Here is a 72089-nt window from a genome sequence, read left to right as displayed (position 1 = left end):
CAAATATTTTTTACAGTGATGGCCTTAGAGTTATTAATTTCTTTAACTTGCTCTTGTCATGAAGCAGTCTTATTTCTCCATCAGTTATAATAGCAATTTTTCATGTAAATGCTTAGTTTATTTTAATTTACAGGTCTATATGCTTTGATCAAGAACTATATGAAGAATATACATAATTTTATATATTTTAAAAACTGTTATAAAATATGCACAGAAACCAAAATTTACCCTTGGGATTAATTTTTTAGAAAAGAAGGAACATAACCCGTTATTTTCTGCTATTATTATGCGTCAATTAAAAATAATATAAAAGCAGAGCATACAGGTAAAGTTATCTTTTTTTGGCTTTTTTGTTTTTATTTTTGTTTTTGGTTTTGTTTTTGTTTTTTGAGAAGGGGTTTCTCTGTATAGCCCTGGCTGTCCTGGAACTCACTTTGTAAACGAGGCTGGCCTCGAACTCAGAAATCCCCCTGCCTCTGCCTCCCAAGTGCTGGAATTAAAGGCATGCCCCACCACTGCCTGGCCATTTTTTGTATTAGATGTTTTCTTCTTTACATTTCAAATGCTATCCCATTTCCTAGTTTCCTCTCTAAAAATCCCCTGCACCCCAACCCACCCACTCTCACTTCCTGGCCCTGGCATTCCCCTATACTGGGGCATAGAATCTTTGCAAGACCAAGGGCCCCTCCTCTCACTGATACCTGAATAAGCCATCCTCTGCTACATATACAGCTAGAGACATGAGATCTGGGGGTACTGGTTAGTCCATATTGTTGTTCTTCCTATAGAGTTGCAGACCCCTTCAACTCCTTGGGTACTTTCTCTAGCTTCTTCATTGGGAACCCTGTGTTTAATCCAATAGATAACTGTGAGCATCCACTTTTTTATTTGCTAGGCACTGGCATAGCTTCACAGGAGACAGCTATATCAGGGTCCTGTCAGCAAAAGATTGTTGGTATATGCAAAAGTGTTTGGGTTTGGTGGTTTTTTTTATGGGATAGTTCCCCAGGTGGGGCAGTCTCTAGATGGTTCTTCCTTCCATCTCAGATCTGAACTTTGTCTCTGTAACTCCTTCCATGGTTATTTTGTTCCCCCTTCTAAGAAGAAATGAAGTATCCACACTATAGTCTTTCTTCTTCTTGATTTTCCTGAGTTTTACAAATTGTATCTTGGATATTCTGGGCTAATATCCATTTATCAGTGAGTACATATCATGTGTGTTCTTTTGTAATTGGGTTACCTCACTCAGGATGATATCCTTCAGATTGACCCATTTGCCTAAGAATTTCATAAATTCATTGTTTTTAATAGCTGAGTAGTACTCCATTGTGTAAATGTAACACATTTTCTGCATCCATTGCTCTGTTGAGGGATATTTGGGTTCTTTCCAGCTTCTGGCTATTATAAACAAGACTTCTATGAACATAGTGGAGCATGAGTCCTTATTACAAGTTAGGACATCTTCTAGGTATATGCCCTGGAGTGGTATTGCTGGATCTTCTAGTAGTACTATGTCCAATTTTCTGAGGAACTGCCAAACTGATTTTAGAGTAGTTGTACCAGCTTGCAATCCCACCAGCAATGGAGGAGTGTTCCTCTTTTTTGCACATCCTCACCAGCATGTGTTGTCACCTAAGTTTTTGATCATAACCGTTCTTACTGGAGTGAGGTGGAATCTCAGGGTTGTTTTGATTTCCATTTCCCTGATGATTAAGGATGTTGAACATTTTTTCAGGTGCTTCTCAGCCATTCAGTATACCTCGGTTGAGGATTCTTTGTTTAGCTCTGTACCCCATTTTTAATAAGGTTATTTGGTTTTCTGGAATCTAACTTCTTGAGTTCTTTATATATATTGGATATTAGTTCCCTATCTGATTTAGGATTGGTAATGATGTTTTTCCAACCTGTTGGTGGCCTTTTTGTATTATTGATAGTGTCTTTTGACTAACAAAAGCTTTGCAATTTTATGAGATCCCATTTGTCGATTCTCGATCTTACAGCACAAGCCATTGCTGTTCTGTTTAGGAATTTTCCCCCTGTGCCTATATCTTCCTTTGAGGCTTTTCCCCACTTTCTCTTCTATAATTTTCAGTTTTTCTGTTTGTTTGTTTGTTTGTTTGTTTGTTTGTGGAGGTCCTTGATCCACTTAGACTTGAGCTTTGTACAAGGACATAAAAATGGATCAATTCACATTCTTCTAAATGCTAACTGCCAGTTGAGCCAGCACCATTTGTTGAAAATGCTGGCTTTTTTCCACTGGATGATTTTAGCTCCCTTGTCAAAGATCAAGTGACCATAGGTGTGTGGGTTCATTTCTGGGTCTTCAATTCTATTTCATTCAACTACCTGTCTGTTGCTATACCAGTGCCATACTTTCTTAGCTTGAAATATTGTGTTTTGTGATTTTTTGACTTTTACAGTTGCAGTTGATAGATATGGTATAATTTTTCATGACATGAATGCTTTCTATTAGGTGCTGATTTTCCCTTGCAACTTCTAAAGTTATTATTTACTGGTTTTAATTTTATGTATTTGGTTATTTTCCTGAATGTATGTTTGGGCAGTCTGCATGCTTGGTAATGTGAAGGCCAGAAGAATGTATCAGATCTTTTGGAACTGAAGTTACAGACTGTTGAGAGCTCCCATGTGAGTCCTGGGAATCAACTCAGGTCTTCTGGAAAAACATTCAGCACTTCTAACCACAGGACCCTCTCTCAAGACTTTCCCCTTTAATAATGTTATTTGTTTGTTTGTTTGTTTGTTTGTGAGTGTTTTTTAAATCAATTTATCGACTGATATCTTTTTAATTTAATATATTTTATTTTTTACTTATTGTATATTATATTCACTTCCCCACTCCTGGTCATACCCTCCCAAAATTCTTCTCCTATTCCTTTCTTACCTACTCCTTTGAACAGGTGGAGTACCCCTGGTTATTCCTGAACCCTTTTACTTGAAGTCTCTGTGAGCCTAGGTGCTTTCTCTCCCACTATGGTCAGACAAGGTAGTCCACCAAGAAGAATGTTCCCAACATGCAGGGAACAGCTTTTGAGATAGCCTCTGCTCTAGTTGTTCCAGACCCATAAGAAGACCAACTTGCATTTCTGCTACATATATGTGGAGAGGGCTAGGTTCAGCCTATATATTCTTTGGTTGGAGATTGATTAATATCTTAGAACATGTGTATCGGTAGTTCTAGTTCTGATTCTTGACTTGGGATTTTTATTTCTTTCTATAAATTTAGAAATTTGTATGCTATAATATCATGGAATAGATTATCTACCTCTTTTTACTTTATTTCAGCCCTTATACTATCTCCTAGATTCTTTGGTGTGCTGTCTAGAATATATCCCAGATTTCTTAGAAATCGTCATCCTATTTATTGTTTTCTTTATGGTGTTTGAATTGTTTGGTCCTTTACATTGTCCTTCATCTCTGACATTTGTTCTACTTGGCCTTGTTTGTTGATGATGTGCTTTTCTTATGCTTTATTTTATTGATTGATGTTATTTATTTGAAAATATGTTTTGTGTTTTCTCAATGTCTCTATGTCTTGGTATGTTTTTTTTTTTTAATCCTAAATTTAAAAAAAAAATGTCCTTCAGGTTACTAAGTATTCCTCTCACTTTGGTAGCTTTCTTTAGAGGCTCTGACCTGATTCTCCCACTTTGTTCATTTGATTATTTTAAGTCTCTGTGTGAGCATTGATCTTCTTAAATGCAGGACTCTGAATTGTTTCCCTGAAATTTCATCTGTCCCAGTGTTAATTGTTTCTGTTGCAGGAGAGCTGTGAGTTGATGAATGCGTTGTGTTGAGTAGTCATGCAGACTCTGTTTATTGTTTTGTGAATATGTCAGAATGTAAGTACCCTCCAGTTTTAATGTTTTCCCATTTCGCACCACACTCTCCTTGTTTTATTTGTTTTGTTCTGTTCATCTTTCTGCAGGGTGGTTCTTAACAAATTTTGTTTCCTGCTACTATATGTATTGAGCTGGCAGAATTCCCCTAAATAACTTATCATCAATTCCAGCTTTAATTTGCAGAAACACTTATGTCTTTGAGATGAGCAGGGTGACTGTGAGGATAAATCATTTTTTTCCCAGAATTTTCAGGATAGAATTCATTATGCTTTCCACAGCAAGTTATAGTTTTCTTCCTTCAGAAGTAAGATCAAACTTTCCACAAGCACGACTTTCTGGAACTTGGAGTCTGAGAGAAAGGCTCTTCTACCTAGGTATCTTTCTTGCTGGCTGAGTGCTGTATAGGGTTACACAGCATCCTTCTAGTGACAACATGAAGATCTCCCTTTGAAATGTTGACAATGGTGAAGGAAACATCTTTCTTTCTTCCATTTTTCCTTTCTTCCTTTCTTCATTCCTTCCTTCTTCCTTGCTTCCTCCCTCCATCCCTCCCTCCCTCTCTGTCTCTGTCTCTGTCTCTCTGTCTCTCTCTTGCTTGCTTGCTTGCTTTGTGTTAAGGGTAGTTGCTCCTCTCTTCTCTCCTCCCACTCCCTTCTCCCCACCTCCCTTCTGTCTCAACATCCACTCTTGCATTTCTCTTTAGAAAAGGACAAGCCTCTCATGAATATTAACTAAACATGACACATCAAGTTGTAGTAAGATTAGGCATTTCCCCCCATATTAAGTGTGGATAGGGTAATCCAGTAGGAAGAAAAGGGTCCCAAAAACAAGTAAAAGAATCAGAGACATCCCTCTCCCACTGTTATAAGTCTCACAGGAAGATCAAGCTACACAAATGTAATGTATATGCAGAGGACCAAGGTCAGTCCCAGGCAGGCTCCCCAGTTGTTGGTTCAGTCTCTGGACTCCTATACACATAGGTCAGTTGACTCTGAGTTTTCTTGTGTCTTTGACACTTCTAGCTCCTACAGTCTTTCCGCCCCCTTTTCTGTAGGATTCCCCAATCTAAGGCTAATGTTTTGATGGGGGTCTCTGCATTTGTCTTCATCAGTTTTCTGATGACAGTTGGGCTATGCACCAGTCTATGAGTATAGCACATTGTCATTAAGAATCATTTCATTGACTTTTTTCTCCAGAATCCTTTGGAGGTACCACAGGTCTCTGAAGTATTTATCCTCTTCTCTGGATCCTTGCCCTCCAGGTAGGCCATAGGTGTGCTCTCTCTCTTGAGATGGGTCTCAAGATGGACCAGTAATTGGCTAACCAAACCCATGATTTTTGTCTTACATTTATCCCAGCACATATTGTAGTCAAGGCAAATTGGAGGTTAAAGGTTTTTTGACTAGGTTGGGGTTACAACTCTTCCACAAGAAATCTTGGCTTGATACAGGAGATAATTCAGGTTCTTTATGCCCCAATGCTAGGGGTCTTGGCTAGAGTCAACTTCATGAACTCCTGCAAGTGTCTATTGTACTACATTTCTAGCCCATCTCTGAGATACCTGCAAGTTCCAGTTGTTTCTCCCAGTACTCTCTCCCTCCATTCTTGCTCTACCTGATCCTGGGGAGATTCATGAGTCCTTCTTGAATCCTCCTTATCACTTAGTCTCTCTGAGACTCTAGGTTATTTTTTTTTATTATGTATTTTCCTCAATTACATTTCCAATGCTATCCCAAAAGTCCCCCCATATCCTCCCCCCCCCACTTCTCTACCCACTCATTCCCATTTTTTTTGGCCCTGGCGTTCCCCTGTACTGGCGCATATAAAGTTTGTGTGTCCAGTGGACCTCTCTTTCCAGTGATGGCCGACTAGGCCATCTTTTGATACATATGCAGCTAGAGACAAGAACTCCAGGGTACTGGTTAGTTCATAATGTTGTTCCACCTATAGGGTTGCAGATCCCTTTAGCTCCTTGGGTACTTTCTCTAGCTCCTCCATTGGGAGCCCTGTGATCCATCCAATAGCTGACTGTGAGCATCCACTTCTGTGCTTGCTTGGCCCCGGCATAGTCTCACATGAGACAGCTATATCTGGGTCCTTTCGCAAAATCTTGCTAGTGTATGCAATGGTGTCAGCATTTGGAAGCTGATTATGGGGTGGATCCCTGGATATGGCAGTCTCTAGATGGTCCATCCTTTCATCACAGCTCCAAACTTTGTCTCTGTAATTCCTTCCATGGGTGTTTTGTTCCCAATTCTAAGAAGGGGCACAGTGTCCACACTTTGGTCTTCATTCTTCTTGAGTTTTATGCATTTAGCAAATTGTATCTTATATCTTGGGCATCCTAAGTTTGGGGGTAATATCTAGGTTATTTACAGCTAATATATGCTTATAAGTGAGTAGAGACCATATTTGTCTTTCTGGATCTGGGTTACCTCACTTTGGATGATTTTTTTTTTTAGTTCCATCTATTTGCCTGCAGTTTCATGATGTGTGTGTGTGTGTGTGTGTGTGTGTGTGTGTGTGTGAACAGTTGAGTAAACCTCCATTGTGTAAATGTACCACATTTTATTTATTCATTCTTTAGTTTAGAGACATCTAAGCTTTTTCCAGTTTCTGGCTATCATGAATAAAGCTGCTATGAATATAGCTGAACATGTGTCTTTGTGATAGGATGTAGCATCCTTTCGATATATGCCCAGGAGTGATGTAGGTGGGTCTTGAGACATTGATATAGTCACAAATTTTCTGTAGAGCCTCCATATTAATTTCTAAAATGATTATATAAGTTTAACCATTATTAGCAATGGAAGAGTGTCTCCCCCTTGCTTCATTATCATCAACAACATGCACAGAGGTATACAGATACTTCTTTACCATTACTTTATCTCTTGAAATTCTTTTTTGATATGTTGTGCATCAGTATCATTTTTTACTTACCTTATCAATAGGCATGGTTTATATAGTATGTAGTGTTTCTAATTCAGAAAATACAATTTTAATTATGGAAAAAGTTTAAAAGTGTGCATTCCTATACATTGCTGTGTATATTGCTTCTTTTGATCTAACTAAAGAACTCACACTTATACAACAAACATGTTATGAACAGAATTACCTCCTCAGATCTTCTTCCTGCTCAAAGAACTATTTATACCATTATTTTCTGCAAAAAATATATTTTCTTCTACTCACATTGGTCTTTTATCCCTTAGTTTCATATTGTGTATTTTCCAAGAAGTCAGGGTAGTAGTGTCCCAACAGCCAGTCTATGTGGCTCTGGGGATTGACCTTGCTAAAACTGTGGGTTTCCAGTCTCTGGAATTGGAAGCCATAGGCTCCTTAGTGTCATTACCTTCCATGTTCAGATTCTGAATCCTGTGACAATTTCCATCTTCTATCTGCCTTTCCCACCCCATGGTTTTTAAATTCTACCCTATTACTCATAAATGGATACTATGGCTTTTCTAACTACAGTCTTCAGAAGAAGGTTTTGTATATCATGTTTATTCAGATACAGCTCATCTTATCACAATCTTTGTTAATATATCTGTGTGTGTGTATATGTACAAGCATAAACATGTGTGTATTTGTGTGTATAGATGTACAACCTACTGAGTCAGTTTAACGTTGATTGTTATGACAAGGATTTGTAACTAACTCCTTGGAATTGGATAACTTCTCAAGGGTCTTATTCCCTGGCAAACACTGATGCTGTTTCCCTCTCAGTATTGCTGGTATCTCTTTATCTAATGCAGAATCTTGTGAAATTTTCCCCGTCTGTGTTGATGAGTCAACTAGTGTTGCCATTATATAGGTCTTGTTAGGCAACTATTTAGCTGAGATTTCATGGGTGCAGTGTCCATGCCAAGTATAGAAATTCCAATCTTATAGTAGTTGTCCTGATCCTTGACCTCCTAGAATACTTCTGCCCCCACTTGTGTGATATTTCTTGTTAATTACATATAAGGTTTGTATAATCAGCTAGTTAATAATATTTCACTTATCTAAGCATTTGGAGAAATGAATAAATACAAATAGGAGCTTCTTATATAATATAGATTAGAATCATCCAAGCAATTGACTTCAAAATAATGAGTGTTTAATGTGTTGTTCACATTAGAACATTTCCATGTTCTAATGGAGATAATACTAGTTATTTAAGATTCAAATTTCTTCTTTTTCCATGCAATTGATTGATCATTGTCTTAGTTAGGGTTTCATTGCTATGAAGAGACACCATGACCAAGGCAACTCTTATAAAAGATATTTAACTGGAGCTTGCTTAAAAGTTCAGAGGTTCAGTCCATTATCATCATGGCAGGAAGCCTGCCATGTCAGGCAGACATGGTACTGGTTAAGAAGATAAGAGTTCTCCATCTTGATCTGAAAGCAGGCTGAAGGAGACTATCTTTCATACTAGATGGAACTTGAGTACTAGGAGACCTCAAAGCTTGCCTCTACAGTGACACCCTTCCTCCAATAAGACCACACCACCTCCAACAAGACTACACCTTCTAATAGTACCACTCCCTGGGCCAAGGATACACAAATCACCACAACCCCTATAATATTGTTTAAGTAAAAATATTTTAATTTTGCTCTTTTTTTTGTCCCCTTTGCTGTTACTATTTTGAAGTACTGGGATAAATCTAGAGTTACAAACATTGCAGGTTAGTGATGAACCTCATCTCTCAGAGACTGTCACTCACTCATGTCCAAACTTAATTAAAATGAGGAGAAAGAACATGTTTAGAATCAGGTTACAACAGTCTCCTTCTGGCTTTTCTTTGATAAGATAAATAAATACCTTCAAAGTTGGGTAAGATTAGGTCTTTTCGGGTTTTTGTTGTTGTTGTTTTATGTTTGATTGTTTGTTTGTTTGTTTTTTAACCAACAGAGGATGAAGCAAAGGAATAGACTAAATGTAACACTGTGTACTCCATAGCTGAAAAACAAAGAATCCAGGTCATCTATTCCTACACTGAGTTTTTACAAATATCTGGTCAACCAGAATGCCTGTCCAATAACATAATAGTATTCAATAAAATGTTACAGTGCCAAATTGTTTCAATGAGATGAAGAAGGTGCCTTCTGTTTGCCCATGTATGAGAGGTGACTTCATTTACATTTAATAGTGTATTAGGTGAGTATTTGATTGATGTCTTTTCTAGACTTCAGTAGTTTCAATGACAGTCATTGGCAATAATAGTTGGTTTTGACTGGAAGGTTTAAATAGGCATATTGGCTCATATACCAGTGTGCTAAAAATAAACATATGGAGTGGATAGAGACAGGACTAAAACACATTCTCTTTTAATGGAGTATTATTTTTGTATTGTACATAAAAGGGCATTTTATGAAATCACATTTGCAAAGTTTGTACCATAGAGCAAAGATCCATAAGAGCAATACTATTTACTCACCAAGAAGGCTGATTGTATTTGTTATGCCCTTCAAAATGTTCTAAAAATATAGCTAGTTAATAAGCATATCATACAACTGAAGTGATAAACCTTGTATGAACAGTTTTTGTAATGTACCAAGCTTCTATTTTTATTATGAGGCAATTAAAATCCAGTTTGTTTTTGTTTGTTTGTTTTTTGTTTGTTTGTTTGTTTGTTCATTTGTTTGTTTGCCCAACATCAGTCATTAGGTAGTAATAAGAGTAAATGGTAAGTTTCTGGATTGCAAGTTGAATCCTCTTTTGATTACTGAATAAACCTCTTATAGAATCTGAAAACTGAAGTTATTTATTACAGTTAGCTTGTTTGAAGACACAGCAGTCCTGGCAGCTATTCTCTTGAGTTGTGCACCTACACTGTTCATATACCTTGAAGGCTTTTATTTAGGTTAGATTATAAGACCTGCTTTGCAGGAAATGTGCATCAATTGTAACAAATTAGGTAACTCAAATTGGAGTTCTATTCCAGGTTCCACTAGAAAAGGAGACATAGAATGAGAGTGATATGTATGGGTTTTGTTGTTCTTTTAGTGTTTGTTTGCTTATTTTATTCTTTTTGCCAGACAAGTTAAAATTAAAAATTTGTGGTTTGTCCTCTTGTTTTTCAAATTTATCAATTGTTACTTTATTTAATTTTATTGTAGCATGTACATATATGTTTGTTTGTATGTATGTGTGTGTGTGTTTATGCATGTGTGTTTATGGGAAACAGCAGCTATGGTCAACAAAGAAAACATCTTAGGAGTCAGGACTCCTCCAATTGTGGGAATTGAACTGAGAAAATCATGCTTATGGCCACTATGGCATCTTATTGGCCTACTCAGCAAATATTAGTACTAAATGAAACATTCACATCAGATAGGACATAATTTTATCTATGAGATAAAAAACTTCATGACTGATTATTCAATATTTGCTACTATTTCAGTAATAAATCATTTTAAGAAAGTAGGGTAAAGATATCATGTGTTAATTTTTCAATGCTCAGTGGGAACAATCTCTAGAAATTCTGACCAATCTACATCTTATTACAAAATTCCAGTATTCTAAGAGGAAAATATCAGAATAAGTTAGCACTTAACTCATGGAAAATATTTTCTTTGTGTCCAAAAATGCCTATATATCATTACATAGATACACATGAGCTGTGACCCATTGTTATCATGTTGTTTTAGAGGGCTGCTCTGCCTTTGTTACACAGATTGATTATAATCTAGATAGCCAGCACTACAGTTGTTTTTCATTCACATAAGCAAAGTATCAGTCATCAATGCTCAGCTAAAATTTTTTCATGAATCAGTTTATTGGCTATATCTCTGAGATTAGTGATTAGTAGTTATGTATATATTCTAAGGATTGAAAGAGCTGAAGATGAGGTTTTCCTATTTCTACTTAAGTTCAAGAAGTTCATCCATGAAAGTCACAAAACCTACGCAGGTGGAACAGAAGAAGCCTTGACCAGCTTTAGTCTCTGGCACAAGAGAAATGTCGTTTCTGGAATTTGGTCAAATAAAGATGAAAGAAAAACTTAATAGCCAGAAAAACAAACAAACAAAGAGGAACTCGATGAACCTACATTTTATTTTAACAAAGCTAGCTGGTTCCTAAATCTGGAGGCTGACAAGCAGACATTTCTAACCACTGCCCACCTCTAACAGGATTTTATACTATTTCCTCCCTTTTTCTGCTTTGGCTTCTCTGTAAAATGGACAGTATTAAGAACATCTACTCTATATTGCAATTTTCATGGATAATGTTTTGCTAAAGATAAATGGCTTATAACACCAAAGTCATTCACCTTAACACTTGCTACAAGCATCATTCAATGAAACTGTTATAACCATCCCTTCAGATGCTTTTGCAAACATTATACATCTAGAAGTAGATGCGACTAGTTCGCTCTTAAAATTGGTCGAATAGCAAGTTATCAAAATAATTCATTTAAAAAGTCATGAATGTTTTCTCATATCCTACAAACACTGACCAGTTCTGAATATTCTGTTAAGCAGAAAGATCTTATTTTCTGTGAGAGCTGGAGTGAGATTTGGGTAGAAATCCAATGAAGGGATTCAGAAATGGCTTTCATCATCTTGGAAACAGAAGAAACCTAAGAAGGTGTGCTGGTTAGATTTTCATCTGCTTGACACAAGCTAGAGTCACCTGGGAAGTGAGAATCTTTATTACATCATCTATAGGCAAGTCTTTGAGGCATATTATATAATTAGTTAATTTTTAATTCATGAAATGTGTGAGAGCACCCAATTTACAGTGGGCAATGCCTGCCCTTTGCTGGCAGAGCAAGCTGTGAGTACAAGGCACTGAGCAACATTCATCCACAATATCAGTTCCTGCCTCCAGGTTCCTGTCATGAGTTTCTTCACTGACTGTCTTCGTGATGGTTGTTTCATATAAGATAAACCCTTTCTACTCAAACGGACTTTGGTCATGGCCTTACTGTCAGCCCTAGAACACAAACTAGGACATAAGTGTTATTTCTTTAGTTGATATTGCAAAGTCCTGGTGTGATGTCTTGTGGTGGTGACTTGTATATTATGAGACTTGCCCTGTGAATCTCGCCATCATGACACTGCTAAAATGGATGTATAAAAGAACTTAGGCTCTTAAGGAACTGAGTGCTCTGTCAAGGTTATCAGCCTAGATTCCATTTTCTTTTGGTGGGCCTGAGAAAGGCAGCTTTAAAGCCGGTAAATTTTGAAAAACTCCAAGAGGTTGTCCAAGATAAACAGGAAAATCATCTCAATTTTTAGAATGCCTGAAAGGGGCTTTATTGCAGTATACCAATCTGGACCCTAAAAGCCCAGAAAGTAAACAACTCCTAATGACCTACTTCTTTTTCCAGACATAAGAACAAAACTTAAAAAGCTGGAGAGGGGACCCCTGACTCCACAGGAAGAAGTCTTAGCGCTGGCCTTCAAAGTGTACTGTGGGGGAGATGTGAGGGTCTGCAAACAAAAGTACAATATGCTGGCAAAGGCTGTCCAACCAGCACCAGTTGCTGGCCTGAGCTCATAGTCTTCTAAGACCTAGAGACCACCAGGTAACTATTACAGGTATGGTCAAAAAGCTCACTGAGTAAAAGCCTGTCTTAATGCCTGAAAGCCAAGGGGGCCTTGTCCTAGGTGCCATCAAGAGGGACACTGGGCTGTCGATTGCCCTCATGTTACACAAAACAGAGGGACATAACTCCCAGATAACGCTCCAACCGATCTTCTAGGCTTAACTATGGCCAATTGATGAGGCCCAGGCTCCTCTGACCCGACAACTACCATCAGAAACAGGGAGCTTCGGGTAGATATCGTGATATGTGAGCAGCCCAACTCTTTCCTCTTGGACACTGTAGCTACTTACTCAGTCCTAACAGAGTTTTGGGGGCCCACTTCTCCTCATATTACTATTGTTGGGGTAGGAGGACAACCTTACTTCCCTTACCAGACCCCACCACTTAGTTATACTTTTAGGGGTGTACCTCTCACCCATTCCTTTTTGGTAGTGTCAACGTGCCCTGTCCCCTTATTTGGAAGGGATCTCATGGCTAGGCTGGGAGCCTCTATTTCTTTTGCTCCCCTTATTCCCCTCAACTCAAGCTCACCAGCAGTTCCTCTGCTCCTCCTTTGAGCCAGCCAACCTACTAACAACACCATGTTATTCTCTTTACCAGACTCACAAGTAGATACCCAAGGCTGGGTTGTCCAGAATCCCTCTGTTGCTAAACACCATTCTCCTATTGTCATCCAATTATTGGACCCTACCTAGTACATCACTCAAGCTCAATACTCTCTCTCTCTCTCCAGAGTCTCAGGGGACTTAAGCCAATCATTTCTGACCTCTCAAGAAAGAAACTCCTTCACCCTGCTTCTTCCCCCTTTAATACCCTTATATTAGCAGTCAAGAAACCTAATGGTACCTATCGGTTAGTTCAAGACCTCAGGCAGTGGTACCTCTCCATCCTGTTGTGGCTAACCCCTACACACTTCTTTCCACTATCCCCTCGGGAACTTCCCTTTTCACAGTCCTAGATCTCAAGGATCTGTTCTTCTCTATCCCTCTAGATGCCCCGTCAGAAAACATATTTGCCTTTACTTGGACAGATCCTGATACCCACTTTTCTACCCAACTTACATGGACTGTTCTACCTCAGGGTTTCCAGGATAGTTCACACCTATTTGGGCAAGTCTTGGCTTCCAACTTATTATCATTATTTCTCCCCTAAATCTAAGATCATACTTTGTGTAGATGATGTTCTCTGTAGCCCCTCTTTAGAAATTAGTCAAAATGACACCTCTGCTCTTCTAAATTTCCTCTCCAATCGAGGTTACAGGGTCTCACCTTCTAAAGTTCAATTGTTCACCCCTCAGGTCATTATTTGGGACTAACAATTACCCTGAACAATAAGGCTATAAACATTAGACAGAAAAATCTGATGCAATCTCTGTCACTTCTATGAAAGAAGAGATCCTATCATTCCTAGGAGTAGTCAGTTTTCTTTATGTTTGTGGGTTCCTTCCTTTTCCCTTCTTTCTCATCCTTTTTATGAAGAAGCATCAGGTTCAACCCACGAACCTCTTTTAAAACCTATTACCAAGCCTTTTCAAAGGCTCCAACAGGCCCTCCTCAAGGGCCCAGCCTTACATCTCCCTGACCTGACTCATCCATTTTCCTTCTACACAACAGAAAAAGAGAGATTTGCCCTTGGAGTGTTAGGTCACCAGATGGAACCTTCTTTTGCACCTGTAAATACCTGTCAAAAAAACAAGATTTCACCATCCAGGTATGGGTACCTTGTATTCATAGTCTAGCAGCCACTGAACTCCTTATTCAAGAGTCAAAAAACTAACCTTTGGGTAACCTATAACTGTCTTCTCTTCTCATAACCTGTCACAGCTCCTAACATATAAAGGATTACAGATTCTACCTCCCTCCAGGTTTCTCTCTCTCCAGGTAGCTCTACTAAAAGACTCCACACTCACGTTCCTCATCCTTCACACATACAAGAGGGCACATTGCCTCAGACCACTTACATTTTGTATACAGATGGCAGCTCCTTTTTACATGAAGGAGCCAGAAGAGTTGGTTATGCCATAGTATCAGACATCAAGGTGGTGGAGGCACAGGCCCTTCCTGCCCATACTATCAACTAACAAGCTGAACTTATAGCCCTCACCCATGCTTTTCGACTGGCAAAGGACAATCCCTTAACATCTACACAGATTCCAAATATGCTTTTCATATCCTCCTGTCCCACAATGCTATCTGGAAGGAGAGTGGGATACTTACCACGAAAGGGGGATCAGTAACTAATGCAAGGCAGATTATGGCTATGTTAGAGGCTTCCCATATCCCCACAGCTACTGGGATCATCCACTGCAGATCCCACCAGACAGATAACTCTATTGTTTCCAAGGGAATCAATTGAGCTGACAAGGCAACTAGAGCTGCAGCCCTTAGGGGCCCAGGTTTGTCTTATCCTCCCCAGGACATTCTTCCACTACAGTCTACATCTCCACCTTCACCCATTGACATCTGACAAACCCAGCCATACCTTCACCAACTTTTTCATACTAACAGCCAAACATTGTCTTCTTTTGTTAAGACACACCTACAGCCTACTCCTGAAGATTTACACTTCTTAAAATCTATCACTGCTTCTTGAAAATCTGTCAGACATCTAACACCGACTCAAAGTATTGTAGCCCTTCTTTTCCTATTCATCAGGCCATAGGCTCCCTTCCTGGAACTGACAGGCAACTTGATTTCACCCATATGCCCATTGTCAGATGTGCCAAATACCTCCTGGTTTTGGTGGACACCTTCTCAGGGTGGGTAGAGGCATTTCCCACAACTAACAAAAGGGCTCACACACTCTCTGATCACCTCCTCCGAGAGATCATTCCTCAATTTGGTGTCCTGGTCTCTCTCCAATTAGACAATGGTCCTGAATTTACCTCTCAAGTTTATCAAATCCTATCTAAGGCCCTAGTTATCCTCTGGTACTTTTACATTCCCTACCACCCTTAATATTCAGGCAAGAACTAACAGCTCCTTAAAAACCACTCTTGTTAAGCTATCACAAGAACTTCACTTTGGGTGAAACTCCTACCTCTGGCTCTTTTCAGACTATGAGCTGTCCCCAAGCAACCTCTCCTCATGTCGGCCTTCAAACTCATGTATGGGCATCCAGTCCTAACTCCCTGCCTTTCACCCAAGTTCTCTCCCCTCCCAAATTATTTGTTCACCCCATTACTTTCTCATCTCTGTTCTCTCCTATGGAACTTTGTTGACCACCACCTACCTCCACCACACTCTGTTTCCTGCCCACTACCTGTTAACATTGGAGACCAAGTGTTTTTTATGTCCTCCAGGTCATTGGCCCTCACCCCTTTCCCCCAAATGGCAGGGCCCTTTTAAGGTAATCCTCATGACCCCTACAGCTGCTAAACTCGAGGTACTCTCTCATTGGTTCCACCTGTCTTACTTGAAACCTTTTATTCCTCTCCTTAAAGATGGCCCCTCTTCATACACATTGACTCTAACAAGACCATGCTCTGTTAAGCTATGGAACACTTCAAGACCACCTGTCTTGTACATTATCCCAGAAAATGAAACTCAACTCCAGCAGTTGAATTCAACTTCGTTGGATGAGACACTGGATTAGTTATGGTCTTTTTGTCTTTCCTCTGTTGTTCATTTCTATCAAGGGTAGCCCTTATGTCTGGAGATTTGAAGTCCGAGAAACGCCCACAGATAACAAACAGGCTTTTCAAATAGGGTTGGGAAACTCTTCCATAGCTGGGTGCAAGAACTGATCCAAATTGACATTGTCCCAGTATGTGTTTCCTCATCTGTGTATTATGACCTCTATACTTGCAGAAGATGGCCAGGCAAATATGGGGGGCTTCCCATATTGGTCTTGTGAGATACATATGTTAGGAACACAGATTAATCATTTCTTCTATCTATTCCACAAGGCATTCTTTTTCCACATAGGAGACCCATGGGATCCCAGGTGGGAACCAGGAGTTGCTGGTAAGCTCTACCGCAAAGCTCAGCCCAGCTCCCCAGTAAGTACCATCCACATCCAGAGAAAATATGTCTCAATTGCCCAACCCCTAAATACAGGAAAAGTAGGAGAAATAATAAAACATTCCTCCAAGGTACTCACCTCTTTGATGTCACCACTCATGAATAGTACTAACTTGTCATTCTGTCTTTTGCTTCAGACCTTGACCTAGGCCTAACAGCGCCTTAATGTCACCAGGCCTGGCTCTTTTAAGGATTGTTGGCTATGTGTACCTCCTGGAACTAACTCACAACTGTCAGTTACAGCGTCTCTGGTGATACTACCAAATAACCTTACCTCACCCCTCAATAGCTGTCCTAAATTCAATGTTGCCATGACTCCATACCTCACTTCTATCCCCCTCTTTGGTGTGGCAAACTGCTTCAAAACCTCTGGGACAAACTCTGTAGGAACACTGAGTTCCTTAGCCTGAAATAAAACCATAACTCGGCACATCATCTCTGCCACAATGCCCTGCAGTCCAGAACACGTCAATCCTTTGTGGCACTAAAGTGTATTATCGTCTACCGGCCAGCTGGTCAGGGGTTTGCACGTTGGTACCTTCTTTTCCCCGAACTAGGGGTAATAGAGGGAAATGAGCCCCTAGCAATCCAAGTTGTAAACATGATCGCTGACCAACATAAGAAGGCAGTTCAAGTTGTGCCACTTTTGGTTGCCACGGAAATAGCTGTGGGTGCTGGTACTGGAGTAGCAGGGATAACAACTTCTATGATCCAATACAATACATTCACTTCCCAGTTTAAAAGTAATTTCCAGGAAATGGCTGAAACTGTGCTTACTATCCAGAAGCAGATTGATTCTTTGGCAGCTGTGGTACTTCTGATCCGGTGGGGGCTAGATCTCTAGACAGCTAAAGAAGGTGGTCTTTGCCTGTTCCTCCAAGAAGAATGTTGTTTCTAAATCAACCAGTCTGGGATAGTAAAAAAACAAAATCCCAGAGCTACAGGCAGACATCAAATACTTCAGAGTCCGTGACACCTCCTGTTCTGGGATTTTTGAAAATCCTATATGCAAGTGGATACTCCCTTTCATAACACTTCCCTTAGTCATCTTCCTGGAGTTATTATTTGCCCCTTGTCTCATTAATCTTGTCTCTACATTCCTTCTACAACAGATACAAAATTTTTCTAATCAAACTATTAATCAGCTCCTGTTAGAGGATTACCAGCTGCTGCCCACAGAAGAGCCCCTGTCCACAGAGGAACCTGATTCCGATGATTACCAAATGGATTCCGATGGTGAAAGCCAGATATATCCCAAAATTGATGAAGCCCCTAGACAGCAGGAAGCAGTTTAAGAGACATGACACCCTCGTTTCCTTTTCCCCATTGGCTTCCCCTTACCCTTTTCTTCTCTTCTCTTTATAATAAAAAGAAGGGAGATATGCTAGAACCAGGGCTTTCCAAACCCAGGCGCTAATAATGTGACCCAAGACGTGAGTTGCCAAGCCAATGAATCTCATATTCCAGAGCCCACTTGGCTCACCTGCCGTCCTTACTTGTGTTATGTCACTTTCCATATAAATTAGGAGGTCACCCCCTCCTCACTCTCTCTTTCTTCTTTCCCCTTCCCCTTGCCCTACCACTCCTTTTCTTCTCTCCCTAATAATAAACCTCTCTCATGTGGAACCGCCTTGGCCTGTTGCGCTGTTTGGGTATATCTGCTATATATTATTAATTAATATGTCAGTTACCTTGGAATTTTTGTGGGATTCTTTTCTAAAAAGGGGAGTAGCTGTGTTTCTGACTCCTTTTGGCTGCTCCTGGGTTTCTTTGGTCTAATCAGGTTCTCTTTTAGAACCTCAATATGAGTGCTTTTGCATCTTGTACCTCATTTTGTCCTGGTTGACTGTCATCTCTTGTAGGTTGGCTCTTGTTTGAAGAGGAAATGTAGTGGAATAGACCTGGGAAAAAGGGTAAGTGGAGAGGTGTTAGGAAGAATTGAGGAAAAGGAAACTGTGTTCTATCTGTATTGTATGAGATTAGAATCCATTTTCTATTCTTTTTTTTTAATTTATTACGTATTTTCCTCAATTACATTTCCAATGCTATCCCAAAAGTTCCCCATACCCTCCCCCCCAATTCCCTATCCACCCATTCCCATTTTTTTTGGCCCTGGCGTTCCCCTGTACTTTGGCATATAAAGTTTGTGCGTCCAATGGGACTCGCTTTCCAGTGATGGCCAACTAGGCCATCTTTTGGTACATATGTAGCTAGAGTCAAGAGCTCCAGGGTACTGGTTAGTTCATTATGTTGTTCCATCTATAGGGTTGCAGGTCCCTTTAGCTCCTTGAGTACTTTCTCTAGCTCCTCCATTGGGAGCCCTGTGATCCATCAAAGAGCTGACTGTGAGCATCCACTTCTGTGTTTGCTAGGCCCCAGCATAGTCTCTCAGGAGACAGCTATATCTGGGTCCTTTCAGCAAAATCTTGCTAGTGTATGCAATGGTGTCAGCATGTGGAAGGTGATTATGGGGTGGATCCCTGGATATGGCAGTCTCTAGATGGTCCATCCTTTCGTCTCAGCTTCAAACTTTGTCTCTGTAACTCCTGATATGTGTGTTTTGTTCCAAATTCTAAGAAGGGGCACAGTGTCCACACTTTGGTCTTCATTCTTCTAGAGTTTCATGCATTAGGCAAATTGTATTTATATCTTGGGTATCCTAAGTTTTGGGCTAATATCCACTTACCAGTGAGTACATATTCTGTGGGTTCCTTTGTGATTGGGTTACCTCACTAAGGATGGTGCCCTCTAGGTCCATCCATTTGCCTAGTAATTTCATAAATTCATTCTTTTTAATAGCTGAGTAGTACTCCATTGTGTAAATGTACCACATTTTCTGTATCCATTCCTCTTTTGAGGGGCATCTGGGTACTTTCCAGCTTCTGGCTATTATAAATAAGGCTGCTATGAACATGTGTCCTTCATACTGGTTGGGGCATCTTCTGGATATATGCCCAGAAGAGGTATTGCTGGATCCTCCAGTAGTACTATGTCCAAATTTCTAAGGAACCACCATACTGATTTCCAGAGTGGTTGTACAAGCTTGCAATCCCACCAACAATGGAGGAGTGTTTCTCTTTCTCCACATCCTTGCCAGCATCTGCTGTCACCTGAATTTTTGAACTTAGCCATTCTGACTGCTGTGAGGTGGAATCTCAGGGTTGTTTTGATTTGCATTTCTCTGATGATTAAGGATGTTGAACATTTTTTCAGGGGCTTCTCTGACATTCGGTATTCCTCAGGTGAGAATTCTTTGTTCAATTCTGAGCTCCATTTTTTAATGGGGTTATTTGATTTTCTGGAGTCTACCCTCTTCAGTTATTTATATATATTGGATATTAGTCCCCTATCTGATTCAGGATAGGTAAAGACCCTTTCCCAATCTGTTGGTGGTCTTTTTCTCTTATTGACAGTATCTTTTGTCTTGCAGAAGCTTTGCAGTTTCATGAGGTCCCATTTGTCAATTCTCCATCTTACAGCACAAGCCATTGTTATTCTATTCAGGAATTTTCCCCCTATGCCCATATCTTTGAGGATTTTCCCCACTTTCTCCTCTATAAGTTTCAGTGTCTCTGGTTTTATGTGAAGTTTCTTGATCCACTTAGATTTGACCTTAGTACAAGGAGATAGAAATGGATCGATTCATATTCTTCTACATTATAACAACCAGTTGTGCCAGCACCATTTGTTGAAAATGCTGTTTTTCTTCCACTGGATGGTTTTAGCTCCCTTGTCAAAGATCAAGTGACCATAGGTGTGTGGGTTCATTTCTGGGTCTTCAATTCTATTCCATTGATCTACTTGTCTGTCACTATACCAGTACCATGCAGTTTTTTATCATAATTGCTCTGTAGTAAAGCTTTAGGTCAGGGATGGTGATTCCACCAGAGGTTCTTTTATCCTTGAGAAGAGTTTTTGCTATCCTAGGTTTTTTGTTATTCCAGATGAATTTGCAGATTGCTCTTTTTAATTCGTTGTAATTCGTTTAAGAATTGAGTTGGAATTTTGATGGGGATTGCATTGAATCTGTAGATTGCTTTTGGCAAGATAGCCATTTTTACAATGTTGATCCTGCCAATCTATGAGCATGGGAGATCTTTCCATCTTCTGAGATCTTCTTTAATTTCTTTCTTCAGAGACTTGAAGTTTTTATCATACAGATCTTTCACTTCCTTAGTTAGAGTCAAACCAAGTTATTTTATATTATTTGTGACTATTGAGAAGGGTGTTGTTTCACTAATTTCTTTCTCAGTTTGTTTATTCTTTGTGTTGAGAAAGGCCATTGACTTGTTTGAGTTAATTTTATATCCTGCTACATCACCGAAGCTGCTTATCAGTTTTAGGAGTTCTCTGATGGAATTTTTAGGGTCACTTATATATACTATCATGTCATCTGCAAAAAGTGATATTTTGACTTCCTCTTTTCCAATTTGTATCCCCTTGATCTCCTTTTGTTGTCGAATTGCTCTGGCTAGGACTTCAAGTACAATGTTGAATAGGTATGGAGATAGTGGACAGCCTTGTCTAGTCCCTGATTTTAGTGGGGCTGCTTCAAGCTTCTCACCATTTACTTTGATTTTGGCTACTGGTTTGCTGTAGATTGCTTTTATCATGTTTAAGTATGGGCCTTGAATTCCTGATCATTCCAAGACTTTTATCATGAATGGGTGTTGGATCTTGTCAAATGCTTTTTCCGCATCTAACAAGATGATCATGTGGTTTTTGTCTTTGAGTTTGTTTATATAATGGATTACGTTGAAGGATATCCGTATATTAAACCATCCCTGCATCCCTGGAATAAAACCTACTTGGTCAGGATGGATGATTGCTTTAATGTGTTCTTGGATTCGGTTCGCGAGAATTTTATTGAGGATTTTTGCATCCATATTCATAAGGGAAATTGGTCTGAAGTTCTCTATCTTTGTTGGATCTTTCTGTGGTTTAGGTATCAGAGTAATTGTGGCTTCATAGAATGAGTTGGGTAGAGTACCTTCTGTTTCTATTTTGTGGAATAGTTTGTGCAGAACTGGGATTAGATCTTCTTTGAAGGTCTGGTAGAACTCTGAACTAAACCCATCTGGTCCTGGGCATTTTTTTTTTTTTTTTTTTTTTTTGGCTGGGAGACTATTAATGACTGCTTCTATTTCTTTAGGGGATATGGGACTGTTTAGATCGTTAACTTGATCCTGATTTAACTTTGGTACCTGGTATCTGTGTAGAAATTTGTCCATTTCGTCCAGGTTTTCCAGTTTTGTTGAGTATAGCCTTTGGTAGAAGGATCTGATGGTGTTTTGGATTTCTTCAGGATCTGTTGTTATGTCTCCCTTTTCATTTCTGATTTTGTTAATTAGGATGTTGTCCCTGTGCCCTCTAGTGAGTCTAGCTAAGGGTTTATCTATCTTGTTGATTTTCTCAAAGGACCAACTCCTCGTTTGGTTAATTCTTTGAATAGTTCTTCTTGTTTCCACTTGGTTGATTTCACCCATGAGTTTGATTATTTCCTGCCTCTACTCCTCTTGGGTGAATTTTCTTCCTTTTTTTTTCTAGAACTTTTAGATGTGTTGTCAAGCTGCTCATGTGTGCTCTTTCCAGTTTCTTTTTGGAGGCACTCAGAGCTGTGAGTTTCCCTCTTAGAAATGCTTTCATTGTGTCCCATAGGTTTGGGTATGTTGTGGCTTCATTTTCATTAAACTCTAAAAAGTCTTTAATTTCTTTCTTTATTCCTTCCTTGACCAAGGTGTCATTGAGAAGAGTGTTGTTCAGTTTCCACATGAATGTTGGCTTTCCATTATATATGTTGTTATTGAAGATCAGCCTTTGTCCATGGTGGTCTGATAGGATGCATGGGACGATTTCAATATTTTTGTATCTGTTGAGGCCTGTTTTGTGATTAATTATATGGTCAATTTTGGAGAAGGTCCCGTGAGGTGCTGAGAAGAAGGTAAATCCTTTTGTTTTAGGGTAAATGTTCTGTAGATATCTGTTAAGTCCATTTGTTTCATAACTTCTGTTAGGTTCACTGTGTCCCTGTTTAGTTTCTGTTTCCAGGAATCCATTTTCAATAAAAACAAATTTTAAGAAAAATGGGAAAAATAAAGCTGAATGTATATACTCTGTTCTCTTATCATCTTGCTCTTATACTGCCCCTAAAACTTCTTTGCTTCTGGCTGCTTATAAATTTGGAAAAGAGAAAAAGAGGAATGAACAGAAAAATTCTTAATTTGTTAGAAGTATGTTTGCTAAGCCCTGGGATATATTCTATATCATATAGGTAAATGCTATCTCATGGTCTCCAGATGTTTATTCATTCATGTTTCCTACAAGATTTTGTCTATAAAGGCAAGGCCTTATCAACCATGTATTACCTCAGAGACCAAATTCCAGAGTTCTGTTCCTCCAGAGGGTGTCATGCGATCCTTTATGATGAGTTCATATCAGTTTTGCTCCTGCTGTCTTAGAGCAATGTTTCTCTACCTTTCTAAAGCTGTTATCCCTTTGTATAAATTCTCACGTGGTGGTGACCCAAACCATAAAAATTTTTGTTGGTGCTTCATAACTGTAATTTTTCTACTTTTATGAACCACAATATAATTATCCAATATCAGGATATCTAATATGTGACCCCCCCCCCCAAGTAATTGTGACCCACAAGTTGAGAACTGTTGACTTAGAGGGCCTTGGTTCTTGGTGTCTTCCATCTTCTCTGGCTCTTACACTCTTTCTACCTCCTCTTCTGAGGGTTCTCTAAACTCTCAAGGAAGGGAATTAATGGAGACATACCATTTAGGGCTTTTTGTTCCAAGGTCTCTTACTCTCTGCATATTGTCTGGCTGTTGGTCCTTATATTTCTTTCAATCTGTTCCAAGAGAAAGCTTCTCTGATGATGGATGGAGAAGGTATTTTGAATATAACAGAATATCATTAAGAGTCATTTTATCACTGTTGGTATGTATATTTTTTCTCTCTGGAGACGAGTATTTATTATTTGGCTTGACCCTAGGTTCCTAAGATACCTTGTCTTTGGTTCGTGGTCATTTAAACAGTGTCAGATATGAGTTCCATATATCATGGACAGCGCCTTAAGTCATAGCAGTTAATGCTTGGTTACTCCCACAAGTTTTGAACTATAGATTCCTTAACATATTGTGCAGGTATTACATCATTTAGGTCAAAGGGTCTATAACTGTTGGAGTTTGCTTTTCTCTTTTGATAGCACACAGAGCCCCTTATTCATCTATAGCTCTCTGTTCTATTTCCCTTTCCTAATGACGTCTACTTGTCCTCTCTACTCTTACTTAATTCAGACCCTTTGTTGTTCTATGGAATGTAGCTTGTTTATCATTGACTTATCAGCAAATGTCTATATATATAAGTGAATAAATACTATATTTATCTTTCTGGATTGGGGATTCCTCACTTAAGTTTTTTTTTTTCTAGTGACATCTATTTACCTGAAGCTTTCATTATTTTATTTTAATAGCTAAGTAATATCTCATGTATAAATATACCAGTTTCTTTATCCACTCATCTGAGGAATGAAATCTAGAAGTTAAACTCCTATGTATTTTAATTTATTCCTAGTTTGAGATTCTTTTTTTTCCATTATGGAACATTCACTACAACTTTATTAGCACTTAACAGAAATGTTCATAAACTACATCAACAATTTTCAACCTTTTACTTAAATCGTAGGGAAAGTCCAGTGAGACGCATTAATATTTTATCAATTCATTCTCATAAGATTTTGTTTCCCCTATAGAGAACATTGTAGAAAGAGACTCTGTCCTCTATTTTAACCTGTCTTTGGATAAAACTAAAGACATCATTCTGAGACATTGGTGAAGCAGAGTGTAAAACAGTATCTCCCATATTTTCTGGATCCTCAATCTTTTGATGCCAGTGTAAGATATGGGCATCCTTAGAAACCATAATATCACTGGCAGGTAAGGTGTTTGCTGCCAATCCTAATGACTTGAGTTTGTTTCCTGGGTTACTTATGGTGGAAGGAGAGAGCTATAGTTTGAGAGTCTTAAGGCAAAGTAAAAGCTATGTAAGCACTTATAATGCTGTTTAGTGTGCACATAAGCAGATTTGAAAAACAACAAAACAAAACAAAACAAAACTGCACCTACTAGGAAATTGGTAAAGATGGTCAATTTCTTTCAGATATGGTTAATCCACAGCTGAACTAGCACATGGAAACTGTGGATATGGAGAGCTGTATGTATATGAAGATCCATAAAGAATCTGATAGGCTTTGAAAGCACTGACAGATAAGCATTCCTTTGCAGAAAGATTTGCTAAGCTGTGACTCCTCTACTCTTTACTCTCCAGGAAGGAAAGCTTATGAAGTCTGCCACCTAACTCACAGAAAGTCATTCATTTAATTGTTTGCAGCCACTCACTTTGTTAATGGCCTAACATGTTAATTTTGAATGTGGAGCTAATTGGCACCCCATTGGATAAGCTTTGATACAAATGTGATTGAGCCTTCAGTTAAAATACTGAAATCTGGAATTCAAGTTCCATTATAACATCTCATTCCCCATATGGCACCCACATTAGATATGGAAATTCAGGCACACGACTGACTAGGGATATGTCAAGATGTTGAACATGTTCATTTCAGAAAAATCGAAGAATACGGGTAGAAATAAATGTAGAAGGGGAGAATTTGAGACACATACTATGTACTTCTTCCTCATACAGAATGAAAATTATCATTCAATAGATTTTGTGTCCTCTAAACAATAAAAATAATTTAAAGGCATAAGGACAACTATAAGTTACCATAGAAACCAAACCTTCCAAGAAATTTATTAGCTCCTATATGGTTTAACAGTATTACATGTGTCTATATCAACGAATCAATAATTCCATAGTCTTGACATGCAAGAATGCACTCACTATGTAATCTATTGATTACACTTTTCCCACAAACCTTCCTTAAGTTTCAATATATATAGGAAGAAAATATGGGCTATGTCCTAAATGATCATAAGCAAGACTGAATCTTCATGAGAAAGGCAGAGGGATCCTTCCTTATCTTTTGATGTCTGGACAGTGGTGGAAGGAAAGATAATCATGTAATAGGCCTGAAACTTTTACCTACCTGTTAGAACTTGTGATCATAACTACACAGTCATCGCCTATATAAGAATCTGCTATAGAAACAACCATACAGATCCAAATTGCCAGAACAGTGAAGAACAGTAATTCATTAGACTGTCGAGAAAGAGCTTAGCAGTGAAAACATAGGCCTGCCATGCCTGGAGAAGAAACTTGGCCCAAGCAAGAGTCTGCATGTTAATGTCAGCAAGGAATCTCTGAAAAGAAAGGTTGGGTTTGTTTGGTTGGTTTTTGTTTGTTTGTTTTAAAGGCTGAGCCTTTATCTTAACTTCATTTTCTTACTGTTATTCCCTATCACTGTCTCAAGAATAACTAGTGTTTTGAGACTTTATAGTGAACTTTGCATACTTTTGCCAAACACTTACATTTTCTTGGTAAGAGATTGTGTTCCACCAAAATTACATGAGCATTAGTATCACGAATTCAGTTGAACAACTATTTTCTTTCTTCTCAGTGTCTTTGAGTTTGCAAATATTACTCGTGAAATGTAAATGAAATGTTTCTGTTCTCTTGATGTTGCATAGATTCTCAATGTTTTACTGAAACTAAATAAAATTACCCTGCAACGTCGCTGAGGTGTGGAATTTGAGACCTCATTAAAAAAGAATCCATTGTAAGCTAAAAATTTTGACACAAAATTCTAGGGAGCACAAAGAGCTTTCCAAACTTATTTAATGCATACAACCCACAGATATTTTGGCATCTTTAATAGTAACTTTTAAGCATAACACCATACCTGCATAGACAGTACTATTCAAGGCTGGACTTTTATCATCAGCAAGAAACTGTAAAATAGCACTTCTTAGGCTATGGAGAACTTGCTGGGGGTTACACTTTTCATATATGAGCTGTTTATGATCATTTTCCTCACTCGCAAGCAAAGCAAAAGTAAGCATTGCATATTTGACAGAAGATAAAGGAACAAGTTTTGTTGGCTTTAAAGTGGATCTGAAAGCAGAATTTGTATAAGCAAATTTGTTTATAAAGTTAGTGTTCATACTTGTCAGTCTGTCCAGATGTATTCCAGTTTCATCTCTGTTATTGTAGTAAACACCCTGGACAATGAATTAATAGACAGACAGACAGACAGACAGACAGACAAATCCATGTAGGATAAATGGGATTATTTTGCTTGAAATTCTTTTACAATCTATTTGCAGGGTGTGGGGGTATAGGGGAAGTCAAGGTAGGAGCTTTAAGTCCCATATAAACAACAGAGAAAAGCAAATAAGCACATGAGTTCTTGGTTGTTTATATTTTCTTTCTTACACTGCTCAGGTCTAAGGGATAATGCTGCTCATAGTGGTCCCAATTTTTTATAGCAATTGAAAAATTAAGATCATCTTTCACAGAAATGCTGTAGGGCTTCTTGATTCAATTAATTCCTAAAGACCCCTTTTTGAGATATCAAGTTGATAGTCAAAACTTAGTAGCACAAGAAAATTATAAGGCTGGGAAATATATATAGTTAATATGATTTCCTATCCAATGGCATAATTTCTGCAGAAGGAGTCCTGCCTTCTCCTTGGGTTCTAACTTAAATGGATGATGGGGGAACAGTTACAAATCAGTGAATTTCTCATTATCTTATAAAGTTTAAAACTGAGTTAGAATGAGAAACTTGATAATAAGTTTGGGTGGTAAGAAAAGAAAGGGACTTGCTTTATCCTGATACCCAAGTAGGGTATATATTCTACAGAAAAGAGACATTAGCATTTTTATGGTTGAATTTTTGAAGTTGGCTGTGCCAATGTAGAACAATTATTCTTGAAAACACAGTCTTTAACCAGAATGGGACTCTAGCTGAAATTTGTTAGGCAACTTTGACTTTACATAACTTACTAAACCCTTTGGAATAGTGAAAAGAGCACTCTGGGATGTTGAGCAGAGAGGCACAGGAGAATCTTTATTTTTCTAATGATGATAGACTCAAGGTTTAATAATGATAAGAACAGCAAGATTGGGCAGTGTTACAAAATACCATCAGTGGCTTACTAGACACTGGGAGAAATATCTTACACACATCTCATTTGCATGTAAGTCAATTTTAATGAAGTAGGTTCTTTTATTCTCAATGTGAAGACAAAAGCTGTTCTAATGTCATGTAGCTGGTAAGTATCAAGTGAGAATTCCAATACCATTCTCTGAAATTCATAGCCTGAAGGCTAGATTATGTTTTATAACAAACCATCATACAGACTTGTGAAAACACATTCAGGTTTTGCATTGAGTTTCATGCTTCTGGTACCTATGTGTTTGTATGACTCTTCAAGGCCTGCAGTCAGCAATTTCTCATTTTTAAGTGTGACAATTGTCCAGCACTTTCTAAAGAAAAGGAAATCTTCATATTGAGATTAAGACTTGTGAGTTTTTTGCTATCATATTCCTGTCCTACCAATTCTGAACAATGTCATAGACATTGAAATTTCACCCCCAAAGTCTAGCTTGTCATATCACTAATCCATCGTACGACATGGCAAAAAATTTCCTGTTGTTAAACACCCACTCTGTTTTGACTTCCAATATCTATTTTCCATAACACACAGTTTTGGATTTTACATTAGGAACTTTCTGTTTTCTCATTTGAATACTGATAAACAAGATATAATAATATACTTTTTGCTGTGTGTATTAGCAAGATGGGAAAAAACTCCTCACATGGAAATTTGATCATGCATATTTTCTCTAAAATACTTATCTACTTACATAGAAGTTTGTATAAGACAGCCTTACATCTTGTTTCTTAAATTATTTTGGCAAGGTTATGTTAGTTCTTGTTGAAGTAAAATAATGTATCCCAAATTGAAAACAACAAATATCTTTCATAAGCTTGCCTCTTGTTGCTAGGTTTGGAAACATGTCTGTATCTCTGATTACTGGGGTATGTCTTGATGATAGAATTCACAGATATTGGAATCCTGTCTAAAGACAAGTATGACTATAACAAATCATAAGGATGTAGAGGTATAAAGGTGACCAACAGTGAGAAAAGTGCTTGCTATTGCTGCAATTAGCATTCCAGAAAAGGAGGCAATACAGTGGGCATGCTAAGATGTGTTTCAGAACCAACTATGGAGAAGCACTACAGTGAGTGTGCCTTCTCAGAAAGAATCTATTCCATCTTTTTACAAGTCTCAGAGGCAGACAGAGGCAGACAGCCTTTTAAGTGACTACTATCCTGAGGTTCTAGCAAACACTCAGGCTTTCGATGCTTCGTGCTATTGTTGAATATGTTGGATAGTTCTACACAAATGAAGTACGCAGGGATGAGTGGCATAAAATGCCAGTAAGATGGTTTGACACAGCAACTTGTTTGGTTAGAAACAAAAAGAAATCTGTAAAAAATCTACCCAAATGTGACAATCATTAATAGAAATGGAATTAGTCTGACTTGAAGCTGAATATAGAGCATAGACCCTACATTCTCTACAGCAAGGCTCTGGACATGGTACTTAGGTTTCATTTATTCATTAACAAAATACAAATAACTATCCACCATTCCATGATGTACTTTGTACATAATGTGAGGAGGCACCACGGCACTTGTGGTCATCCTTGCTGCAATACCATTTGTCAATTCCATTCTTGTATTTTCGTTTTGTTTTGTTTTGTTTTTATAGTGTGTGTGTGTGTGTGTGTGTGTGTGTGTGTGTGTGTGTGTGTGTGTATGTGTGTGTGTCTGTGTTTAAACTTGGATGGCCGGGAACAGATCTTAAACACATGGTAATCCTCCTACCTCAGCCTTCGTGTAAGGCTGAGTTAAAATTTGTAGTTCAATGCATCAGCTTCTATTTATATGTTTCTGTATGAAAACCTAACATGAATTTATGAAATCTCAATCAGTTGTTGTTGAAATATAAGTTCTATTACAGTGGATTCCAGAGAAATGTTTTCTTACAGCTCAGGAAGATTAGAACCAACTCAATGTAAATATTATGAATATATGAAGAGATGAAACTAACATTTTATCTAGAGGATCCTCATGTTACAATAAATCGAAGTACTCATTTTAAATGGAATCAGCATATGTAGAGAAAAATTCCCACAAATAACCACAGTTAAGAGACAGTAAAATGTCATCAATCTGACTAAGAGATGATGTGTGGGATTCTCAAATGCCATGATATGAAAAGTAGCAGTTTCATATAATAGAGTTTTAATAATAAATAACACACTAGCAACCACGTGCCAGACCAATCTTAAATATATCATGTGAATTAACTCTTGTCACTCTTACCTCCTGCATGCAGGAGATGGACAGTGGAAGTAACCGCGTTCCCATGAGTACAATGGGAAGGCAAATCTGAGTCGGAACCTGAGGTACAGTGAGGCCAGTCAAGTGACTTGTCAGTTAATATCACCTGCTGCTCTTGTGGAGGTCTTTGGTTTGTTTAACAGCACCAACATAGTGACTCCGAACAATCTCTCCCTAAAAGTCCAGATGATTGGATACTCTTTTTTAATGTCTAGAAGCAACAGACAACAAGCTGAAACATTATGTACACACATAAACATATGTAGGGAAACACATGTACTATGAAATTAAAAATGAACAAATCTTGTGAGGAAACAGAATACAGAAAGATGTGTTACTTGAATTGTTGTTTTAGGGGAAGAAAAGCAAGATACACTACATAAGACAATGCTAGAAGCCATGGTGGAGCAGATTTCAAGCATTACATCTGTCATTAGCATGTGAATTCAAAATGGTGTTACCATAGCAACTATGTGTTTCTCTGCTGGTATAAATTTTGCAAGATCCTTTTTATCAGGGGACATTCCTATTAATTTCCTTTCTGAGAGATATTTAATTAGTAATTGAATAGTTTTATTACAACTGTTTAATTGATTATTAGGCTTTAGTCTTTTATTCTGGTATAAAAATTTGAACTGATCGATTTTTAAATGGTTTTAGCAATTGAATTTCTAGACTAAAACCCATCGGGTTCCCAAGTAAAGTGGGAACATTGATAAAATGGTTCATGTGTTAACACAATAAAACAGATATATTCATATCTATGCTTATCAAGTGGTTTTCAAGTTTGTATTTTTTCCATTTTATTTCCAAATTTATTTTCTCAAAGGTTTTTTTTTGTTTGTTTGTTTGTTTTGTTTTCGACGTGTTTCCCTTGTTAAATTTATTGGAAACTATGTCTCTGTATTTTCACTTTTGGAAAAATGTTTATATAGAATTACAAAAATATGTTTTAAAATATTTGAATGGCCACCAGATTCCTCTAAGGTCAGAGTTTCTCTGTAGTCCTTTTTACTTGAAATTCATTTTATCACAAATATTGGAACATGCTCATGTATCCAGCCCTTCACTTCTAGGCAGCACAAAAACTTCATCTAAAGTATAAATGTATCAACATGAAGATGCTCAAGGTATTTCTGGGTTCCAAGTTTTAGTTGTTAGGTTCTCATAGTGATATTCACCATCTCATTTTAATCCCTTCTGGTCTCTTTCTTGGTTTTGCACTGACTGCTTCAGCTAGATGCTCATAAATATTGACTTTTTAAAAAAGATTCAGCTATATTTTTATATACTTTTTTGTGGTATAGCGATCAAATCCAGAAAAATGTTGTGTACTAATTAATTTATTGTCCAATTTTCTATTAATGATAAAGGGTTGTTGAAATCTGTAGTTTTGAAGTTGTTATTTCTATATTTTTTTTCTGTTCTAAATCACATATGTGGAAGGAATTACTAAAAACATAAATATTTATTTTTGTCATGTCTTTCATGTCTTGAGTCTTCATGCCTTTCCTATCTTTAAATACCAAGCTTCTAGAAGATTTTGTTTAGTAACAACACATGTCTGCTAAGTAATATATAGTTGATTAAAAAAAGTTTTATAGGGAGCTAAAGAGATGGTAAAGAGTTTAAAAGCACTGACTCCTCTTTCAGAGGTCCTGAGTTCAATTCTCTGCATCCACATGATAGATCACAACCATCTCTAATGGGATCCTATACCTCTAATGTGTCTCTGAAGAGAGCAACAGTGTACTCACATACATAAAACAAATAAATAAACCTTTTTAAAAAGTGTTACAAATTCTAAATGTATACTCAGGTTAACCATAATATTTGTCTAGATTCTTTAATTAGCTTACTTTGTTAATCTAGATATTTAGAAAAAAACACGGTCATATAAAAATTGTAATATTCTTCAATGGTATACTATAAAAAGAAAATTTACTATATTTATGGCTTATTTTGATGCTAAAGGACCTTTAATTACATCTTCAACTGAAGTTTTAAGGTTCAAATTCAACAGGCTTGAAGAGGTAAAAATTCCTAATCATATAAAATCTACTAACTTACTAAAAACTATTAAAAATAATTGACTTGCAAGTTAATCTTAAGTCCCCTTATAAATGATCAAATTGTCTACTCTGGTCACAACTACACTAGCAGTATTGCTAAGTACTGAGGTAACTAATAATGATAACCTTTATTTAGACTCCTCTATGTGTTCTCACAGTTAAGCCAAAACTAATATCTAAAAACAAGTTTGTTCAGTTTAAAAATGCTTAATAGATAATTGTCCCAAACATTTATGGCATCTAAAGTGTTTAATTGAAAGGATGGGTAGGAAAAGATAGAAAAACTTTTTTGATAGAGAGAAATGCCAGATCTTGGCAGCAGCCCTAACATCTCCTCCAAAGAAGAATACAGGCACTGAAAAATTCTACTTGGAGCTTGCTTCAAATGTGGTTAATTCAGTCATTGGGCACAAACTTGACCTCTATCATCAGGACCCTGTCTAAACTGTGGGTGCAAGCAAGATGCTGGTTGGTTATCCTGCTTTGCCTAGACAAGGTAGGCCTGTCCCAAGAAGGTCCTACTCCACTGGAAAGTGTGTTGGACATTTTGGGCCTGAGTTGTCTGTCCAGGTAGCCAGTAAGTCTGTCATTTATTATAGACTCCAGAGCTGTTGGTCTGTACTTCTGGCTTACTCTAGTGAAATTTTTCTTCTCACATCTCTGAAAGCATTGCAGATGAGGTTCATGATAGATATGTCAGTTAAACAGCAGCAACCTTCAAGCTTCCGCTGCCTTCTCAGTTCATATGTAAGCACCGAGCCTCAGGTCTTACTGTCCTAGAGATACTCATAGGTCTCGACACAGTTTACCTTCCTACTAGATCGTGAAAAGAGAAAAACTCACAAAACCGATTTTAGTATAACATTTTTCTATTCCATTGTTTGAAAGAACTCACTTTTCAATGACTCCTCTCAGTAATTAACCACCTGTGTCTCTCGTGGTAAATGATTAGATTTCAAAAGAAGTTTAAAGTTTATGTACATTTTGAGGGTCTAAGGAAGTCTTCTAAGATTATATAAATAGAAGTTGTTAAAGTCTGTGGATGGAAAAGCTCAGGCAAATGGTAAGGTTCTAAAAAAGTGTTTTAAGACATGTCAGTGTAAGTTGTAAAGGTCTAAGGAAGTATTTTAAGGTGTGTAAGTACATTTGAATGGGTATAAGAAAGTGATTTAAGTTATACATAAATATGAAAAATGTTTCAGATTTCTTTTACTCCTCTATGCTATTGGTTTATTAAGACTTCAAAAGTTCAGAGTTTTAACAAAAATCACTGGAGTTCTGATGAGCTATTTATCTAGTTAAATTATGCACTGACCACTATTATCATAGTTACAAGCTCACAGTTTTAAATTTGGTTGTTTCCTAAGTATAGACTTAAAAGTGTTTCTCATGATGCTAAAACTGTCTCTGTCCAATCTATACATCCAGTTCTCTGAAAAGAGTGTTCATGCTTTTAGCTCAGAATCATTTTGGGGGGTCCCCATGCTTCTGTGATTATTCAAAGGTGTGAATCTACTGATTTTTTTACAATGTGGGTTTCAGTACAGATTACAAACAGTCGTAATCCCAACCTACCTAAAGCATGTCCCCTTTGTAAACCAAAGAAATAAAATAAATAAATAAATAAATCTGGTAAGCTTTAGAGACTTGTATTTTATAAAAAGAGAGGAAAAATATGTTTGGTGAATGTGTAGTCTGGTGTGTGAGGGGGAAGAGAGTACCACTGTGGGCCCAGGCTGAGGAATCCCTTCCCCTTGAGGGACCAGACATATGATAGGATAGTATAGAATGGAGTTTATCCAGGGCAGTAGAGACAGAGAAAAGGAGAGACAGACAGAGAGAGAGAGAGAGAGAGAGAGAGAGAGAGAGAGAGAGAGAGAGAGAGAGAGAGAGAGACAGAGAGAGACAGAGAGAGACAGAGAGACAGAGAGAGACAGAGACAGAGAGAGACAGAGACAGAGACAGAGAGAGAGGAAGAAGAAGAAGGAGGAGGAGGAAGAGAGGCTGACAATGAGCACATGAAGAGACAAAGGGGAAGGAAATGGGGTGAAAGGGAGTAAGGTGGAAGAGGACAGAGCAAGAACAAGAAGACAAGAGAGCAAGAGAGATTAGAGGGAGCCAGCAACCCCTTTTATAGAGAGTCAGGCACAGCTTGTTGTTGCCTGGTAACCATGGGGCAGAGCCTAGACAAAATGCTAACAATACCTAAGAAAAAAATTTCCCCTAAGATTCTTAACTTTACCTTCTCTCCCTAATATATATCTGTCCTACTTGATTTCCAATCAATTAAAACTTCAAGCTGCTCCAATATGGCCTGTACTTCCCTAGCCACAGATGGTCCCCCAGATACTGGACAGCTAGTAAAAGAACCTTGTCTTGCAGGGCTTGGCCAGTATTCCAAAGATGTCCATGACCACAGACAGCAGGAAACTTGATGCCTTCATTCCTACTTCACCAGCCACCTGTCCTATTACTTTGCCTTTCACAATAAACAAAAAGAGGAATGTTAGGAGCCTCCCACACTCCCTCCCCCACACAACCTCCGTCCTATAATGACTGAATGTCATTGCCATTTCATTACTAAAGGCCAATGTGCATGCTCCATCTGCCCTACTCCTATAGATTCCACACCATCACAACCTCTTCTCTCTCTGCTCTTGTCTGTCTTTGTCTCTCTGTCTTGGTCTCTCTTTCTCTTTCAAACACACAGACACACACAGACACACACACACAGACACACACATCCCTGTCCAGAGGATGCCTTTTGTGCTCCTTTCCCTAATAAATCTCTTGTGTGACTTCTATTGCATGGTGGTATATTTGTTTCCTTCTTTGCCCCTCTGATCACCCCAAAACACAAGAACTAAACAGAGTTCTCAAATGACAACTTTCAAATGGCCAAGGAATACTTTTAAAATGTTCAACACTCTTAGCTATCAAGAAGATGAAAATTAAAACTACGTTGAGATTTCATTCTACCCCACCAAGTCAGAATGAATAACTAGGAGTTAGAGTTCTTAGTTTGCAGACTAATATGGAGGGGTCTAGGCTAGGAAGTTAAAGTGACAAATTTCCAAAGAGGCCAGTTTGTTCCTCACCTCCAAACTTGAGACAAAAGTCTAGCAATTTAACACAAAAGCCCTGTAGGGTTTTTGTCTCCTGCCAGCAGGACCCCTGGTGATGGACTGACTCAGCAAGTTTGGATGGATAATGACATGTTTACACAACACCTGCAAGCTAATTGGTGATTCTTTGCTTCTTCAACACAGACAAATCCTAAATGAAGGGAAGAAGACTCTTCTGAGACGTTCAAAAGCCCAGCCTTCAAGAGACTAGTCCCTGATTTTTGTCTGTTTCATTCTGAAGTGTTTGAGATTTCTCACTGCTATCTTTTCTTGCCTTTCAATTATTTTGCTGGCAGAGAAAAGAAATCCCACCAAGACCCCTAAACGGTATCAATAATAGCCAAGATCAATAAAAAAAATGACAGCACAGGTTGTTGAGAATGAAAGGAAAGGGGAGCATTTGTACATTGCTGGTGGTGTTGCAAGCTATTCTATGGTATAGCAATCAGTGTGGAGATTCTTCAAAAGCTGAAAATCAATGTACTAAAATATCTAAATGTAGCACCCTCAGGTGTGTACCCAATGGACTGTACATCCTATTAAAAAGATAGTTACTTGTCTTCATTCATTGCTGCTGTTTTCCTTTCCTATTTTTTTTTTTATTGTTTTCTAGTCTCCATGTTTATGGTTGGGAAGGTTATTATATGTTGTCTTATACCTATGAAGGACTAGTTACAACTACTAGATTTCTGCATGGTTGGAATATGCTGGGCCCAGGGATTGGCACTATTAGGAGGTATAGCCTTGTTGGAGGAAGTGTGTTACTGTAGGGGTGGGCTTTGAGACCCTCATCCTAGCTGCGATTGAGCCATTCCTCTCCTGTTTGCTTTCAGAACAAAATGTAAAAGTCTCATCTCCTTCTCCAGTGACATGCCTGGCTGGAGGCTGCCCTGCTTCCTGCCCTGATGATACTGGACTGAACCTTAAAGCCTGTAAAATGTAAGCCAGCCCTAGTAAAATGTCCTTTATAAGTGTTGTCTTGGTCATGGTATCTCTTCACATCAATGGGAACCCTAACTATGACAGTTTTCAGGGTTTTCATTTTTGCTCAACAGAGAACTTTTTTCAAAATTGTATTTTTATTGGTTTATGTTTTTGTTATTGTTTTGAAGTCAGATATATAACTTCATGTATAACTTCATGGTAAGATAGTTTCCTGACACTGTTCAAATGTCTTTTACTCTGGTTTTCATTCATGTTTCCTGTTGAGATTCTCATTCATCTTTCCTGTTGCCACAGGACTAGTTTAAGATTTACTCACAGGTTTTTGAATGAATGTGAAGATTATGAGGCTGCATAGGATGAGCAACAGTAGATATTATACAGGATGGAACTTTTCCTTATGCTTTGCTTTGGATCAACACTGCACAGGTAAGCATTAACCATGCCCTTCCTTAGCATTCCAGGTTAAAAGAATGGAGTTTCTCTGACCTTAGGTAAAACATGACATTTTGATCAGCATTGGTAATTAGAATTTTGCAGATTATTATTCCCTTCATTCAGAGTTAATCCAGTTGAGCCTGTGTACTGATTAATCTTAACTATAAACATAACACAGACTAAGCCAATGGTTCTCAACATGTGAATATCAACCCCTTAGAAGTCAAATGACCTTTAACAGCAGATATGCAAGTTCCAACCCACAACCATGACAAAATTGCAGTTATGAAGTAGCAATGAAAATAAATTTATATGGCATCACCACAGCATGAATGAATGGTCACAGTATTCAGAAGGTTGAGAACAACTGATCTCAGTTAAAGAACTGTACAGATTTGATTAGTCTGTGAGCATATCTATGGGGATTTGTCTTGATTGTTAATTAATATAGGAAAGCACAGCCATCTGCAAGAAATATCATCCATAGACAAGCAGTTCTAAATGTGTAAGAAAGGTAGTTAAATATAAGTTTGCCTGTATAACAGCTAGCAAGCAGCATTCTCTACAGTTCAACTTCCTTGGCAAAGTAAATGCCTTGATCAGAGGCAGTGTTGTATGAAATCTGACTTCAAATTTCTGTTCTCACTTCCTTCTTTGACCTTTCCCCCAGTGATGCAATACATCTGTCCATCTCCTTAAGATGCTTCTGGTCAGGTTATTTTATAACAGCAACAGAAACTGGATTACAATGGTTTACTCACCTGGACAAGAGTCTAACCCATAAGAAATCTTATTTCTCTACCAGAAGGGAGGAATAACTCTCCCTATAATAAGATATAGGTTCTCTTGTAACCCCAGAAATCCCTCCCCCATGTATTTGTTTACAGACCTTCTTACATAGGATTTGCCCATTTGTCTGGGTTACTTAAATTGTCCTTCTTTCTCTCTTTCTTTGAGAGACAGGCCAAAAGCCCAAACATACTGTCTTTGACGTTGTGGTTTTTTTCATTCTTTTCTAAAGTCCCCTTCTCATTTGTGTCTAAACTATTTTCTAGCTTCCATTATTGAGCTTAGCTTAAATGGTATGAATTTTTCTCTTTTCTCCAATCAATTGAAAAGGTCAGGTTTGGAACTTAAGGAAAGTCATGAAACACTTGCCCTTCTAGAAGGGAAAGACTAGTTAACGTTTCTCAGACAACAGGGCTGAACAGACCCACAGGTGGGTACACATTCCGCAGGACCCTTGCCCATCTTCAGACAAGGGAAGTCCTTGTCACATCGTTCCCTTAATACCAATCAGTTTAAAGGGTGCACTGTTCTGCCAATCATATTGTGTGTGCCTAGTTGCTGATGGTCTATTCTGCCCCTGGAAACTATATAAAAACTTGCCAACCAAATGCTGGTGGTTGCCACCTCTCTTTCAGGTCTGGGACAACCCCAGTGCACTGGAACAATAAATTCCTCTTGCTTTCTGCATCGATCTTCATGTGGTCCCTGGTAAGCTAAGACTCCCCAGAGTCTTACACCATTCCCTTCTTCCAGCAAGCAGTTGCCAATATTTACAGCTTGCCTGCTCTGTTGATTTTCTCTACAACATTAATAAAAATTTTCTCCAGTTTGTTCCAAGTCTATTTTAAAATTTATTTATTAATGAGACAATAATTCATAGATTCCCTAATACTGTTGGTAAAATCTACATAAGTTTTCAATCTTTAGTTTTGTATTACTTAATTGAAGGACTTCTATATGCCTTCAACTTAATGTTTTCATTTCTCTGCTCTTAGCCTATTTAGTGAAGCTTTTATTTTATGGTGCGGGGTGAATTTTATTTCTAAAATATAGTTTACCTTTTAACATTGATTCTTTTCCTTACATTCTGTTAGTTTTATGATACTTCCTATCATTGACCTTTTCATTGTTATTGTTTGTTTACTTGTTTTTGAGACAAGGTCTCACTCTGTGACCCTGGATAACCTGCAACTTACCTAATAATCTGATTCTACCTCCTTGTTGGTGAGAGTATTAGTGTGAACCCCCATACCTGGGTTTTGAACTCATTTTGAGTGAATTTTCTTTTATCTATCCACTTACCAGAAATATTTCTTGGTGAAACCTAATCCAGAGTACTTAATGTTTACTTTCTGTTGTCTTGAAATTGAATTTCTGATTTTTCTTTCCATATGTTGAAGAACGTTCAACATATGCCAAGAACGTTCTTCATACTTTTCATTTTTGCAGTACTTAATCTTAGTATTATCCAAAAGATTATCTATCTATCTATCTTTCTATCTATCTATCTATCTATCTATCTATCTATCTATCTATCTATCTATCTATCTATCTAAGTTTCTACTTTGATTGTTTAAAATAAAGCACATAGTGATATATAAGAGATAAATATCAATTCAATATTTTGAGCATTAACTTAAAAGTTGTTTCAGTTCCTATAGAAGAAATCTCAGGACAGATGCTCTTTCTATTTCTGCTCTGTCGTGTGCTTCTTATCTGGTGTTATCTTCACAAACTCCTGGGGGTTGATCATGCTGGTAACCACAGGCTCTCATGTAAAATAGAAGGCCAGCTCTTTTCACAGACCCCAGCTGTTCCCACAGGGCAGTTCTGCAACACCCCCCACTTCCCCAACCCTCTTCAACAGGGAAACAGTCACAACTCTGGTTGACACATTTCATATCATTCTGCTTATTCAAGGTTGTTACTGAATTTTAATATTTTGCAATTTGCATATGCATTTGCAAAACAGATACTTGTTTTAGTTGTTTAATGGGCTTTTCCTAGATTTAATGATTATTTATACAAGCACTGGTCTGGAGTCAACAGTTGAAAAACTTGGGAGGAGCAGCTGCTTTCCCTCTCATAGTGAAAGCATGGCTCTCTTTTGTAATTTATTTTAGGATCTGCAGTTGGAGACAAAAGAATAGTGGATAATCAGTCATTTTTCTCTACCTGTGTGGGCTTGATTTAACAATAAAGACAGAGGGAAAAGCTAGTAATAAATGTTCAAGCAGTTATTCTATCAATGCACCAAGAAAACAATTGATTCACATGTCAAAATATAACTTAATTGCAAAATACAGTCTCTTCATGCAAATGAAAGAAATACTGCCAACTTCACGATGTCCTGTGGTTCTTTCGAACTTAGGAAATGGGCCTTTATATTTCAACTGATTTTAAGAAAAAAAAAATTCAAGAAAAGATTCAAACCTTAGCCTTTAGATTCTAATTCTATTTTCATACTGCTAATTGGAGAAATGAAATCAGCAATTTAAAATAACAAAATTACATAAATGTCTTGCTTGTGCATTACATTTTATCACCATTTGATATTTCTATTTTATACCCATTTCAAGTACTTTATCCCATTTTTTCCATAGATTAAACAGTATACCAATCATATCTGTTGTATGGCCTTATTATCATACTCAGCTATGTGCTTACTGATCACAGTTTTCACTTTGTTAAGGGATTTGAAAGAGCAATTAAGATACAAGGCACTGGCAACCTACAAAATTCAGTTAATGTGAGAACAATATTTAAAAAAAAAAAACATAGACAGGCATAGTGGTACACACCTTTAATCTCAGCACTCGGGAGGCAAAGGCAGGCAGATTTCTGAGTTGGAGGCCAGCCTGGTCTACAAAGTGAATTCCAGGACAACCAGGGTTATTCAGAGAAACCTTGTCTCAAAAAACCAAAACCAAACCAAACCAAACCAAACCAAACCAAACCAAACCAAACCAAACAAACAAAAACAATCATGCTTACTTTTAATCTTGCCAAGCATGAAAGCTACATCATTCCCAGTTTCTTTTCTCTCTCTCTCTCTCTCTCTCTCTCTCTCTCTCTCTCTCTCTCTCTCTCTCTCTCTCTCTCACACACACACACACACACACACACACACACATATACATTCTCTTAATTTCAGAGATTTTGGAATGCAAAATTGTGTTCTTTTTAAAATTTTAGTATTTGTTTTTAGTTTTTAAATACACTTTGCATTCAGAGCACAGCTCCTCTCCCTCTTCTTTTCCCAGTCCCACTTTTTCAAATCCCTCCCCATCACTGGCCATATCCCTTGTCCTTAGAGAAGGGAAGCCCGATTTGGTACCATTCCACTCTGGCCATCTGGTCCAGCAGGATGAGGCACATCCTCTCCCACTGAGGCTCAACAGGCAATCTAGGTAGTGGTAAGGGGATCCAATCTCAGGGAAAAGACTGAGCCCCACATTACTTGTTAGGGGATCCATGTCAATAACAAATTTGCTACAAATAGGTAGGAGCTCTAGGCTCGGCTCCTGCAGAGTCCATGATTGTTGGCTGAGCCTCTTTGATCCTACATTGTCCCAAGTTGTTTACTCTATGGGTCTTCTTGTGGTGTCCTTGATTCCCCTCACCCCTAACTTGCTTACTTCTATCCTGTACTATTCCATAGGACACTTTGGGTTCCTTCTCATGTTTGGCTGTGGTTCTCTGCATCTGCCTCCATCTGCAGCTGAATTATAGCCTATCAGGAGACTGTTATGCTAGGTTCTTGTCTGCAAGCATAGCAAAGTATTATTAATAGTACCAGGGGTAAGCTCTTTCACATGGAATGGGTCTCAAGTTGAGGCAGTCATTGGTTGTAAATTTCCTCAGTCTCTCTTCTATTTTTATTCCTATATATCTCATAAACAATACAAATTTGGGGTTGAAGGTTTTGTGGGTGGATGGATATCTCCTTCCCTCCTCTGGAGGTGACCATTTTTGTTTCTATATTCCCCTTTGTTAGGAGTCTCAGTTAGGGTTGTAAGATTCTAGTGAGCGTTAGCTTACTGGAAACTCCCTGAGTGAATGACACAGAGCCTGGAATTGATGCAAAAAGCAAGAAGAATTTATTGTTCCAACATGTTGGGGTCACCCTGCACATGGAGAGAGAGAGAACAATCATGCACAGCCTGTCTGCTGAGCCTTTATACAGTTCTCAAGGCAGCAACCATTCGGCACAATGTGATTGGCAGAACAGTGTAACATTTAAACTGATTGGTCTTTAGGGATTGAGGTAGGTGGCCAGTCGTCATGGAATGTATCTAAGAGCTCTGGGCCTCCTCTACCTGCAGGTGGCTGGTGATCAGTCTCTCCTCCCTGTGGTCTGAAGAATGTAATTAGCCCCTTCCTTCCAAAGGGGAGGCGTGCCTGTGACCTTTCTCTTCCAGGTGAAGAGAGGTCTGGTGGAATTTTCCAAAGTTTCTGAGATGACCTCTTTAGGGTCACCCCAATAGACTTTCCATATGCTCTCTCATCCCAGTCCTCCAACTAGTCACCAGAGATTTACACAACACTCTGGCCAATTTCCATTCTCAAGATCAGCCCTATCCTGCCCCTCCCCTTCCCACACCTGATCTCCATCCCTGTTCTCCTCCTTCCCTTCCCTGCTACCTAGTTCCTTCTCTCCATCCACCTCAGATGACTATTTTATTTTCCCTTCTGAGATTCATGCATCCTCCCTCGAAACTTTCTTATTTCTTTAGGTCTCTGGATTGTCGGATGGTTGTCCTGCACTTTCTGGTTATTGTATACTTATGACTACATACCATATGTGTCTTTACATCTCTGAGTTACCTCACTAAGGACGATATTCCCAAATTCTATCCATTGACCTGCAAACTTCACAGTGTCTTTGTTTTTAATAGCAGAACACTATTCCTCTGTGTAGATGTAACACATATTCTTTATCTATTTTTTCATTAAACTACGTCCAGGTGTTTTTCAGTTTCTGGCTATCACTAATAGAGCTGCTGTGAATATAGTTCAAAAGGTATTCTGGTAGTAGAGTGGGACATTTTTTGTGTATATGCTCTGGAGTAGTATAGCTGATTCTTGAGATAGAACTATTCCTAGATTTCTGAGAAACTGTTAAATTGATTTCCAATGTAGTTGTATAAGTTTGCACTCCCACTAGCAATGGAGGAGTGTTCCTCTTTCTTCACATCCTTGTCAGCATGTGATGTCATTTGTGTGTTTGGTCTTAGCCATTATGAAGGGTATAAAATAGACTCTCAGGGTCATTTTGATTTCTGCGTTCATGATGACACTGAACATTTCTTTAATCCTCTGTTGAGAATTCTCTGTTTAGCATTAGAACAACAGTAAAGGTGTCAGGAGGGCAAAACCCTCCTCCCCAAAGGCTTGCACCTGGGAAACACAAACTTACTTGAAAGCAAAAATCCTGAGCTGAGAATGTGTCTCAGAGGGTTTCCTGTTCCTCAGAGCAGCTTCTTAGGAGAATGTTTTCCAGAACTCAGCGCACAGACGTCAGTAGAGTGGCAAGTCTCCAGCTGGCAGCAAACTTTGCAAAGTCTGGTCTTAAAGTCATGAAAGATGAGGACTTTATTTTTCTTGTGTCTTCAATATGATTATGTTTACAATATCCATGATTTCTTTTATTTATTGTGTTTACATGTGTGTGTTTGTGTTCATATGTGCACGTGTGTGTGTGTGTGTGTGTGTGTGTGTGTGTGTGAGTGTGTAAAGGTCAGAGGTTGACTGCAGGTGTCTTTTCATCCCTCTCTGCCCCATTTCTTTGAGACAGCATCTCTCACTGGACTTGGAGCTCCACTATTGTTAAGAATGGCTGACACCATAGCCCAGGGTTCTATCTCTCAGACTGCAGGTATACACAACCATACCAAGCTGTTTACATTAATTCTGAGTATCCAAACTTAGGTTCCCATTTTGAACAGCAAAGCAGTACTGACTGAACCATCTTCCCAAACCCCACTCTCTCATGGGCATTGTGAGTGGTTGGGGGAGCAGTATTCCAGATGTGAACAATTTCCAATGTGCATTTTCCTTTTATGCTTATAAGTATGCTTATTTGTATGAACATGTGTGAGTATGGATTCGGTTACATCTGTGTGCAGGTGAACACATGTGTGTGGAAACATGAGTGGGAGGTCAGAGTGTTACTCTTCAGGATGGCCTTCTATCTTGTTTTGTTGAGAAGAGGTCCCCTACTCAGACCTGAGGTTTAAACAATAGACCATGATGGTGGCTGCCAAGTCCTTTTTATTGCTGGGATAACAACATGTATTAACATGCTTGACTTGATTATGAAGCATAGAGTAAGACATATTTCCTCATGTACTATGTGGACAGAGCTATCCTGCCAGCCTCAGTTTCATTTTCTTCTGTGCTCATTGAGGGGCATCAGATGGTTTCTGACACAGGGAACGCCTGCCCTTTAACTATCTTGTTCTTTCCCTTTTAAATAGACCTTCCTCTCATCTTCTCTCACATGCCCCATTAATTGCATTTATTTAGCTTTATCAGGGTTGCAATAAAAAGTATCATTTTTTGTGCCTTCTGCCTGACGTATTTAGTATTCTTTAGGAAGACATAGCTAAGTACATAGCACAAATTTTGACACAGCCACTGATAGAGACAATATGTGTACTCCCCCGAATTTCATCACTGCTAAAGATTCATTTTAATGGCAAGAAATAGACACCATTTCTGTTTATCATTTAGAACATTAAGAACTTTCTCATGAAGTAAGGAAGATTTGTGAACACGTGTTTGCTTTGAGCCGTGATGCTGCAAAGTAGAGTAAATAAATCCAGCCTCTAGCCAGCTGACCTCTTCTTTCTAAGGAACTATGTCAAATGATATTTTCTGAACAGTCTCTGAGATTAAACTTAAAATGTTGATGGGGTTTTATGAGGGGAAAAGGAACACATTTTATCTCATACAAACAGAGCGTTGGTTTTTCTGGCCTATTAAAATCCAATAGAGGAAATGAAGGAGAAGAAAAGGAACATCGCAGAGAGGAGAGACAAAACCCTATTTATCAGAGCATAATCCTGGAGAGTAATGGTAGGATTAACAATCTTACAAATCTTTATGGCCCTGGGACTCTTTTCAATTTTAAACATAATTGTATCCATTCTTGTTGCTCCTCACTTACTCTCAGTCTGGAATGTTGCATTTTGATCTTGTGGTTTGCTTACATGCGTGTTCTACCTTGGTGAATATTGGCCCATATCATACGTCTTCTTTGAGCATGGCTGAAAGAAAAAAAATATGTATAACCATGTCTGAAGAATCTCTAGTGGGCATTTGAAATGAACACACAGATGGGAAATGTGGATTTTGGCATTCCTAAGAAGACAACCTCTTAATATTGCTTTGTCCTTTAGTCTGGACTACCTATAGAGAGATGTTAGCTTGCTGGTTTTATTAGGTTTAGCAGCATGGAAATTGCTGCTATGGAAAATTATGGAAAAATATAATTTGTTTTTTGCAATGAAGAAACACATATTTATCAATATAGAAATATCACTTTTGTGTTTTTCTTAGGAAGAAAAAGAGTATGGTAAGGTCAAGCAATATAGATATCCATTACATACTGGGGGTGGGGTAGGTTTATCACTGGTAAGATCTAGATTAAATTCTCAGATAGAGAAAGGTTACAACTTTTAGAATAATCAACTGTATAGGATAGGGATACTCCTCTCAATGTTACTATACCTAATTTTTAACTGCCTAGAGGATTTCATATACATTGAAGCAAGCTTCGCTTAATCTGATCTCACTGTATAGTGAGATATTCATGGATAAAAATTAAGTATTGCTTGAGTGTTAAGTCATGAAGTCATTTCTTGACTTTCCTTCTCTCTCTTCCATCCCTTTATTAGAATATTGCATATGTTACATCTCGCTCAGGATCTAGAGAACATTTTCCCTAGTTAACTTGACACCTGTATACACAGATATATGGCTGGGTATAAATACATTTACCCAGTATAGCTGGGTCTAGTATTCCTATATTCTGTTTCTTTATTTCTTGAACAAAACAGAGTATGAAGTTCTTACTAAAAGTTATGTTCATCGAGCTGGTCAGCACAATATCACTGCTTCCTTTAACATAGAAAAGTGTTTTCAAGTATTCAGTGTTCTTTTATTCCATACAAAGTAATTATTATAATAGTTGTTTAATTAACATTAATATTAGTATTATTATTGTGGTGTTAGTGGTGGTGGTGGTAGTGCTGCTGCTGCTTTTTCAAGACAGGGTTTCTTTCTTTCTTTTTTTTCTCTTTTTTTTTATTAGATATTTTCTTCATTAACATTTCAAATGCTATTCCCTTTCCCAATTTCCTCTCTGAAAATCCCCTAAACTCTCCCCGCTGCCCCTGATCCCCAACACACCCACTCCTATTCCTGGCCCTGGCATTCCCCTATACTGGGGTATAAAATCTTCGCAAGACCAAGGGCCTCTCTTCCCATTGATGGCCAACTAGGCCATCCTCTGCTACATATGCAGCTAGAGACTGAGTCCCACCATGTATTTTCCTTGGTTGGTTGTTTAGTCCCAAGGAGCTCTGGGGTTACTGGTTAGTTCATATTGTTGTTCCTCCTATAAGGTTGCAGACCCCTTTAGCTCCTTGGGTACTTTCTCTAGCCCCTCCATTGAGGGCCCTGTGTTCCATCCAATAGATGACTGTGAGCATCCACTTCTGTATTTGCCAGGTACTGGCATAGTGGCTCTGTCTATCTTGGAACTCACTTTGTAGTCCTGGCTGGCCTCACACTCAGCTGTTTGTCACCTCTATCTCCCAAGGGCTGTGATGAAACGCATGTACCACCAATCTCAGACTTAGGTAATCTTAAAATCCAAATTAGGAATGCAACAGCTCAGATGCATAAAGTGTAATCTTTAGGAAATTGCTGCATTAAAATGGTAATCTAATAATATCTTTGCTAACAAGATCACAAGGCAGCACTGTCAATAGATATCATGGGTGCTTGATCACCTTCTGAATGCTTTTCACACTCACCTGATTGTATTCACCTCTCTCTGGTTGTAAATCATACAATTAAGCCAAAGGCAAAAGAATGTCAGGTAAATTAGTCTCTGCATTGGATTTGATGGTCAAACAAATGCACAATTTATGTAAAAGTACAATTTCCTTAAGGATGCTATGGTGACTGTCTGGGCTTGTTCTCAAGGTGTAGTTCTTTTTACATTGCTAGCCTATACATGCTAAATGTCATAGGAGATAGACTATGTGAACTAAATCCCAAAGAGAGCAAATGCCCTCACAAAAATTAAATTCAACCTGTTGTAAGATTTGGTTCCATAAAAGATAAATCTTGCTCTATACCTCAATTTATACCATAGCATAATATTTTTATGTTTATATTGATTGAAAATATATAGACTATAACATTGGTGAAAGAATTACTGAAACTACAAGAGGAAATTAAAAAACCGTAGACATGGTTATTTGTAGATATTGGCATTTAGTCTAATGAGAGTGCCTACAAAATTTCATATCATATTTCCATGTGTGTCAGAACTTACAAAAACCTAAGTATTTACAATTGTAAACACAAGTTTGATTAATATAGATGTAATTCATTTTGCTTCTGCTTTGGTTTATATGTTTAATAGTGTGACCTACAATATGTTCAATCTTCTTATAGAACTGATAGTGCTTACAAAAGCATTATCTATGCAAAATGATAGTTTGATTATCTGGATAAGATGATTTCCTTTGGAAGCTCATAATTCATGTCAGTTTATTAAATGTTATAATATTTTTAAATTCTTGAACACATTTAAATTTGAGAATCCCAATTCTTGATTGTGAAATCTGTTTCCATAAATTATTGATAGATAAAATCTAGTAATTCAGCTTGTAAGAAGCGGCTTACCTGGAAAAGTACTTTGCTACGCAATCCTGAGGACCGAAGTCGAAGTCTAGATTCCAGACACAAATCTAGTAAGACTTACAAACACACACACACACACACACACACACACACACACACACACACACACACACACACAGAGTCTCTCTTTGTCTCTCTGTGTCGATCTCTCTGTCTCTCTCTCTCTCACATACGCACACATATACACACACAAAGCATGATGTAGGTACACATATACATGTCTTAGGTGTGTAGGAGTTCCATGAAAACAGCTTTGAAGAAGTTAGTTTGTTTTTAAAGTCATGCATCAGCACTGACACTGCTTTCTCCACCTTAATATTTCTAGAATGAAAAAACCCACATATTTTATAATACTTGATAAATAGCTTATTTTATAGCTTTGTATATTAACAAAGGAAAAGACAAATTAGGTAAAAACATACACTAAATACAGGAGATGGGCTCCCCTTTTCAGAGGAGAAGGAGGTGCAGGGTGGGGGTGGGGATGGAAGAATATGCATGAAAGGGAACTGGGAGGAGATGGGCTGCTCATTTGGGATGTGAAGTGTATTAATAAATAAATTATTATTGTAACCTTCAATTATGCATTGACCAGGAGAAAAGCTCTTTGGAAAATCACAAGACATATGCTCAAGATTCAAATATAAATGCTTGATTGAGATTACTTGTAGGTGCTGAACACTCTCGCAGGAGTAAATTGTCCAACTTGACATCTTATGACACCTAGTAAAATCCTTATTCTTTCTTAAAATTTCCAATTTTCTTATTTTAGCACTCTATTTTTCAAAGACATGTCTTGGGGAAGAAGAATTATACTTTACTTCAAATGTTGTACATCATAATTTTTCCCTCACTTTTGAATGTGAGGTTTTTGGTTTTTTTTTTTTTTAATTTTGTCATAGTGGGATAGGGACATGACTCAACAGTTAAGCTAAGGTACTGTGCAAGTATGGAGATTGAAGTTTAGATCCCAGCTTCCTCATTACAATTCTGGGAGCCGTTTGACACCTGTCACCTCAGCTTCTAGGAGGGACATGCTGTTTCTCAGCCTAGCAAAGGAAATGGAATCCCAGGAATTCATATACTACCTCAATGGAATAGGCAGGAAGCTTCTGCACATATGTACAGGACAGGCATCTGAACAGCATGTGGACACACACATGCATTCATAAACAAACAAACAAACAAACAAACAAATAAATAAATTTTAAAAATTTGTACTTCAGCACAGTTATGTCTGAACTAATTGAAGGAGCCAAATTAATGATAGTTGTTAATGTTTTATTTTATGAATATCTTTCATTAAGAAAGAATGCATATTTAATTTTAAGACTGCTCCATGAGTATTTTTCAAGTAAGAAGTCCACCAGAGTGGAAAGTACTCTTAATGTATAGGGTTCAGGTGTTTGATTGTTTCTTGTAGAAAAACTGAAATGATTTTAGTTACCTATTGCTACAAAATGCATATCTTTGGATTTCTAAGAAGATGAAGCTAATATTTCCCAATGAGGCACAGACATGCTCAAATATAAGACATTGGCATATAGATCAATTTGACTTAATTTATGGAACTGGATAAGCAGCAGATGGAAGAAGAGTATTCTAATCCTCACTTTTCCTCCCGAAAACAGTAAAAGAAAACTCCCATATGAATGCTGCACTCTGTGAACCCAGAGTAAACAACATTTTCAAGAAGACGTCCCTGCCAAGATATTTCAGTACCAACAGACTTTGTGAAAATGATCTCTTCTTTTAGTCTCTTCACATAATTATTTACTTTCCAAGGTTGCTTCTCTCTCTTCAACAGAATACAAAAACACTTTCTTAGGTTTATCTCCTTTGTACTTCTCAGGCTCTGACACAAACCCTGGGAGTGATATTAAAACTGTGTCTCTCCTACACTAGATTCTACCATCATCTTTGTATACTGTATGCATTGAAGCCCATCAACCTAAACTTCTATCATACCACTAACCTTCCCTACAATTGGCCCCAAGACAGAGCGAGCAAAATTTAGTTTCATTCATTTGCCCTCTTATAAATATATTTCTCTAACACCATCATTTCTATGGACTTCATCAAAATAATAATTTTTATATCTTTAATTTCACAATTGATTTGATAAGCAAAATTAATGAGTCAAATTAATAACTTTCTCTCCTCCCTTTCAAGAGCCTTCCCTCTCTTCTCTGCATGATTTAGACGACGGATTGTTGGAACAAGGCAGCACTCTTTTCTTCCTCTCTGCACCTCTAACTTTTTCCATGCCTTAGAAAATGATGATAGGAGGCAGTCCTGGGCATAGGGAGAATGAGCAGGTCCATGGCACAGAAGATAACTGCTGTTGTGTACTGTTCTCATGTGGAATTTATCTCCATTAATCCTTTTGATTTGGCTGCTTTCCTATGTTAGTTTCTGCTTCTCTGGGATTTCATTGTTGACAGTTCCACTCTGTGTTGCCTTAGCATGAAGATTAAATTTATCTTCCAAGAACTATACATTTCTTAGTCAACTTCTTTTGGGAGTTTCAGTGAACCTTAGTCATTGTTCATTGTCAGGCTCTAAAATGGAACCAAGCCTGCTTCCTTGTAATTAGGGCTTGTAGACTTAAATATGTTCATACATCTTTCTCTAATATTTTAATTAAGAGGTTAATAAAGCCTTATTACTTTGATTGTGGGACTAAAAGTTTAATGTACCACAGACTGGTCAGTTAGAGTAGCAGTTTCTCACCACCGTTTTGAAACTATGACTTGAAGATCAAAGGGTTAGCACATGAATTTTGTTGTAAACATCTCTTCTTGGCTTACAAATAATGGTAGTCTTTTGTGCTTTAATATAGATATCAAAATCTCTATCATATTGAATTAGAGCCTGCTTTAATCTCATGCAGCTCTCAATTATATCTTTGAAAAAACTCATCTCCAAATATAATTTTAATCATGAAGAATTGAGAATTAAAAATTTAACATATTAAGCTGTCATTGTGGTGAGGCTTTATGGGCAACTGTCGGCCTAACCATGAATGGACTAGGACAATAGTCATGTTACCATGGAAAAGGGAAAGTCCTGAAGACCTTAACTCCTACACAAAGAATCATAGGCCACTAAGGAAAGTTGAGATCCAGAGAATTACTCTACCCCAGGGAAGACCACAGCATTGGTTATCCAACATCAGCCTTATAAAACTACCTACTGGTAACAGTATACAGACTCAGTAATCTCTACTTATCTATTTGGAAATATGTGTGTGTGTGTAACTACATTTAATGAAGAAAGAGACTGTGAAAAAGATCTTGAAAAAGATCAAGAAGAGATATATGAGAGAGAATAGAGGAAGGGGGAAGGGAAGTAGAATATTGTAATTATAGTATAAAAACTAAAAAAAATAACTAAAAATAAAATAATATGGTAAAAATGATGATCATATGATTTTGCAAATCAGGCTTTTTCAGACAATTGATATCAAACCCCTCTTCTGCTTGTCTTCAAGGCTGACTATGGATAGAAACATAGATACAGCATATAGATTTTATGTTAAGCTATTGAAATTACTGTACAAATAAGGACTCTGGAAACTACAAACACAGAGAGCTACATATTAAGTTTCCTTAGTCGTCTTTTGTAGTATCTCCTATTAAGCTTATGGGAAATGGGAGATATTCCACAGCACTACAACCACTTTGTCCAATGAAATTTTCTTTTTTAACTCACTTTTGCAAATGCCATCCTTTACACACACATGATGTGACTATTCAAACAGAAATTTGAAGAATTTTGAATACTTCCATTAAGTGATTTAATATAGGAGCTGGAGAGATGGCTCCCCTGTAAAGAGCACTGACTGCTATTCCAGTTGTCCTGAGCTCAAATCCCAGCAACCACATGGTGGCTCACTACCATCTGTAATGAGATCTGACACCCTCTTCTGGTGTGAAAACAGCTACAGTGTATTTACATATAATAAATAATTATATCTTTTAAAAAGTGATTTAATATGATGAAATTATTTTACCAATTATTTTGCCATCAGATGTTTACAGACTTAGCTATCTTGAGAAGAAAAAATAGTTTATTGAGCAAAAATTTTCGAGTTTCAAGGTATTTAAGGAGTGTCTCACTAATCATCCAAATTGTCCTCAGTTTTCAATTTATTAAAATAGAGTGAGAAAGGGTGAGCCATGTGCTATATTTGCAGAGACCACACATGCCTCAGCTGCCCTTTCCCATGGTTGAGTCTTAGTACTAACCATTAGCGTTCTGATTGTCTAAACCATCATTAAAATGTCAGGGTTTAAAGATTTCCTTGTTACTCATATAAAAAATAGAAAGTAAAATAAATCCATTAAGATGATTCTATATTACTGCTTTACATCTTCTCTACCAGTGAGATTAAGAGCACAGGCTTGAGTGTCACACAAACACACACACACACACACACACACACACACACACACACACACACACATACACACACAAATAACATGCATAAAACATAAAAAAGGGGGTGGGATCTATGAGATATCAAGACTTGTCGAAGTCAAAAGTTCCCATGAAGTAGAAATTGATAATTATATCAGTAATATTTTAGAAGAATCTCTGTGTACTATTTAAAAACACTATTAAAGAGAAAGATTAATTAGTTTGAATATAAGACAAAATAATTTTTTGAAGGTATAAATAGATTTCCATTGTACTTACTTCTATTCTGAGTAGATCAGTACATTGGCTTACTTGTATTATACTTTATTACCTCATGGGAATTAGTATTTCTGATATCCTACATATGAACTGTGACATGTGTGAATGCTTAAACTCTGGACATAGTTAGTTAGGAGCTGAGAAAAGAGCAGCCTATTAGATGCTCAAAGTCAACCATTGGACTGAGCACGGGGTCCCAATTGAAGGAGTAGGAGAAAGGACTGAAGGAGCTGAAGGGGTTGCAACCCTATAGGAAGAACCACAATATCAATTGACCAGACCCATGAGAGATCCCAGGGACTAAGCCACCAACCAAGAAGTACATGTGGCTTCAGCTGTATATGTAGCAGAGGATGGTCTTGTCAGACATCAATGGAAGGAGAGGTCCTTCATCCTAGGAAGGATTGATAGATGCCCCAGTGTGAGAAATCAAGGGTGGAGAGGCAGGAGTGGGTGGGTGGGTGGAGCAACACTCATAGAATCAGGGACCAGATGGGATAGTGATTTCTGTGAGGGGAGGAACCAGGAAAGGGGATAATATCTGAAACGTAAATAAAGAAAATATCATCTATCTATCTATCTATCTATCTATCTATCTATCTATCTATCTAGATGAAAAGAGCAGCATATAAAGCTCTTGTTATGAAACGTGAGAACATAAGTTGCATCATCTAGCATCTATGTAAAACCTGGGCATGTTGACATATTTGAGTTAGATTCCAGTAATGAGGAGGACATTGGATTGCTAGAGCCTGGTTGTCCAGCAGTATGAAATCAGTTTTTATTTACAGAAATTTACTAAAGTCCTTTACTCTCTTTCTTTCTCTTATCCTGTGCTCCTGTACACTACTTTCTAAAGCTTTAATTTAGCTCAAACACTAAATCAATGCCTATTAAATATGACTTATGTAAATTTACTTATTCTTTTGATCCATCTCATAAACTTTAAATGTCACTTCTATTCTTTTTTCCTTATATTATACACTTTTCTGGTTTAATTTATATGTGTGTGTATATAGGTATGTGTGTGTGTGTGTGTGTGTGTGTGTGTGTGTGTGTGTGTGTGTGTAGGTATCCATGTGTACATTTCTAAGTAGAATCTGTGTCGTCTGCATAATGTTATTTGTATATATGCATTCATGGCAGACAATTTGGTACTGGCTAACTCACTGTCATGCTTTTCCCTTGAGAAGACTCTATCTCCCACTTCCAGCATTTCTTACTTGCCTTTACTCCTCTGTGTAGGACTTTTTCCATCCATACTAGCATGTCTATTGATGTCAGCCTTGTTAGGCTCAAGTTTAGGGGTCATTTTGATGAGATTTTATGGCTATAGTTTCAGGTACTACTAGGAGACAATTACATTGAGTTCACCTCATAATCTAACTGTTAAAAATACTTTCTGCCCACTCTTCCTCAGTGTTTCCTGAGCCTTACACATGCGGTGTTTGTATATGCACTCATTGGGACTGGGTTCCAACCCTATGCATTTTGGTCATGTCTACTCATATTCTGATATATCTGATATGCTATGAGTCAGTAGTTGTATATCAAATGTTGTGTTGGAGTAAACACAGAGGTGATCTTAGTAGAAACTAAAGAGAAGGAAGAAACGATACACGTTTTATTCACAGGGAAAATACAGGCATTACTTTGCATCTATTCTTAGAAATCATAGGCAGAACTTTACTAAGGTCCTGGAACAATATTAAATTTATGAAATAATACTTTAAAACTGTTTTATAATAGGGCTTTAGTTATTTCATTTCTAAGTGTAGGGAATGAAACACTACATCCCTGTGAATTTATCCAGCCTATTGCTAGAAACATTTTATAGTCAACAGAAGTCATTCGTTTTCTTCCAACCACCAATGAATCTGGGAGGTTAACTTCTTCCATGTCTAATGCCTAAGAAGAGCTCTTGAAAAGTTTTTCTAAGATAAATGCAGTGTTTATTGAAGTTCAAAGATGTGCATTTCAGAGAGCCATTTTCCTCTTATCACTTTCAATGAAATAAGAAATATGACTAAGAGTTAATGTAGGTGGACAAGTATCAGAGATTTTTATGATAAACCTAATGTACACATTTTTCCAGTGCTGGAGAGTGGATTTGTAAGTCTATTTAATACCTTTGTAGTGAGCAGTAAATGTGTAAAATTATAGAGTGTTATATTCTTTTTCAACAAGCAAGGACGGTAGATTCTATTGTAAATTAGCACATCCAAATAAGGGAAAGGGACCATTGTATAAAATTATCTGTAGAAGTTGGAATCAGTGAGATATTGGATTAGTAGATAAATATTCATGTTCCCAACCCTGATGACATAAATTTGATTTCTTATGGTAGAAGGAGCCAAGGCATTCAAGTCATCTACTGATTTCTTTTTACAACTCTTGACTCATTTGTGCCATCACACACACACACACACACACACACACACACACACACACAAACACACACATCCCAAACAAATAAAAATGATTAAATCTAAAAATTCATTTGTAGACTAGTATGGTTACATATACAAAGCAGAGTAGGCCAGTTTTTAAATGCTGATGTACAAACCAAAGTCAAAAGAACAGATAACAATAAAACTGTTCATAAGTTTCAACTCACTGGTCTTGGCTATAAAACAAACTCAATTTGCTTGCAAATGAATAAAGAGTGGGGTAATGAATTGATATTGTCTGATTTTAGAACCAAACATTCCAGTACGACTCCCCACAGAGCATTGTATATGAGCCTCAAAGGTCCAAGCAGCTAATCAGACCGACTACAGAAAAGAAAGCAACATAGTTATGACAACAGAGAATGGTTTGGGTAGAGAACACACAAGGCAAATAACTTAGACACTGTGGAAAGTGAACTCCCTTTCTGCTATTGGAAATGGTCTTTGCTGTATAAGTTGTCAATGGTGAAAGTGAACATTGCAATTCTCAGCAGTGCTTTGCTGGTGGGCTGGGTGAAGGTACAGCAGATTGAGAATCAATAATCTCACTAGTTCAAGAGAAAAACCTTCCTTTATTTTATCTCTACCCTCTCAGCTGTTATCCTTGAGTTGAACCTCTATTGATTTGAATTATTACAGCTCTCCTTTCCCTTGTGGATGTTATTAGATGATGCTTCACTAGTGATTGTAGTTGCTATGAAAATTCTCAAATCTGTGTTCTCAATTAAAGCCCTCAGTTGGCTGCTTATATCCAATTAGAGATGCCACATGTCTTAAGTCAAAGTTTCATATACACTTTGACACCTGGACCTTGAAGACACTGTCATTGTGCCTCTTTATGTGCCTTTATGAGCTAGTATTTCCTCATTTCATGTCTCTATCACTTCTCAAAACAGAAACTCGGGACAGGCTATACTTCACTTCCTTGTCCTTCATTGTTTTATCTTTCTTAGGGTTATTTTTCACTTGGGGTTATTTCTGTACATTTAACCTGTGTTATGGAGAGTAAGATTAGCTGAATGTATGTTGACATCATTCCTCCCAGCTATTTTCTAGATAGTTCAGGGCAGATGGCAGTCTCCCACTAGCAAAGCCTACAGATTTTAGGCTTCTTTTCTAATATTTCCTCTAAATACCCTCTCATTTCTTCATTTGAATTCACAACTTATTTTAATAACTTTATTTAATCTGTCCTCATTTATGGTGACCTAAACAGTCTTGAAAAAGTATTTCAGGGTGAGAAATATTGAAGCCATTTAGATTAAAATGGCTGATAGATTTAGCACAGTAATGGAGTGCTTTCCTAACATGTGAAAGGTACTGAGTTTAACACCTAGCATTTTCAAATGATAAGAATAAATTAAATAGATAAGCACAGCTGTATACCTATGACAAGTGAATAATCTCTGTGAGACACCATTGCTTATTATCTCTCTTCTGTTCCTTCTCACAACTTGCAACCATCTGCAAACCCACAAGCCTAGTCTGAAACTTATGAAACATGAAGCCTCATGATTTGCCATTTTTCAGTAAGTCTTTTCTTGGTATGGCAACATACACACTAGATTTATATCTGTGACCTCAGAACCTTCTTTGTTCAAGAGCCACTTAGACTGGTGACACACTGTCTTCATCTCTCATCATTCCCTCCACTTACTATCATCTCTCTACAAAAACAAAAAAACAAAAACAAAAACAAACAAACAAACAAACAAACAAACAAAACCTTGGTAAAGAAGCCAAAAACGATAGGTCGACCTCAAGACTCCTGGTTTTGGGACCATTTGTGCCTGATCCAGTTAAACAGCTCATTGCTCATTTGTCAGTTTTATGTGACCTAGCACAGATTAATCACTCAATCTATATTCATTCAATCTAAGGGAGGCCAGTTTAAAACATCAAACATACAATCAAAGAAAGGAGTCCAGATCCTCAGGTAAAATTAGAAAACCAGAAATAACATTAATGACCAAGACAGCAAGTCCCACCAAAATAACTAGTCCTATTCTAATGAGAATTTCCTAAATGAACCCCAGAACATAAAGTTTTAAAGGATATAAGCTTTATCCAAACATTCAAGGAACTCACATAAGATATGAAAGAATAGCTCTTTGAATTTCAAGAGTTTCTAAGTTATTTCCAATAAAATACAAGGCAGAGATGAATGAAGTAGCAAAAGTAATTCAGTATTTGAAACCTGGGTTCAGTAAAGTGATAGAAATATTGAAGAAAACTCTAGCTAATATGAAGATGGAATTTAAAAACTCAACATGCTGATTAGAATCCCCAAGGGAAAATCTTATAAGTATAATGAGTCAAGCAGATGATATAATATCAGGACTTGAAAATAAAGCACATAATCCAGACAAAATTATAAAAAATATGAATAGGTTTTTAAAATAAATAAATGGACCATGCAGGAAATGTGGAACACCATCAAAAGACAAAATCTTTATGTTAGAGGTATAGATAAGAGAGAAAAATCCAGGGCCAATGTCATAGAACAGATCTTTAACAAGATCACAGAAGAAAATTTCCATAAATAAGAAAAGCTATACTTAATCATATATAAGAAGTAAACAGAAACTCAATCAGACAAGACCTAAAAAGAATGCCCCATGGCATATCATAATTGAAACACTATGTATTCATAAAAAAGAAAAATGTTTACTAAAGTTTACAAGACAAAACCACAAGTTACATAGAGAGGAAAATTTATGCAAATTACACTTTACTAGTGGAAACTAAAAAAGGCAGACGAGTCTGGAACAGTGCACTCCAAGTTCTGAAAAACTATGAGAGTCAATCTCAACTATGGTACACAGCAAAGCTATCTGCTATAATTGGATGAGAACAGAACGTTTTTCTTGATATAAATAATCTCCAAAAATCCATGTGCAATAAATAAAAAAATAGAATACTAGAAGGAAAACATTAAGCAAAGAAATAAGCACAGCCAAGGGACTTTAGAAAGAACAACAAATATAAAATTTAATGAAATGAAAGCACAAGTAAGAACAAGTATAATAGCACAGAATAACTGTAATCTCCAAACAGCTTTCTATACATATTTTACGATAATATAATAACTCTATAATATATAACTCTAATATTAATGGCCTTAATTTTCCAAAAACTTGCATACAATAGTTGAATGGATCAAGAAGCGAAAACAATAAAATAAAACACAACAAAAAAGGCTATTCCAACTAAAGGAGATTGGGAAGCAGGCTACTGGCTAGGCATTGTTATCAAGTATTTGTCTATATATATTTCAAACTGAAATTAAGCATAAAAGAAAAAAATCAGTTTTAAACAAGGGTTGAAATAATCAATAAAATATAATACTGAACTTATGTGTATCAAACTGTGGTGCAACCAATTTTATAATTCCAAACTTATGGGAACAAGGCATGTATTAATGCAAACCAAACAATAATATGTGATTCCAATACCCCACTTTCTTCAATAGATAGATCTTCAGGGGTGAAAAATCAGAATTTACAACATCACACATCAAGTGGACCTAATAGATTTCTACATATTATCCCCCCCAACACTAAAGAAATATGCATTCTATTTAGCAGCACATGGAATCTTTTTGATAAGAGAACAAATGCTGGGTCAGAAAATAAACCTCAGCAAATACAGGAAAGAGAAATAATCCAACTCATTCTATGAAGCCAGAATTACTTTAATACCAAAATCAAGATAAGACACAGCAGCAACAAAAACAAATCTAAAGATTAATGTCTCTGATTAATATAATTGCAAAGCTCCTCAGTAAAATACAAGAAAAATGAATACATACATATATTAAGAAGTTCATGGACCTTGATCAAGTTGACTTTATCCCAGAAATGCAGGGTTGGTTTTACACACAGGTCAGTAAATATAATAAATTACATAACTGAACTTAAAGAAAAAAATCACATGATCTAAATAGATATAGAATATGATTTCATGATAATACCCTAGAAAAAGTAGGACTGGAGAAAAAAATCTCTCAATATAATGAATAATAAAAGCTATGTATAATAATTGCAGAATTCAAATGAATAATATCTTGAAGAAATCCCATTAACAGGAAGGAGATAAGACTCCACACTATCCCTATTCTTGTTCAATGTAGTGGTGAAAGAACTAGGTAAAGCTGTAAGGCAAGAAAAGTCAGAGTAATAGTGAAAGATATGTAAATATCTATATTTGAAGTTGATAAAATATTATATATAAGGGATACCAAAAATTCTACCAGAAAACTTCTAAAAATGAATCAATAATTTCGGCAAATTTACTGAATACAAAATCAATTTATAAAAATCAAAAGTCTTTCTATACACCAATAGCTAACATATTCTGAATGACATTAATGACACACTCCCATTAAAAGTATCGTGAAGGACAATGAAATATCCTGGAATTAACCAAACCAAGGAGATGAAAGATGTTTACAATGAAACTTAAAATTTCTCAACAAACAGACTAAGAAAGACCTTAGAAAATGAAAAAAAAATCCTGTGTACATGGAACAATTTTATAAAATAGTATTGCAAAAATGACCACCCAACCAAAATAATTTACAATTTCAATGCAATCCTATCAAAATATAGAAAACCTTCCTCACAAAAATGGAAAAAGTCATTATATTCATACAAACTACAGAAGACTCTCTATAGCCAAATGAGTTCCGAACAAAATAATACTGAAACGCAGAGAGAACAATTAAAACAGAAGACTAAAACATGATTACTAGTTAGTACAGTCAGCTAATATATGATAAAGAGGCTTGAAAACATATAGAACCATCAAGAAATTATTTTGGAAAAAACTAGATGTCCACATGCAGAAGAATAAAATTAGACTATGTAATTAGACTAGTGAAAAATGGTCTCCATAAAATTATCTCCAAGTGGATGAAAAAGACTGCGGTGTTTTGGGTTGTTTTGTTTTGTTTTGTTTTTTCTTTTCTTTCTTTCTTTCTTTTTTTTTTTTTTTTTTTTTTTTTTTTTTTTTTTTTTTTGTAGATTAGAATGGTGCCCATTTGAACTTCCCAAGACTTTCCTGGAGAAGTACAACAACTCCTATGATGTCCTTTTGGAGCTTAAGGCAGCATTGCAGACTGTTGACTTCAGTGATCTTAAGATAGTCAACAACTCATATTGCCACACTCCTGTTAAAGTCAAATCTCTGTGAATATTTAACATAGAAACATGATTTCCTTGAAAACTTACTAAAGTAGTTTTCTATATTAGGTTATTAGCAAGACTAAAAAATGAACATTTTAATTGTGCTAGCTTTGAAAACCACCATGTCTATGATCACAGGCATAATTTGCTAAAATGTTGTTTTTTGGGGTCTCATACTCCTTGATATTTAAAATTCCTACAATGTTTTAAAACGTATTTTATTTATATGCATACACTGTAGCTGTCTTCAGACACACCAGAAGTGAGCATCAGATCACATTACAGATGGTTGTGTTTGCTGGGAATTGAACTCAGGACCTCTAGAAGAGCAGCCAGTGCTCTTAACCACTGAGACATCTTGCCAGCCCAATTCCTACCACGTTAATATTTAAGCAATTTGTTATGTTATTTGAAATCTTAGAACATTCTTCACATTATTTAATACTTTATTATATATCGAAGTGGAAATTTCTGCTTTCTTTGGAGACTCACTTGTGTCATGTGATCTTTTTTCTGGAGACTCTTATTAGAGGATGTTTCTGGCAAAGCAGACAGGTACAAGGAGGTTTTGTTGAGAACAGATATGTGGTGTTTTTCTGGAAGCAGCACGGGAAACAGGTATGTGATATTTGCTAGAACAGATACTTTAGAAAATACATTGTGTTTGGGAAGTGTATAAATATGACCGAACAATCAGGGGATGACTGTTTATGGTATTGGTTTACATTGCCACTCTTTGCTGGTCTTCATTGGACTTTGGTGACTCTGGTCTCCACTGACAAATGTGGTATTAATTCACCTTGGCTTTTTGTTGTCATGACTCTGTAGAGAGAAATGCACCAAAGAACTTCTGGTGGTATTCCAGTGGCTTCCTGCCCCTTCTGAGGATTTGGGTCATTGGAAGAGCCTTGCAATTTTTTTTCTGGCTCAAACTGGAATTGCTGATTCAGAAAAGGTGTTCATGAGTGGTTGAGCTACTTGTCGATTCATGTGAGCTGAAGAGCTGATATCCTCACAACACAGACTTTATTAGCCCCAAAGAATTATTTCTGAACAGGTTCAGATCCTCTTTTGCCCTAGTAACCTTTCTTTCCACTACCTCTTGTGGGTGGTGGGCTAGAAGGGAGGTTAAAACATTTAAGTGAGCTTATTAAAGTAGGTTTTGAAAAATATGTCTACTATATATAAACATATGACATATGCTGTAAGGAACTACATGATCTTATGCTGTTTGCTACTTATCTTCCTTTCTATGCTGGAGATGTGGAGATGGCTCCATTGATGAAGTACCTGCTGCACAAACATGAAGACCTAAGTTTGGATTCAGAGAACTCACGTAAAATCTGGCTGCAGTACAAATTATTACCAAAGTGTAGAAAGCAGAGACAATAGGAAATGGAGGTTTCACTTTTAAGCCAAACTAGCTAAAGAGCAATGCCCAGCTTCAGAGAACACTCAAACAACACAGTAGAGGGCATTTGAAGAAGATAAAAATATAAACTTCTGGCCTCCATAAGTTCATGCACACACATGAGCATACACTGCACACATATACACACATGCACATAAATATATATAAAATATTTTCTCACATGCAGAAAGAAGACTTCCATCTCCTAATTGGACTTTGAATGGTGTTATAATTAACATATCAAAAGTTCCAGTCTTGAGTATTAGCATATGGATATTATAAAAACCTCAATACTTACTGAAAATGTCTGTAACAAAATTCTTATTTACATTGTGGCTAAAAGTAAGAAGAGACTCTGTCTTCCCATGCTCTACTCTAATATTTTATAGTCATTACTATATGATTTATTGAACAGGCAGTGGAAGAAAAGTGGCAGAAATGGATCATTCAATCATTCCTGTCACTGACACTGAGTGAATTTCGCTCTGAGACACCACGGAGGTTGAAAGCAAATACAACCACCTGCCAAAAGGCAAACCAACAAACTGTCCGTGACCACCTTTTAATGACTTATATATGATTTTTCTTCTTTAGTATCTTACATCCCTCCTCCAAATGCAGATGTTCCCTTGACCTTAGATGAATGTGATTTAGGCAAAACACCAATAAGTATTGTAGATGGTAATAATTGAAGAAACATACATTGTCAGATAAGGAAAGTTTGATTATTACATCTAATGGTTTGTGAAATTTATTATGTATGTAGCTGTTTTTATTTTCTATTCTTTTAATATTGAAATTAAAATTTTGTATATATTATATTCTGGCTACAGTTTTACTTCTCCCAACTCTTGTGAGATCCTCCCTACCTTCCTTACCATACAAATCCAACTATTCTAATATTTAAACCTAAAACTATATTTTAGTGAGTTTTGTAACAGGTATCCCATAAGGTATTTTAGAGAGTTTTGTAACAGGTATCCCATAAGGAAGCGGCATGTGCATTTGATATGGATGTAATTATTATATTCATACTTTCAGATGTTATAAAAGTTGTTTGTACTGTACGCTAATTTTTGGAATTATTTATCTACAATGTATATTTTGAAACTGTTAAATCATCTGCAATCTGTTTCATGTCATGATCTTTAATTATACTATTTATTATAAAACATATTTATCTAGCACAGACATATTAAAGAGCTTTGATTATGGTAAGAAAGTAAGTAATTTGGGAGAATATAAAGATTTATACTCATTTATGTCAATTTTTTTCTTCAGACAGAAAACATTGAATATCTCCAGTTTCTTTGGAAACAGGATATTTCTTTTGTCAGTTCTAAGATTTTCAGAGGCATCCATAAGATATGCCCAGGGAAAAACTAAATCATTCCCTAACTGTCGCCTTTACTTTAGTCTCCACAATAGCTGCACTCCTAAAGATTGAAATATACAATAAGAATTGGTAGCATTTTACCTTCATAACCTTAAGTCATTCACTCAAACTGTCCTGGAAAACAATTTCCTGTTTCTGACCTTCTGTTTGTTCTTCTGAGATCCAGTGCATGAAGCATGTTACACAACATTAAGGTGATCTGCTTTCTGAATATGTAATCCAGGGTGCCAAGACAGAAAGAGGCAAAATATCACTTTCCTTCCAAAAGACAGCCTAAGGAGGAAACAGACCTGTCTCTACTCACAACAAAACATCATGAGCACTATATGGTATTTACTTCTTCAACATAAGCCAACTATTTTTCTAACATGTGATTTCAAATTAAAACTTAATCGATATGGCAAACTTATTTTCCCTTCTTAAATGTGGGGAAATATATTTTGTGATTCTGTGATGTTACCACCAACTTGGGCAGAAATACAGGCTCAGGAGGTTTTCCTGTTGAGTATTTATTCATTTAATTATTTATCATTTGTTTATATACACATGTGTTTTTAGTTTAAATAAAATGATGCTACTCTTCCCACTCCTGTTCCATTTTCCAGCCCCTCCAATATCTACTCAACCCTTATATTGATAACCTCTCTTTTCTTTGATTATTTTTGTTTATGTACCTATGGAAAAATAATATGCATACATGTATGAATATACACAAATATATAAGTAAAATTTATTACATTTATTTTTGTTGGAGCTGTGTATAAGATTTCAGGACTGACCACACTGGATTAGACAACCAATAAGGGGACTCATTTCTGGGAAAGTCTAATTCTCATTCTTGCAGCAGTCATTAATTTCCCGTAGTTCTTTGTGCAGGGATGGAATCCTAGAAAATTTCCCTCCCCTCCATGGTAAAATGTCTGTTATCAACTCTAGTTAGCAGCTTGAGCCTGGGAGAGTGAAGCCTAAAAAATACAGCTGATTTAAGTCTCATGTAATAGCCAACTTTATTCAAAGAATCAAACAATTTATATTCAGAGGCTCAAGCAAGGTCAAATTAACAAAGGTCACATGAGTTTAGACTGTACATAGTCATAATGACAGCCAGTGCTAGGAAACTGTCTCAGAATAATAATAGTGGATGATGCTTAATATGAGGTAAACCCCATTATATTCGTTACACCTTTAAAAGGCATGGAAGCAGATTCTATGAACAACTCAATTCACGGAGGAAGAAAGGTTGCAAGATATCTTAGTTATGGTTTTACTGCTATGAACAGACACCATGACCAAGGCAACTTTTATGAGGACAACATTTAATTGAAGCTGGCTTACATGTTCAAAGGATCAGTCCATTATCATCAAGGTGAGATCATGGCAGCATCCAGGCAGGCATGATGTATGAGGAACTGAGAGTTCTACATCTTCATGTGAAGGTCATTGGGAAAAGACTGATTTCTATGAGGCTAGGATAAGGGTCTGAAAGCCCACAACCACAGTGACTCACCTACTCCAACAAGGCCACAGCTCATCAAAGTGCCACTCTTTGGGCCAAGCATATTTCAAACCATCACATGAGATTTTCATCTTGTTTTCTAGAGTTCTCTCACAAGATCTCAGCATGCTCCTTACACAGCTTAATTTTTGGACCGTGCGCTGACAAATATCCACTCATAGGAACATTGTTCCAGTCTTGTTTATGCAGTGATTTTTGGGAGAGACAGTTATATAGAACATTTCCTGGTATTCTGTCTTTTTACCATTTTTTTTGGCCTTCATGCTGCAATGTTCCCTGAGAGATAACTACTAGAAATATGATGTATATATACCTACTGGGGCTGTGCTCCCAGGATCCATTGCTCTCATTGTGTACAATCTGTTATGTTTCCATGGTAATCTCCACTTGTTATAAGGAAAAGCTTCTTTGATGAGGGCTGGGAGATACACATACCTCTGGGCATAAGGGTAAGATTTAGAACATACTAAGGAATGATTCTGGCCTAGCAAAGTGGTTATATAGTCTCTTCTAATGTGATGAACTTTGAACTCCAAGAAGATGACTAGGTTTTCAGTACCAGGCATGACTTCCCTCTTGTTGAGTTAGCTTTACATTCAAGGTGAGTGCCACTTATTTTGCCTATACATGTTTATCCTCAAGTTGGTTTTTATTATTTTTCTAGAAGTGACAGTTGGGTAGGACTGTTAAGTTACTTTCCACCCATCATAACTTGCATAATATTTTCTAGTACCAGAGAAAAAGCTAGACCATGTGAAGGAAGCTTTCTTGTTTGTTAATTTTGATTTTCAGGCTCTCCTTTGTTGTTATTTTTTATTATTATTATTTGCTTTTGTGAGACAGAGAAGCATAGAACCTGACATTGGTAGGTAGATACATAAGTAAGTATATCAGAAGATCACTACCAGAATTTTGAGCCAAATTTGAACTAAGCATGATTTTTATTGGGTCCACTCTAAAACTGGCTTGCATTTGTTTAAAGAGAGCATCCTTGAGTCCATTTCTTGGGCTGCCTTTTAAGGAGTAAAATCATGAGCAGTTGTAAAGCAGGTTTGTAGAAGAGAGACAATGATGCAATAAAAAAGTATAGAAAAATCTCCAAGAACATCATGTCATTGCTATGTGATTGAAAAAGCCTCACAGGGTCAGAAAGCCTCAAAACCCAGTTAAAGTCATGGGTTCAAAGTATGTTATATGAAAAAAAATTAAACACATTTAATTTTTAAAAGAAAGATTTATTTGTTTCATTTATTCGAGTACACTGTAGCTGTCTTCAGACACATCAGACGAGGGCATCGGATCCCATCACAGATGGTTGTGAGCCATCATGTGGTTGCTGGGAATTAAACTCAGGACCTCTGGAAGAGCAGTGCTCTCAACCACTGAGCCATCTCTCCAATCCTAAGTTTAATTTTTTATTAGATATTTTCTTCATTTACATTTCAAATGCTATCCCAAAAATCCCCTATACCCTCTCCCTGCCCTGCTCCCCAACCCACCCACTCCTGGTTCCTGGCCCTGACATTCCCCTGTACTGGGCATATAATCTTTGCAAGACCAAGGGCCTCTCATCCCATTGATGGCCAACTAGGCCATCCTATGTTACATATGCAACTAGAGATACAAGCTCTGGGGGGTACTGGTTAATTCACATTGTTGTTCCTCCTATAGGGTTGCAAACCCCTTCAGCTCCTTGGGTACCTTCCCTAGCTCCTTCATTGGGGGCCCTGTGTTCCATCCAAAAGATGACTGTGAACATCCACTTCTGTATTTGCCAGGCACTGGCATAGCCTCACAAGAGATAGCTATATCAGGGCCCTGTCAGCAAAATCTTGCTGGCATATGCAATAGTGTCTGGGTTTCTTGGTTCTTTATGGGATGGATCTCCAGGTGGGGCAGTCTCTGGATGGTCCTTCCTTCTGTCTCAGCTCCATATCTTGTCTCTGTAACTCCTTCCATGGGTATTTTACAATTTGAAAAACACATGAAACTCAAGAAGGAAGACCAACGTGCATATACTTTGTTCCTTCTTAGAATGGGGTATATTTAATTTTTTAAAAGAGGCTTTCAGGTCAGAGCAATATGGGATCACCTGAGTTTTGTGTCTTTCTGTTGTTTGTTTTTGTTTTTCTGTTTGTGTTTGCATTTGTTTTTGTTTTTCAAAAGAATGTTACTCTGTGTAGCTTTGACTGTCCCTGAACTCACTATATAGACCAGGCTGGCGTGGAACTCAAAGATTTGCCTGCCTCAGGGTGCACCAACAACACCTGGTGAGTATTGTGTCTTTAGTATGTGGTATCTGTTGAGTATTTATTTTTGTGGTACACTGGGAGGTACAGTCAGTTAGTGTTGCATAGTATTTTTGGCTTTGAGATTAATGCCAGTGAGAATGGAATAATCATAAGTGCATAAGCACCTGAAACACGGAATTATTACAGATAAATACAATTTAGTATTAATGGGATTAACGTGTATTGACAGGCAAAGAACTTCTTCTCTGGGTTCTCTCAGGGAAGTTAGAGAATACAGCTGGCAATACAAAATGAACTGTGCAGTTATAAGGTGGTTTCAGGGGGGAGAAAAAAACCCACTTGCTTTTTATTCTTTCAAAAGGCAAGCACAAAAAAGCAATAGCATGAAAAGTAGCCTCCAAAAGAGCAAGAGAGTGGTTTAAAATAACATACTAAAATGTGGGGGTCACGAAGAGATTTACTGTGTGCTTGTGCAAAAGAGCTATGGATGTACAGCTGCACAGACGTTTATGTGAAAAACCTTTCCTATGTGCTGCTCATTAATGCATCAATAGGATGTAGTTGAAAGCCTGGCACAAAGGGTGTGATTTTAACTTAGTAAACAAAATTTCTTCATGCATTTTACACAAAGGACCTCGAATAAAAAAGAACTAAAAGATTATTACCTTACCCTTGTCTTAACCCAATACTTAAAATACAAGGAGAAAATGACTTAAGAGGGTATTTCCCGAATTCAAAAAGAACCGAGCTGGTAATCTCCTGTTTCATTATCTATCTTGATAGTGGCCTGAAGATGATTCATATGAGCCAAGGCATCCTCCTTGCATTGTGAGTTCATGTAAGTTCAAGTCAATCCATTTTGCTATGATACCTCAAAGGATCAATAGATTTAAGATTATACAAAATCTTCTCTTCCAAGTTGAATATATGGGCAGCTCTCCTTATCAAATGTTAGCTTCCTACACATCTTCTCTTAATCAGACATCTTAGATTATATTTCTGTTTTCCTCTAGTCATATTGGATAAGGTCACTGAAGCTGATATACAAAATGTTCACTGAAGACAGGGCCTTAGAGGTTTAAACATATTATGTAATATCAATGGTGATAATTAGCAACAAAACAAAAATTACTCTCCAAAACAAATGCATACGCCCTGTCGAGGTACCTCATGAGGTTCAATAGTTGAAGGTTGTATTCCTATGCAACTGTCCTGTGTGTAGGACTACTATAATGATGTATAACACACAGTAGGGACACACTGAACTAAAATTATGATCTCACATTCCAAGGGCAGAAATCACCATCACTGGGACTATAGCTTCTTTGGTGGTTATGTGGAGACTTCTTCCTGGTCTCTTTCTGTCTCTGGTGGGTCCTTACTTTCTCTGTCTTGCTGCTTGATACTCTCTTATCCTTTGCCGCCTCTCCGTGACCTTCTTTTCTTTGTCTATGCAGGTGCTTATCATTGGATGATGGGTGCTACTGTGTCGTCATTCAAGATATTTGACTTAATTATATTTGTAAACATTGAATTTTCAAAGAAAAAAAATCACATTCACATCTCTATTTTGAGGTAGCAATGCAATACAGTGCATTGATGAAAGTGTTGAACTAAATTAAAAGTTCCTGCTCACCCCCTTCCTCTGCAGCTTCTGACTCACAATTTCAGCTCACCTTACCAAATCTCTTCACTTTTCCCTTAAAAATAGCCTTTTGCCGCAAAGCCTCAGTGGAGCATTAAATTTGGAGTTCAAATGATAAGCAATTGAAAACTAGACCCTTTGAGCTATAGAGGCCTTGAGCCTCATAAAATCAATTTGTTTAGTTTTCCTCTCTTGAGACGAGGGCAGTGAAGTTTTAAATCAGTCTATGGATGAATAAGTCCTTTCACATAATGAAAAAGTTAAAGTAAGCTAAAACTGGTGATATTTAACAAATTTTTATATTTGTATACATTGAACTACTAGTCCCCTAAATATACAAATAACTAAGTATAAAATTCATACCTGTGTTTTATTTAACTGCACAAACAGAATGTCTTTGTAATTTCAATAATTACAAAAGAGCTAAACAGAATGATTTAAATTTTGGGATTAATTGAATGTGACAGATAATTATTTTCTGAAACTAAGCACCCTGGGGATGCTAATGGGGCCGATGCTTATTAAACATAGTTTCTTAGAGTGCATGTTCCTTTAAGATGCATGTGAAAGAGTCTCATCCCAATATTTCCTCCTCCCAAATGACTACCTGAGGAGAGGGCATTTGGTGGTCTTCCTTTCATGCAAATTATGTTTTCGGCTCTTTACTGGAACCAATGAAGACCTAGCAACTATTATGTTACCAACACAACCAGTCCAGCAATAAACACCATGTTCTTTAATCTGGTTGTCAACATGACCAGATTTGGAATCAAACAAAAGTTAAGCCACTGAGCACTCCTGGGAGGAATTCTCGTGATCATACTATTAAATTTGGAAGATGTAGCACCAATGTGGGCATCATCTTCAGGTGGCAGTCCACATAATGGAAGTGGGTGGAAGAAGGTGTTTGTGTTTTTCTTGCTTTTCTCTCCTGCCACCTAGATAATTTACTGTTACTGCCACTGTTATACTCCTTTGTTGAGATAGCGCCCAGGTTCTCTTCTCTAGGAATCCTCCAGGACATCAAGACTTCAGCTTCAATTTGGGGCTGCTATGATATTGATAGCCAGCCTCGTGGATTGAATAGCACACAAACACACACACACACACACACACACACTATAATATAATATAATATAATATAATATAATATAATATAATATAATATAATATAATATATATTCAGTGCTTTAATTCCAGAAAATTCTTACTAAATCACACCTTAATCACCACACCAGGATAACTTATTCACTGGTCAATTAGAGCATATAATTAATCTCCAAAAACAATTCTATCATACTATTGACCTTTAAGTTTGAAGGAGTACTGTGTTCCTACTACGTTTTTGGCAGAAAACTGGGTTTTATATATTATATATATAATATATATGTATATGTATATATGTATATAATATATATGTATATGTATATCTTCTTCCATGATGTTGAGCTTTCTAGAATCTAGAACCCAGTTTTCTGCCAAAAACGTATATGTCTATGTCTATGTCTATGTCTATGTCTATGTCTATGTCTATGTCTATGTCTATGTCTATGTCTATGTCTATGTCTATGTGTATGTGTATGTGTATGTGTATGTGTATGTGTATGTGTATGTGTATGTGTATATGTATATGTATATGTATATGTTTATGTATGACTTTTTGTCTGAAAATTCTCTACTGAAATGGTTTTCTCTCTTTTAAATCTGAAGAACTTGGGTGTTTCTGTTGCTTGCTAGATTAAGCACTGCTATCACTCAGTTTTTCCAGATAACTGTAAGATTCATAACATGAAAAAAGGGATCTCTCAAGATCTCCAATTTTTGTACACATGCACAACATAACATCAGTTATAGTCTCTAATATTGTTGCCTGTCCATGGGATGGAACCCAAGTTGGGCCATTTACTTGTCAGCCATTCTTTCAGTCTGTGCTCCAATTTTGTGCCTGCATTTCTTGTAGACAGGAGCAATTTTCAGTCAAAACTCTTGTAGTTAGGTTAGTGTCCCCTTCCAACTACTAGGGGCCCTGTCTGACTACTGGAGATAGTCTCTTCAGGTTCCATACACACATTGTTGGGAATTTTAGTTAAGGTCACCCACATTGGGAACCTCCCCCATCCCAGGTGTCTGCACTTTTCTAAAGGTTTCTACAACCCTCCACCCTTGGCAGCTGCATATTTCCCTTCATTCTCCTGGCCTTCTGTGCCTCTCTTCTGCCCACCCCCCATACCTGATTCTGCCCCCTTTACCTTCCCCCTAGACTCTCCCACCAAAGTCCTTCCTTCTGCCTTCCATGATTATTTTGTTCCCCCTTCTAAGTAGGATAGAAGCATTCTCACTTGGGTCTTCCTTCTTGTTTAACTTCTTAGGGTCTGGGGGACGTATAATAGGTATTCTGTACTTTCTGGCTAATATCTACTAATCAGTAAGAACATACCATACATGTCTTTTTGGGTCTGGATCACCTCATGCAGGATGATATTTTCCAGTTCCATCTATTTGGCTGCAAAATTTATGATGTCCTTATTTTTATTCCATTGCATAAATGAACAACATTTTTGGTATCCATCCTTAGGATGAGGGACATCTGGGTTGCTTCCAGTTTCTGGCTATTACGAATCAGGCTGCTATGGACATAGTAGAGCATGTGTCCTTATTGTATGGTGGAGCATCATTTGGCTATATGTCCAGGAGTGTCCCTCTGAGAGAGTCTACCAGCAGCTGTTTGAGACAGATGCAGATACTGACAACCAAGCACTAGATAGATGTTAGGACTCCTTTGGAAAAGTTAGTGGATGGATTGAAGGAACTTAAGGAGAAGGTAAACCCATAGGAAGATCAACAGTGCCAACTAAGCTAGACCTCTGGGAGATCTCAGAGATTTAGCCACCAACCTAAGAGCATATATGGGCTGGTCCTTAGCCGCAGTCATATATGTAGCATAGGACTGCCTTATCTAGCCTCAATGGGATAAATATGCCTTATCCTGTAGAAATTTGATGCCCCAGCATGGGGGAATATAAGAGGTGAAACACCTCTCAGGGGTGAAGGGCAGGGGACATGAGTGGAAGAACTCTTCGAGTGGGCTCAGGAGGGGGACAACATTTGTTACATAAATCAATAAAATAATTAATAAAAAAGAAAAGATTAAAAGAATTTTTGGATGAAAAAAATTTAGAAATAGCATGATGTCTTAATTCCACTAGACACATAGCTGTCTATTTCAATTTATAAGTATTATATATGTGTGTAGGAAGTGATTCCATTTGAGCCTTAGCTAATTTATAACAAAAGCATTGCATTTTTTTTAAAATATAAGAAATAATTTTGAGCTTAATTCTTAATCTTCATATAGTTGTGATACTGTTGTATATGGAAAGAAATATAAATGAAGTAATTTACCTTTATTTTCCTACATGTAGTGTAGACAGGTGTGTTATGATTCTGCATGTGTTGTAGAATCGGAAGTGAAAGAATGTTTGAGTCTCACTAAGGTAAGACGTCAAAACTGAACTGTGTTCTCTCAATTTTTTATTTTAAAGAAACTGCCATTGTCTTAGTCCTCTGTGTGACTACATTTGGAGATGGAGCTTTGTATAAGGGTAATCAGTGCTAAATACAGATCGTTACAGTTGGGATCTAATCAGATGGAAAACATTTTCTCCTAGTAAGAGGAAGAGACATCAGAGATGACTATTTCTGCAAACACGGTGGGGAAGCTGTGCGGGGTTGCACGGAGAAAGTGATGATTTGCAAGGAAGAAAGAAAATCATCACGAGAAATCACATTTGCTAGAACATTTATCTCAGACTCCTAGTCTCAAGAACTCTGTAAGCCATCAGCTCTCTGCTATTATGTCAGTCCAAACTGATGAGTACCCAGAATAGTTTGATTTCTCTGCATTATCCCAGATAAGTTCTCTTTTTACTCTGTACTCGACTGTCTACCTCACATTTTAACTATAATGTCACTGTGAAGAAAGTGATTCCAGCTGACACTTCACTGAGACATAGTGAAAACATTCCATTTTGCAGAGTATGGGGAATGATTTTGAGTTAATTCAGTCCTTAAAGGACAAAACTTGGCATCACAAAACCTCCTGTCACCGTTGCCTCTAATTAGTCATTTCCTGACAAGTGAAGAAGGCCATACATGGCTGAATATTAAACGAGATGGAATAAATGACTATTTTCCTTGGACCTTATCTTTCTTACCATAGCTGAGATTCTTTGTCTTGGAAGTCAGTGGAAACATGTTATACAATTATATATCTTAGTTTCATGGCCAGTTGAATATTTTTTCTTTTGATATCATGATATGTTCTATACCACATCACAAAGGCAAAGTGAAAAGAATGATTTGTGGTTCCAGTAAAACATGATGTACAATGTACAAGGTATAGGATACCTTGAGAATCA

The 72089-nt window shown here is 37.3% G+C and overlaps 1 long non-coding RNA gene across 1 annotated transcript; it reads right to left on the bottom strand.

Moving 5' to 3' along the window:
* Nucleotides 1–18255: 18255 nt before the first annotated feature.
* On the bottom strand, nt 18256–64121 carry Gm39803. Its single transcript, XR_866178.1, has 3 exons — nt 64088–64121; nt 44344–44443; nt 18256–18323 (listed from the first exon to the last, which is right to left on the bottom strand). It is a non-coding gene; the product is annotated as a predicted gene, 39803 (long non-coding RNA).
* Between the last annotated feature and the right edge of the window lie 7968 nt (nt 64122–72089).

The sequence above is a fragment of the Mus musculus genome, chromosome 2 (genome assembly GCF_000001635.26).
Source record: "Mus musculus strain C57BL/6J chromosome 2, GRCm38.p6 C57BL/6J".
NCBI lineage: Eukaryota > Metazoa > Chordata > Mammalia > Rodentia > Muridae > Mus > Mus musculus.
The sequence above is the reverse complement of the archived record's forward strand: the minus strand, read 5'-3'. Positions and strand labels throughout refer to the sequence as shown.